This window comes from Balaenoptera musculus, chromosome X (genome assembly GCF_009873245.2).
Source record: "Balaenoptera musculus isolate JJ_BM4_2016_0621 chromosome X, mBalMus1.pri.v3, whole genome shotgun sequence".
Classification (NCBI taxonomy): Eukaryota; Metazoa; Chordata; class Mammalia; order Artiodactyla; family Balaenopteridae; genus Balaenoptera; species Balaenoptera musculus.
Window position 1 is genome coordinate 87,098,953 of NC_045806.1, and position 72,089 is coordinate 87,171,041.

The 72,089-nt window shown below is 40.0% G+C and overlaps 1 protein-coding gene and 1 long non-coding RNA gene across 2 annotated transcripts; both read right to left on the reverse strand.

The window, feature by feature from the left end:
- Positions 1–25,313: 25,313 nt before the first annotated feature.
- Positions 25,314–57,831, reverse strand: LOC118889039. Its single transcript, XR_005018405.1, has 3 exons — positions 57,744–57,831; positions 43,803–43,884; positions 25,314–25,383 (listed from the first exon to the last, which is right to left on the reverse strand). It is a non-coding gene; the product is annotated as an uncharacterized LOC118889039 (long non-coding RNA).
- A 9,592-nt stretch (positions 57,832–67,423) lies between these two features.
- LOC118888835 (histone H2B type F-M-like) lies at positions 67,424–68,187 on the reverse strand (the record flags this gene model as incomplete). The annotated part of the gene is made up of 1 exon (XM_036840315.1): positions 67,424–68,187. A coding segment is annotated over one exon (315 nt), but the record flags the coding sequence as incomplete, so codon positions are not given.
- Between the last annotated feature and the right edge of the window lie 3,902 nt (positions 68,188–72,089).

A 72,089-nucleotide genomic window follows, 5' to 3' on the forward strand; every position in this document is an offset into this window, starting at 1 on the left:
TACCAAAGGTGAAAGGGAGGGAGAGGAGGGGTAAATCAGGAGTATGGGATTAACAGATACAAACTAATATACATAAAATATATAAGCAACAAGGTTTTACTGTATAGACCAGGGAACTATATTCAGTATCTTATAATAACCTATAATAGAAAATAATCTGAAAAAATATATATATATATAACTGAATCACTTTGCTGTATACCTGAAACTAACATAATAATGTAAATCAATTATACTTCCAAAAAAAAAAACCAATAGATGATATCTAACACATACTAATGTAAAACTTCAACAAATGTATGTATGGTTTCTCCTGTGTTCTCCCCCAACAAAAGAGATGACTTACACATGAACAATTCATAGAGATCATTGGGATTTGCAGTAGCAGGAAAAGAAATGTATACATATTTATATGATGGATTAGCTTCTGTGCCACTTCGTTGTAGATGAGTTAGCTAATTATGGTGAGGAAGAAGCAAATCATCCCCTCATTATTTTGTGTGTGTGTATGTACAATATAATGATTCAATATTTTTATATATATAAATATATATATATATATCTCGTGAAATGATCACAACATAAGTCTAGTTAACATCCATCAACTTACATAGTTACAATTTTTTTTCTTGTGATAAGGACTTTCAAGATCCATTCTCTTTAGCAACTTTCAAATATGCAATACAGTATTTTTAACTGTAGTCTTCATGTTGTACATTACATCTCCTGACTTACTTATTTTACAACTGAAAGTTTGTACCTTTTGACCCCCTTCACCCATTTCGCCCATCCCCACCCCCAACCTCAGGCAACCACCAATCTGTTCTCTATATCCATGAGCTCAGGTTTGTTTGTTTGCTTGCTTTTTGTTTTCATTTTTTGTTTTTCAGATTCCATATATAAGAGAGTTCTTATGGTATCTGTATTTCTCTATCTGATTTATTTCATTCAGCATGTTGCCCTCACGGTCTATCAGTTTTGTCCCAAATGGCAAGATTTCGTCCTTTTTTAAAGCTGAGTAATTTTCCGTTGTATATAAACATTTTCTTTATCCATTCACCCATCGATGGACACTTAGATTGTTTCTATGTCTTGGGTATTGTAAATAATACTGGAGGTTAACATGGTGGTGCAGATATCTTTTTGAGTTAGTGTGTTCATTTTCTTGGGATAAATATCCCAAGAAAGTGGAATTGCTGGAACGTGTGATAATTCTATTTTTAATTTTTGGAGGAACTTCCGTAATGTTTTCCATAGTATGTGCACCAATTAACATTCCCATCAACAGTGCCAAAGGGTTCCCTTTTCTCCCACCCTCGCCAGTACTTGTTATTTCTTGTCTTTTTGATAATCGCCATTCTGACAGGTGTGAGGTGATATATCATTGTGGTTTTGATTTGCATTTCCTTAATAATTAATGATGCTAAGCATCTTTTCATGTACTTGTTACCCTCTCTGTCTTCTTTGGAAATTTTTCTTTTCACATCCTTTTTTTTAAAAATCAGGTCGTTTGGGATTTTTTGCTGTTGAGTTGTATGAGTTGCTTAAATATTTTGGATATTAACCCCTTATCAGATATCATTACTTTTTATTTGATGGTTGCTGATCTTTTTTACCTTTCATTTTGACATTGGAATAGCAGCCTCCCATTGATCCCCAGAAAGGAGAAAGGACAATAACAGAGTATAAGGATGGGTCTGCTGTACAATAGACTGAAAACAGGAGACTTGAGTCCCAAATATCAGATTGGTCTTTGCCTACAGGACCATGGGTAGTCATTTTCCCTGTCTGGTCTCAGCCCTAACACAGAAAAACATTGCATATCCCAATGGTTAGAGTGGGGGGGAAAACTTGGGCACATTTAATTACTGGTTTCATGATCTTTAGCAAATGTTGAGCCTCCATATAGATGAGACCCAAATGTAATGTCTATGCATTACTTATGCATACATGGAGACTATAAGGAGAGAGTTATGGACTGAATTGTATCTCCCCAAAATTCATGTTGAAATCCTAACCCCTAGTACCTCAGAATGTGGCTGTTTGAGGAGATATGGCCTTTAAAAAGGTTATTAAGGTAAAATAAGTTCATATGGAAGGGCCCTAAACCAATATAGCTGGTGTCCTTAAAGGAGGAGATTAGGACACAGAAAACACAGACCTGGGAATGACCATGTAAGGATACAGCGAGAAAGTGGCCATCTGTCAGCCAAGGAGGGAAGCCTCAGGAGAAACCAAACCTACTGAAACTTTTACCTTGGGCTTCTAGCCTCCAGAACTTTGAGAAAATAAATTTCTGTTGTTTAAGCCACCCAGTCTGTGGTATTTTGTTATGAAAGCCCTAGAAATCTAATATAAGGAGGAAATGCACAAACGTGATATTTTTTAAAAAACTTAATGAGTGGTAGATGGCAAATTGTTTATTAATATCTGGGTTTGGCTATAGTTTTCACTTTTTCTAAATTAGTATGGATCATCTTCAAAATCAGAATTAAAGCTTATGGAGGAATTCCCGGGTGGTCCAGTGATTAGGACTCTGTGCTTCCACTGCAGGGGGCACGGGTTCGATCCCTGGTTGGGGAACTAAGATCCTGCATGTTATGCGGCACAGCCAAAAAGATAAAAAATAACAAAATAAAGCTCATGAAAACAGTGGCTGGTAGGAAATATTTCAGACATAGAGATAGTATAGAAAATAGTATATCAGGGAATTCCCTGGTGGCCAATGGTTAGGACTCTGCGCTTTCACTTCTGTGGCCCAGGTTCAATCCCTGATCGGGGAACTAAGATCCCACAAGCTGTGCAGTGCCGCCAAAACAAAACAAAACAAAACAAAAACAGACACTGGGGATCTCTCATCACACCAGAAACAACCATGCTAGCACCATGATCTTGGCCTCTAGAACTGTAAGAAAAATTTAAAAATAAATAAATAAAAATTAAAAAAAAAACTTCTTTAAAAAAAACAAGAAAATAGTATATCAGACTTCAGTATACTCACATTAAGAAATAAAACATTACATGTAGAGGTGAAAGTCACTGGTGCACCCTTCTATGATTTCCCAGAGGTAACCATTATCAAGATATGGGGGGTTTTACTCTTGAAATCTTTCTTTACATTTTCTCCTCAAGTGAAGTATAGTATTGTTTTGTTGCATGTTTTACTCATAGATGCCTGGCTCCCTAATGGAAAAGGAGAAAGGAAGAAACATAAGGAGAACAAATCCACATTCACCTCTCAACAGTGTGACCTGCCATTTATGCTTCCTTGCCATGTGAATTCTCTTTCTAGAGTTTCTAAAATGGACACACCCATTGTCTCACTTTATATGCTGTAGGTGGCACCAATAGAATATTATTATCCACCACATACTATTTTCAGTCACTTTTTTATCCACTGTGTCAAAATCTTAGAGTTCCCAGGTGCCAGGTAGCCCAAAACAATGACGCAGTGTCTCCTGAACATGAAACTTCTTCCCTTTATCCAGGCCTAATTTTCTGTCTTTCATTCACACTGTTGCTTATCTAGGCCTGTACATCTAGAACCTAATATGAGCCAACCGGATGAAAGAAGACAGTGATTGAAGGGAGTTAGTTTTCCTGTGTCCAGATTAACACCCAGATCCCTCAGCTGGTTTAGGGATGCAGGCTGTATAGAACTTGAGCTGAATTTGTATTACAAGTGTTGGGCATGTGTATATTTTCCTTTCCTTTTATTATTTTTATTTGCACAAGGAAGTACTTCAAAGGTGTTTTCATTCACCTGTGTTGATTGTTCCTGGGGACTTACCTGAATGATCCTGTGACTAAACTTCCCCTGAATTCTCCCTTCTGGAAACTGTGGGGCCGAGTGCTGGGTGATCTCATGCAGTTCCTCACCCTTTCCCTCCCCTGTGGCACTCACTGCTTTGCTAACTGGGTGGCAAAACTGATGAACATGCTTTCAATTCAAGGGGCTTTATTTGGAGGGCACAGAAAGAAGCATGTTGTGAAATTTACTTTCATCTCTTGACCTTCACTAAAATCCTGGGAAGTGGAGACATTGTCTGACTGCTGAATGTAAGGTTTATTTGAGAGACATACTTGCCCGTCCGCTAGGCATCTGTTATGTCCCTGAAGCTGCCCAGTTGGGACTGTCATGTGGTATATTCATGAACTACTTCTGGAACCATGCTGTTCTATTACCTAATTCCCTTGGCTTAGGGATGTTCCTCATTCTGACACTGACCAGTTTCCTGGGCTGGAGTTTTGTTTTGTTTTGTTTTTTTTCACTTCCCAAACTAAGACACTTTTGTTGTAAATAAAAATAGAAAGTGCAGGAGGTGGGAAAAATTGTTTGAAACCCTTAAAGTCTACTACTTATGAATAAGCACTGTTACCATTTCTTCATATATTTTCTCAGAAATTTTACTTTGCAGATGTTACCGTATTTAAGAATGTAAATGAGATAATATCCTTAAACTTTTGTAAAATGCCTTTTTAATATAAATATCATATTATGAAGGTCAATTCATGCCAATCAATATAAATGCACATAATAATAAAAATGGCAGTAGAAACACTAATGGCCAATTTAGGTATGATAATCATAAGAACTGTTAATTATAACTGCTGACTCCCTCAGTTCCCCACGCTGTGGTAAGTGCTAAACCTGTACTTGCTCATTTAATCCTCATCACAACCTATGAGGAGGAGCTCCTGTTGCCCGACTAACTATCAGGGAACTGAGGCACAGTGATGGCGGTGCTAGCCAGTCACAAGATTAAGATATGAACCAATTCTGTGTGGCAGCTGAGCCCCACATCTAACTAGTGTACACTAGCGCTTCTCATCTCATGAGACACTCAACCTTACTGTTCATCAGGGCACAGCAAAATAAAACTAATTAAGGTCCCATGGTTTTGTTCTCAGTTAACTAGGCAAAAGTTTAAAATATTGATTTCAATCAGTGTGGTTTGGAATTTGAGGACCTGTGTCCTTTTACATTGTGGAAGGGGCTCCTCCAGACCTTGCTCCCTTCCTGTGTGTCTGGGATGTTCCTATTCTAAAGTGAATGGCTTTTCCTGTGCTTGGGGCAGAAAGTGCTTGTTTCTCCAGCCATTTTAATATTTTATGTAATTGCAAGAGCAATAGGTATTTATTATAGTTAAAAATAGGTGATATAGGGGCTTCCCTGGTGGCGCAGTGGTTGAGAGTCTGCCTGCCGATGCAGGTGACACGGGTTCGAGCCCTGGTCTGGGAAGATCCCACATGCCGCGGAGCAACTGGGCCCGTGAGCCACAACTACTGAGCCTGCGCTTCTGGAGCCTGTGCTCCACAACAAGAGAGGCCGCGATAGTGAGAGGCCCGCGCACCGCGATGAAGAGTGGCCCCCGCCTGCCGCAACTGGAGAAAGCCCTCGCACAGAAACGAAGACCTAACACAGCCATAAATAAATAAATAAAAATTAAAAAAAAAATAGGTGATATAGAAAGGTAAACAAAATAATAGTACCTCAAAGCCCACCACGGAAAGAAAAGCTCTTCTAATGTTTTCATCTGCATTATATTCCTCCAGAATTATTCTTATGCAGGTATTATATATTTATACATGTATGCATACATTTATATATTTACATACAAAGCATAAGATCTCACCTTACATTTAATTTTGTAACTTATCTCACTGTAGTGGGTTGAATTGTGTGCCCCCCAATATTTCCAAATCATAACACCCCCATACCTTAGTTGGAAATAGGGTCTTTGCAGATATAAATAAGTTAAAGATCTCGAGAGATGATTGGATTCAGGATCGTCCCTAAACCCAATGACTAATGTCCTTATAAGAGAAAGGAGGGAGATTTCACACACACAGGGAAGAAGGCTATGTGAAGAGAGAGGCAGAGACTGGAGTTATGCTGCCACAAACCAAGGGAAGCCAGGAGCCACCAGAAGCTGGAAGAGGAAAGGATGAATTCTCCTCTGGAAGCTTCAGAGGAAGCTTGGCCCTGCCAACACCTTGATTTCAGATTTCTGGTCTCTAAAACTACGAGATAATGAATTTTTTTTAATCATTATGTTGTACACCTGAAACTAATATGTTATATGTCAATTATATCTAGATTTTTTTTTAATGGCTGTGTTGGGTCTTCGTTTCTGTGCGAGGGCTTTCTCTAGTTGCGGCAAGTGGGGGCCACTCTTCATCGCGGTGCGTGGGCCTCTCACTATCGCGGCCTCTCTTGTTGCGGAGCACAGGCTCCAGACTCGCAGGCTCAGCAATTGTGGCTCATGGGCCCAGTTGCTCCGCGGCATGTGGGATCTTCCCAGACCAGGGCTCGAACCCGTGTCCCCTGCATTAGCAGGCAGATTCTCAACCACTGCGCCACCAGGGAAGCCCCAAGAGATAATGAATTTTTGTTGTTCTAAGCCACGAAGTTCCTGGTACATAATTAGTTACAGCAGCCCTAAGGAAACTAATACACTCACTAACTACATATCCCAAATGTCATTGAATAAACATCAGACTGTATCCTATTTTTTCATGTCTATGGGGACAGTAATGCCAAAAAAGATATATTTTAAAGATTAATATGACTAAATTTCTCTTAGGTGCTATTGATTTTTATGTATTGATTATATTGTTGCTAATCTCCATTTTTTTTTAAAGATTTTTTTTGATGTGGACCATTTTTAAAGTCTTTATTGAATTTGTTACAATATTGCTTCTGTTTTATGTTTTGGTTTTTTGGCCACGAGGCATGTGGAATCTTAGCTCCCCGACCAGGGATCGAATCCATACCCCCTGCATTGGAAGGCAAAGTCTTAACCACTGGACCACCAGGGAAGTCCCACCAATCTCATTTTGTAGATGAAAAACTGAGGAACAGGGAGAACAAGGACTTGGCCCAGGACTGCACAGTTAGGGAGCAGGACAGCTTGGATTTGTACCCAGCACCTCCTGCTCCAGAGCTTGGGAAATTGTCAAAGATTTGTTAAGTGACAGGAGCAGTCTATACAAGCACACTTATTTTGGGCATCATTAAAAGTAGTAGTATTCATATATTAATATATTTATATAAAATATCTGGACTTAGTGACAAAAAGTAGCTTGTGACCTTGGTGTTGTTCATTGTATCAACAACATGAGCATGTTCATTGTAATCATGGGGGCAGAATTGATCTACAGTGAGATAAGGAGACAGTGGGAATGAGGAATGTTTACAGGGAAAGCAGAAAACTTTCTGATGTTAATAAGGAATGCAGAAAACTCTTTCTGGAAGTTTGATTTTAAAGAGGAAAAGAGAGAGCGAGAGACATAGAGATAGAGACAGGGACAGAGATGGAGACAGAAAGGCTTGTGGCTGCATGGGGATGAGGGTGCCAAGGAAGGATTCTTTCAAAATCTTCAGTTCCTTGAAAGTTTCAAAGTTAATATGCAGGAGCCAAATCATCTCAGATTTAACCATTGAATTTTCCCATATTTCCCTCTTATCTCCACTTTAGAGTTAATGAGATGCCTCTAATGGAATAGTATGGGTTTTGAGCTCAATATATATTCAGTTATTAGTGAATGGAAGAGTGGATAATTGTGTATCAAAGAAATGGTAGTACAAATAATAAATGCTGAAGAGGGTGTGGAGAAAAGGGAACCCTCCTACACTGTTGGTGGGAATGTAAATTGGTGCAACCACTACGGAAAACGGTATGGAGATTCCTCAAAAAACTAAAAATAGAGTTGCCATATGATCCAACAATCCCACTCCTGGGCATATAGCCAGACAAAACTCTAATTTGAAAAGATACATGCACCCCAATGTTCACTGCAGCACTATTTACAATAGCCAAGACATGGAAACAACCTAAATGTTGTTTCAACAGATGAATGGATAAAGAAGATATGGTACATATACAATGGAATACTACTCAGCCATAAAAAAGAATGAAATAATGCCATTTGTGGCAACATGGATGGACCTAGAGATTATCATACTAAGCGAAGTAAGTCAGAAAGAGAAAGACAAATGCCATATTATATCACTTATATGTGAAATCTAAAACATGACACAAATGAACATATCTACAAAACAGAAACAGACTCACAGACACAGAGAACAGACCTGTGGTTGCCAACGGGTGGTGGGGAGGGAAGGTTGGGAGTTTGGGATTAGCAGATGCAAACTATTATATATAAGATGGATAAACAATGAGGTCCTACTGTATATCATAGGGAACTATAATCAATATCCTGTGATATTGATGCAAGAGGGAGGAGATATGGGGATATATGTATATGTATAGCTGATTCACTTTGTTATACAGCAGAAACTAACACAACATTGTAAAGCAATTATACTCCAATAAAGATGTTAAAAAAAAAGATATCACACACACACACACACACACACACACATACACACAAAGAAAATTAAAGGCCAATACCACTGATGAACAGAGATGCAAAAATCCTCAACAAAATACTAGCAAACTGAATCCAATACTTTAAAAGGATCATACACCATGATCAAATGGGATTTATCCCAGGGATGCAAGGATTTTTCAATAGCCACAGATCAATCAGTGTGACACACCACATTAACAAATTGAAGAATCAAAACCATATGATCAACTCAGTACGTGCAGAAAAAACTTTTGATAAAATTCAACACCCATTTATGATAAAAACTCTCCAGAAAGCAGGCATAGAGGGAACATAACTCGACATAATAAAGGCCATATATGACAAACTCACAGCTAACATCATACTCAACGGTGAAAAGCTGAAAGCATTTCTTCTAAGATCAGGAAAAGACCAGGATGCCCACTCATGCCACTTTTATTCAACATAGTTTTGGAAGTCCTAGCCACAGCAATCAGAGATGAAAAAGAAATAAAAGGAATCCAAACTGGAAAGGAAGAAATAAAACTGTCACTGTTTGCAGATGATATGATACTATACATAGAAAATCCTAAAGATGCCACCAGGAAACTACTAAAGCTCATCAATGAATTCAGTAAAGTTGCTGGATACAAAATTAACATACAGAAATTGTTTGCATTTCTATACACTAACAACAAAGTATCAGAAAGAGAAATTAAGGAAACAATCCCATTTACCATCCTTTATTAATTTTTATGTAGACAAATTGTCATATTTTCTCTTGGCTGTGTACCTAGGCGTGGAACTGCTGGGTCATATGGTAGCTCTCTGTTTAACTGTTTGACGAACTGCCAGACTGTTTTCATGACTCTGACAGTCTTGAAGAGTACAGGCATACTTTGTTATCTTCTCGTGATTAGACTGTGGTTGTGGGTTTTGAGAAAAAATACCAAGGAGTTGAAGTGCCCTTCTCATCACATCATATCTGAAAGGACATGGTACCCATGTGACACCACTGGGTCACTGGAAAGGCTGACCTTCATCACTGGGTTAAGATGCTGTCGAGTTTCTCCAGTGTACAGTAACTGTTTTCCATTCACCTACTCAATTCTTTAGAAGTGACTCACTAAGTCAGCCCTGCCCTCAGAGGTGGAAGGGGGAAGGTTCACCTCATGGAGGGAAGGTATCTATATATATTATTTTGAATTGTTCAATAAAGAAAATTTATCTCCTCTCCCACTTCTTTATTAATTCATTTATTTATATTAGTATGGATTCATGTATATTTTTATTATAAAGTTTGTGTTATTTTACTGAATGGATACATCCTAAAAATGTGAATTCTGTGATGCAGTACAAGTATTTTGACTTGAGTCAGGAACCTGCCAAAGAGTTACCACCACCATTATATTTCAGCACTAGTATATTGTCTAATTGTGGTATATTAGACCATACTTTAGGCAATATATTTAACCATGGCAGAGTGTGAGACATCATTTTAGATGATTTCATCGCATACTCGGAAATCCATTAAGAAAGAAATAAAAACAGGTAAGACAGAGTTTATTTAAATTACCATAAAAATTATTGCTAACATGCCTTAAATTTATTTGCAAAATCCTTTTCAATGAAGCAAAACTATGGGATGTAAGGGAAAATGTGTGCTTCATTTGAAAGTCCAATGTCTAAAGCACAGCCTTCAAATTGTCTGACTGATTCTATGGAAGGTATTTTACAATTTGAGCTTTTCAGCAACTGGTAGCATTACAACATAATCCTTGTCTATATACAAGCAAATGAATTCTGTCCTGGGGACAGAAATACCTCCTGGAGAAATACTTATTTGTCTCCATTTGAACCTTCATTTCAACACTCATGGTCTATAAATTTGACAAAGAGGTGGATGTTGACATTGTCAAGGTAAATTTCAGTGGACGTGTGGGAGAACACAGCCCCGTTAGATAAGGGATGAAGTCTGAGTCAGAGGGCAGATGCAGGGAGATGTGAGTTGAGTATCAAGAATTCTTTGTAGAACTTTGGTACAAAGGGAAGAATCTATGTAAAGAGGACAGTAACTAGAGATGTGAAGAGGGGTTTGAGGCATTAAATTATGTTTTCAAATCATCAATTATAAGGGACTTGAGCAGGTTGAAATCTTAATGGGAAGGAGCCATCTCTTTTTAGATTTAACATCTGAATTTACCGCACCAGTCTTTCCACATTTTACTTCCTAGTTTCCATCTGGAGAAGCCTAAAACTTAACCAAAGGGATGGTGTGGAGTTTGATCTTAATGCCTGTTAACTGTATGAGTGGATGGATAGATGGATGCAGGATTTGTCAAAAATGTGCTGGGAATTCACAGACTTTTATCTCCAAGTGTAGAGCTCCTCATGCAGATGATTGAACCCATGGTGGTGGGTGGCTGAGAGGATGCGGCTTCTCAGGACTCTGCAACTGACGGCTGCAAGATGGGAGCCCTCAACGTCAGTGTTCAGAAGCGCATTTAGGCAGACTGCCACACCTTATGTCCTGGAGGGATCCATCCCTGACCTGAGCAGGTGAGTTCACAGACAGGCTTGCCTTCCACCTGGGGGAACGGGACTACTGTCTGCTCAGAAGCATGTTGTGGTCTAGCTCTTGTGCCATTTGGAAAGATTTAAGAAAGTATAGATTTGGCACCTCTCTAAACTTGAATTCAACATATATAACAGAGATATTTTTTACCTTCTAGGCATACACACTATCATTAGGAGCCCCCAGAGTCCACACACATACATACACACACACACACTGGAGCTTACAAGCAGGCAGTAGCATTAGGAGAACCTGCAGGCTTATGTGGCTGTCGCTCATTGTTAGGCTGCCTAGGTAACTAGACCCATTTGCATTAAAAAAAATAATGACAAGGGCTTCCCTGGTGGCGCAGTGGTTGAGAATCTGCCTGCTAATGCAGGGGACACGGGTTCGAGCCCTGGTCTGGGAAGATCCCACATGCCGCGGAGCGACTGGGACCGTGAGCCACAATTACTGAGCCTGCGCGTCTGGAGCCTGTGCTCCGCAACGAGAGGCCACGATAGTGAGAGGCCCGCGCACCGCGATGAAGAGTGGCCCCCGCTTGCCACAACTAGAGAAAGCCCTCGCACAGAAACGAAGACCCAACGCAGCCAAAAATAAATAAATAAATAAATAATTTAAAAAAAAATAATAATGACAATTATGATTAACAGAGTCTTTTGTATAGGAGAAAAGCTTTTATTTTAAATAACTTTGGTATCTAGTTAAATATGATGACAACAGATTTTCCACTTATCACGTCGGAAAGTATAACAATACACTATTGAGGATTTCCAGTGGGTGAGCATGTGGGGAAGCCTACACATTCTGATATTGCTGGTGGGGACATCAGTCAGTACGTCTTTCCGGGTTGATTTGTCAATGTGCATTAAAGAGTCTGTGCACTTGCAGTCTGTATGTATTTGGGGCCTGCTCCTTCAAGTATTAATCCTCAGCATGACAACTGTCCCTCTATTAGAGAGTGCATATTCCTTATGACATAGGTTGTCTGGGGACTCTGCTTTCAAAATAACGGTTCAAACATACTCCCTTGTTTGTTTGTTTTAGCTTTATTGAGGTATAATTGATATATCAAAAAATTACAAATGTTCAATGTATACATCTTCTTGAATTTGGACGTATGCATACACCCATAATACAATCACTACAACCAACATTCTAAACATATCCATCACCTCCAAAATTTTCCTTGTGTTCTTTTCACACTCCCCTGTTTTTACAGAGTAGGAAATTGAGGTCGAATCAGGTTTGCTGACCTGTAAAAATACAGGCAGACCTAGCATCCTGGAATCAGAAACGAAGATACAGATTATAAAGGTGACACAGGTCAGCAGGAAAGCAAAATTTACTTGACTTTGGTGTGATGTGTGGCTGAGCATCATGCAGTCTGTGTTTGGACATGTAAGGTGCTGGTCTCTGCTTTTCCTCTTAGTAGCAGGGTGACCCCCAGCCAGGTTACCTAATCTCTGTCCATCGTCATTTCACCAGCTACAAAATGGTGTAGAAATCATATTCTCTACCTACCAGGAATGTTGTGGGAAGTATATGAGATTAAAAAGTAGCACACATTCAGGAAAGCTCAGTTCTCCATGGTTTCCTGAGGTCAAGAGTCCTGCTTTTTGCAAGTTTTAAGTTCCAACCATCCTATGACCTTGCATAAACGGTCATTCAATTATGAAATAGTACAAGGACTTATTGAGTTCATCTGATACAGAGTGTGATAAGAGCTGTAGTGAAGACTGGAAAGTTATTACTTGGAAATCACTGCTTCTTCCTTCCCAACTACAGTCTTAAATGGAAAGGCTCTTTCCTAAATGGGATCTCATTTACCTCTATATCTGAGAGATTTTATCCAAAAAACAACGAGCACAAGGGAAATGACTTACCCAAAGCTGGATGATGTGCCTGGCCCCAGTGTCCTATTGCATTGTTCCTTTGTAAAGCCTCCTCTTTTTGGGTTATGTTGCACGTACTATTCTTGAAAAATTAACACAGAAGATAAAAAGTGGAATGCGAAAGTATATGAATAAAGTGAAATGGGGTAATGGTTTTGATGGTTTCTTTTTCAAACCCTATGGAGCTGATCCAGTGATTGTTTACCTTCTTCCTACACTAACTGACAAGTTACTCCAGCAAAGAGATAGGACACAGAAGTTAATACATAATGGAAACTTATACATTTCCCTTCTGCTTAACACTTCCAATTATCATCATACAGTCATGCTATTTGTCAATCCCAAACTCCCTAACTATCCCTTCCCTCCACCCTTCCCCCCTGGTCAGTCATGCTATTTGGATTACGTCAAGGGAATCTCCTATCAAGGAAGAATGGGTATGGGATAGGAGAGGAACTAACATCTACTGAGTGCCCTGTGTACCATGTGCTGTGTATGACACCTGATATATTTTGTTCTTTTGCTCCTCGGAACAACTGTCTCATATAGCTATAAATGTTTCCATTTTATAAATTAGAAAAGGCAAACTCAGAAATATTATGTAATTTCTAAGACTATTGCCATAAGTGTAGAGATCACAGAAATCCTAATCCTGAGGCAGTGCTCTCCTCATTTTTACTTTGTGGCCATGCAAGGCTTTGGGATAAGTGTTTTGAACTGAGTATGCTTTCCTTGACAAGTCATGCGTGTATGGATGGATACTAATACTTTTCTTTCCCCAAGTGGACACTTTCAGTAAATATAAGCATCTAGATCTCAAAAAGAGATCTGGGCCATGGCTTTTCGCTGGAGTGTCTGGCAAATAATATTCACCCAGTAAAAATGCATTGAAATCACGAATCCTTGGATCAGTGAATGCATGTAGAGCTCCTACAACAAAATACCAAAACGATCTGTAAACAGTTCACAGATGAAGAAATGGCCAATAATCACAAGAAAATATGTTCTAACTAACTCACCAATAATTTAAGGAATGCAAATGAAAGCATTTAAATATCCTTTTATCACCTATCATCTGACAAATATAGAAAAAAATGAATAAAAATCAACAAAAAAATCACAAATAAAAACTTGAAAACTGGCTCTGTGTGTGGAGGCGGAGAAGCAACTTCAGTACAAGTCCAGGATACAGAACGCTGTTAGAAATAAATTTAAATATTATGGACAACAGTTTAGAGGTGGGTAAGAAATGAGAATGCCCCGATGCTTTATGAGGGAATTTAAACTACTGAAATAAGCCACAGGGGGACTTCCCTGGCAGTCCAGTGGTTAAGACTTCGCCTTCCAATGCAGGGGGTGTGGGTTCGATCCCTGGTCAGGGAGCTAAGATCCCACATGCCTTGCAGCCGAACAACCAAAACATAAAACAGAAGTAATATTGTAACAAATTCAATAAAGACTTTAAAAATGGTCCACATCAACAACAACAACAAAAATCCGCACCCCCCCCCCCAAAAAAAAAGTGAAGTCCCAGGGAAGATGTTTAGCATTGCAGGGAAATTTTTTCACATGGACAAAAGTAAGCTGGTAAGAGGATATTTGCTGCAGCATTGCATGAAATAGAAAAGAAAAAAGGTAAAATATAGGAAGCAATCTAAATGTCCATAACTATATGACTAAAGGCTAACAAACCATTTATACTTCTCTATGGGCTTCAAGGCAAAATAGAAAAAACTTTAATTCCAGAATTAGCTGCTGATCAGGAGATTAAAAAATTGTATCCCTGATTAATTAAAATCCACTACAGTCAATACTCTGGTCTGAATAATGGTCATAATAATGGATAACTTGAATAGTTGTTAGGATTAAAGGACATGAATATAAAGTACAATTTCTTAAAGCACCTCCTTACATAACATCTTCCTTCATATCACACTTTCCTAACATATCACAGTGCAGAAATAAATGAAATAGAGACAAAGAAGACAATAGCAAAGATCAATAAAACTAAAAGCTGGTTCTTTGAGAAGATAGATAAACAAAATTGATAAACCTTTAGCCAGACTCGAGAAAAAAGGGAGAGAATGCAAATCAATAAAATTAGAAGTGAAAATGGAGAAGTTACAACTGACGCCACAGAAATACAAAGGATTATAAGAGACTACTACAAACAACTACATGCCAATAAAATGGACAACCTTGAAGAAATGGACAAATTCTTGGAAAGGTACAATTTTCCAAGACTGAACCAGGAAGAATTAGAAAATATAAACAGACCCATCACAAGTATGAAATTGAAACTGTAATTAAAAATCTTCCAACAAACAAAAGTCCAGGACCAGATGGCTTCACAGGCGAATTCTATCAAACATTTAGAGAAGAGCTAACGCCTATCCTTCTCAAACTCTTCCAAAAAATTGCAGAGGGAGGAACACTCCCAAATTCCTTCTACAAGGCCACCATCACCCTGATACCAAAACCAGACAAAGATATCACAAAAAAAGAAAATTACAGACCAATATCACTGATGAACATAGATGCAAAAATCCTCAACAAAATACCAGCAAACAGAATCCAACAACACACTGAAAGAACCATACACCATGATCAAGTGGGATTTATCCCAGGAATGCAAGGATTCTTCAATATACGCAAATCAATCAGTGTGATACACCATATTAACAAATTAAGGAATAAAAACCATATGATTATCTCAATAGATGCAGAAAAAGCTTCTGACAAAATTCAACACCCATTTATGATAAAACCTCTCCAGAAAATGGGCATAGAGGGAACCTACCTCAACATAATAAAGGCCATATATGACAAACCCACAGCCAACATCTTCCTCAATGGTGAAAAACTGAAAGCATTTCCACTAAGATCAGGAACAAGACAAGGATATCCACTCACCACTCTTATTCAACATAGGTTTGGACGTCCTAGCCACGGCAATCAGAGAAGAAAAAGAAATAAAAGGAATACAAATTGGAAAAGAAGAAGTAAAACTGTCACTGTTTGCAGATGACATGATACTATAGATAGAAAATCCTAAAGATGCCACCAGAAAACTACTAGAACTAATCAATGAATCTGGTAAAGTTGCAGGATACAAAATTAATGCACAGAAATCTCTTACATTCTTATACACTAACAATGAAAAATCAGAAAGAGAAATTAAGGAAACAATCCCATTTACCATCGCAACAACAAGAATAAAATGCCTAGGAATAAACTGACCGAAGGAGACAAAAGACCTGTATGCAGAAAACTAGAAGACACGGATGAAAGAAATCAAGGATGACATAAACAGATGGAAAAATATACCATGTTCTTGGATTGGAAGAATGAGTATTGTGAAAATGACGGTACTACTCAAAGCAATCTACAGATTCAATGCAATCCCTATCAAATTACCAATGACATTCCTCACAGAATTAGAACAAAAAAATTTACAATTTGTATGCAAACACGAAAGACCCAAAACATCCAAAGCAATCTTGAGAAAGAAAAACAGAGCTGGTAGAATCAGGCTCCCGGACTTCAAATTATACTACAAAGCTACAGTAATCAAGACAGTGTGGTACTGGCACAAAAACGGAAATATAGATCAGTGGTACAGGATAAAAAGCCCAGAGATAAACCCACGCACATATGGTCACCTAATTTATGACAAAGGAGGCAAGAACATACAGTGGAGAAAAGACAGCCTCTTTAATAAGTGGTGCTGGGAAAACTGGACAGCTACATGTAAAAGAATGAAATTAGAACACTCCCTGACACCATACACAAAAATAAACTCAAAATCGTCTAAAGACCTAAATGTAAGACCGGACACTATAAAACTCTTAGAGGAAAACATAGGAAAAACACTCTTTGACGTAAACCACAGCAAGGTCTTTTTTGACCCACCTCCTAGAGTAATGAAAATAAAAGCAAAAATAAACAAATGGGACCTAATGAAACTTAAAAGCTTTTGCACAGCAAAGGAAACCATAAACAAGACAAAAAGACAACCCCCAGAATGGGAGAAAATATTTGCAAAGGAAGCAACGGACAAAGGATTAATCTCCAAAATTTACAAGCAGCTCATGCAGCTCAATATCAAAAAAACAAACAACCCAATTAAAAAATGGGCAGAAGGCCTAAATAGACATTTCTCCAAAGGAGACATACAGATGGCCAAGAGGCACATGAAAAGATGCTCAACATCACAAATTATTAGAGAAATGCAAATCAAAACTACAATGTGGTATCACCTCACACCAGTCAGAATGGCCATCATCAAAAAAATCTACAAACAATAAATGCTGGAGAAGGTGTGGAGGAAAGGGAACCCTCTTGCACTGTTGGTGGGAATGTAAATTGATACAGCCACTATGGAGAACAGTTTGGAGGTTCCTTAAAAAACTAAAAATAGGACTACCATATGACCCAACAATCCCACTACTGGGCATATACCCTGAGAAAACCATAATTCAAAAGGACACACGTATCTCAATGTTCATTGCAGCACTATTTACAATAGACAGGACATGGAAGCAACCTAAATGTCCAACGACAGATGAATGGGTAAAGAAGGTGTGGCACATATATACAATGCAATATTACTCAGCCACACAAAGGAATGAAACTGGGTCATTTGTAGAGATGTGGATGGATCTAGAGTGTGTCATACAGAGTGAAGTAAGCCAGAAAGAGAAAAACAAATATGTATATTAACACATATGTGTGGAATCTAGAAAAATGGTACAGATGAACCTATTTGCAGGGCAGGAATAGAGACGTAGACATAGAAAACGGACATGTGGACACAGTGGGGGAAGGGGATGGTGGGACGAATTGGGAGATTAGGATTGACATATATATACTACCATGCGTGAAATACATAGCTAGCAGGAACATGCTATTACGAACATGCTATAAAGCACAGGAAGCTCAGCTCAGTGCTCTGTGATGACCTAGATGGGGGGGATGGGGGGGTCGCTGGGAGGGAGGTCCAAGAGGGAGGGGATATAGGTATACATATAGCTGATTCACTTCACTGTACAGCAGAAGTAACACAACACTGTAAAGCAATTATACTCTAATAAAAAAAAGTACAATTTCTTAAAGCACTTCCTTACATATCACTTTCCTTCCCTCCAGATCACCTGTCTCAGTGGCAACACCTGAGCTTCTGTCTGAGCCCTACTCCCCGCTTCAGGGATCAGCCAATGGATGTGGCCCAGACACCCAGGTCTCTTGGCACAAGGGGCAGAGTTTCATCTCCTCTGTCATCTTCCTCACCCTGAGGGTTTGGTGAGTGAGTACCCATGGGGCCACAATAGCAGGGAGTGTGATCGACCACTTCTCCAGCCCTGGAAGCCCATCTTCTAAAAGGGAGGCTGCTCTGTGTCCTCTAGGGAGGGCGAGGGATAGAACCTCATCCCATCCTGCCACTTCTGTGGCCAGATGACCTAGGCTCTGTCAGCCTGAGCTTGGGCATCTGTGACGTGGGACTCATGATACCTGTGTCACAGAGCTGTCCTGAGGGGTGAATGAGGAAACCTGTCCAGAGTATATGGCATGTGGTGGAACTTCAGTGCCCTTTAAGTGTTGGGGCACAGAAGTAGGGGCTGCCTGAGCCTCGGGGCTAAGACAGGCATTGTGAAAAGTCATTTCTCTCTGTTTCTCCTACAGAGATTACATACATCTAGAGGAAGGGAGCAAATATCTCTCTGACATATGTTGACTTGAAGAGTTTGAGATAGTCGGTTCTCTTCATTCTCTGGTGTTACAGAAGCTCCTAAGAGCTGCTCCACATCATACCTGTGTGCTGATCCGAATCCGGTTCCCCACGCTGGGAAGACAGGTTTGCCTTTGACTCACCTGATGAGCTCAGTGAGAGGTGGCACCAGAGCAGCGAGGTGTGGTGTTTGCCTAACTGCTGCTCCTGGACTGCTCTGTACGTTAATATGTTTATAGGAAAATTTGGGACTCACCCCACATTCACCAGTGCAGGGGTCCTCAGATCATGCATCATCCAGCCACATCACACCAGAACTCCAGCCATCTGCTGTCACCCTGAGAGGCAAAATTCCGAGGGTTACTAACATTTCTTTGACACACAATTATCCATTCTTCCATTCACTAATAACTAAATATATATTGAGCTTTAGAGCCCATACTATTCCACTGAAAGTGCCTTATTAACTCTATGGTTCAAATGAGAGGGTAGAAAGAGAAATGCATGTATGGGCAAATTCAGGGGTTATTTCTGAGATGAGCTGGCTCCTTCACATTAACTCTTAAAGTTGTTGAAGTTGCAAAGAATTGATTTTTTTAAAAGCTCTCTCTTTGTTCCCTCATCAAAGTTCCAGAAAGAGTTTTCTGCATTCCCTGTTAACATTCCATTTCCCACTGTCTCCTTATCTCACTGCGCAGTAGCTTCTGTCTCCATGATTGCAATGAACGTGTTCTCACCAAGGTCACAAGCTACCTTTTTGTCACTAAGTCCAGATATTTTATATAAATATATTAATATATGAATACTATTACTTTCAATGACCATCTAACATATGTATGCTTGTATAGACTGCTCCTTTCACATAACAACAAATCTTTGACAGTTTCCCAGGTTCTGGAGCATGAGGAGCTGGGTACAAACCCAAAATGCTCTGTTCCCAAACTATGCTGTCCTGAGCCAAGTCCTTATGTCTCTGTCCCTCAGCTTTTCATCTATGAAACACCATATCTAATTCATAATACACCTGTGAGCATAAATGAGTCAATGCCTAAAAAACACTTGGTTATAATGCATTTTAGTCATTTTTATTTCTTTGTCTCTATCTTTATTGGGTATGAGCATTTCTACTATCCCTATGGTATAGACTGATTTTTAATCACAATCACTGACCCTGGGAGGTGTGCTGATAGAAGATGAGCAGGTCACAAAACCATATGTAGGATGAGAGCTTATCTTTTGTACATAAATATGTAAATCCAGGCATGCATGTGTAAATGTATAAGTACCAGCATAAGAAAATTTCTGAAAGAATGTAATACAGATGAAAACCTTAGCAGGGCTTTTCTTTTGGTGGCATGTTTGAGGATATTTTATTTCCTTTTTATGCTAATTAATTTTTAGTATAAAAATGCTCTATGTTATTTATTTTTTACTATAATAAACACCCCACAATACACATTCTTTCACTTATATAAAATAATAAAATGCAGAGAAATTTAAGCATTCTCAGCCCTACAGGAAACCTACAAGAAAGCCACTCAACTTTAGAAAAGGAACATCCAGGGGCACAGGAAGGGAGACAAGATGTTGGGGGAGCCCCTACTGGTAGGACAGGTCACAGGTCCCCATATTCCAAACCACACTAATTATTATCAGTATTTAAATCTCTGCTTAGTTAACTAGGAAAAAAGCATGGTATCTTACTGTGTTTCATTTTGCTTTACCCTGATTGAAAGTAGGGTTGAAGGTCTTATCATCTGAAAGGCAGTAATGTACACTGGTTAGATGAAGGGCTCAAGAGCCACAAGCCTGTGTTCAAATCTAAGCCTCAGCACTTGCTAGTCCTGCCCTTGCTGTGCCTCAGTGTCCCCTTCTGTTTAAAGTCTCCTCATAGGTTATAGTGAGGATGAAACAAGTAGGTATAAGTTTAGCCTTTACAACAGTGTTGGGCACTGAGGAAGTCGGCAATAAATATTAATCATTCTTATCATACCTAAATTGAACATTAGTGTTTCTACTGCCATTTTTATTGTGTGGGCTTATAATGACCTTCATAATACCATGTTTGTCAAAAACAGCAGCTTACAAAGCTGTAACTAGGATATCATCTCATAACTATTCTTTAAATATGCAGTTATACTTGCATAATAAAATTTCTGAAAATAAATATTCAAATGATAACAGTGCTTATCCATGAGTAATAGACTTTTTAGGGTTTCTAATAATTTTTCCCTCTCCTGCTTTATCCATTTTTTATCTGTATCAAAAGTGTCTTGATTTTGGAAGTGAAAAAAAATATAAGAATAAATAAATATCCCTAGCCCTTTCCACAGGAAAGTGGCTCAGCATCAGAGTGAGGAACATCCTTAAGCCAAGGGAATTAGGTAATAGCATAGTGCCAGAAGTAGTTCATGAATCTACCACATGACAGTCCCAATTGGGCAGCTTCAGGGACATTACAGATGCCTAGGAGAGGGGCAAGTATGTCTCTCAAATAAATCTTACATTTAGCAGTCAGACAATGTCTCCACTTCCCAGGATTCTAGTTAAGGTCATGAGATGAAAGTAGTTTCACAACATGCTTCCTTCTGTTCTCTCCCAAATAAAGCCCCTTGAACTGAAACCAGGTTCATTGGTTTAACCACACAGTTAGCCAAGCCCAATTTGCAGCCTATCTGTCAGGAGGAAAAGTAGAGTGATTCATACATCAAATATTCTGGCTCTTCAGGGGCTTCCCAAGGGACTAGTTGCTGTCTCACCTGACCGGAGGCACTGACAGGGAACCAGTATACCTTGGATGCCTGGGGGCTACTGAGAACGAATGAGAGCGCTGCAGCCTATTGTCCAACCAGAGAACCTGCAGTACCACAGACAGACACCAGAGAGAGAAAGACATTACAAACTCCAAAGAAAAAAAAGCCCAGCAAATCTCTCAAATTAGGAAATTACATGAACAAGTCCAGAGAAGATGCATCATCAAAACAGGGTTGCAAGGCCCCGAGAATCTCTAGCCAGGCTGAGTGGAGACGATCTTACCCTGTATAAAACCAGTCCATAAAGACTGAGAGAGAAGACTGCTTTTTCAAATGCACAAATCCCAGAAAATAGTAATAAGGCATACAGAGAAACAGGGAAACTTGGCCCAATCAAAGGAACAAAATAAATCTCAAGAAACCAATCATAAAGAAATGAAGATCTACAAATTATCTGACGAATTCAAAATAATCATCTAAGGCAACTAAACAAAATCAGGAAAATGAGCATGCACAAAATGAGAATATCAACAGAGATAGAAATTATAAAAAAGAACCAAACAAATTCTGCAGCTGAAGAATATAATAATTGAATTGAAAATTTCGTTAGAGGGGTTCAACAGAATATTTGATCAAGCAGAAGAAAGAATCAGCAAATGTGAAGATAGGTCATTTGAAATTATGGAGTCAGAGGAACAAAAAGAAAAAAGAATGAAGAAAAGTGAAGAAAGCTTAAGGGACTTACAGTACACCAACAAGAAGATCAATATATACATTACAGGATTCCAAGAAGGAGGAGACAGAGAAAAGGGGACAGAGAGTTTATTTGAAGAAATAATGGCCACAGATTTCACAAATGGACATCCAGCTTCAAGAAGCTCAAATGACTTTAACTAGGATGAACACAAACAGGCATTATAATCAAACTGTCAAAAGTTGAGACAATGAGAGAATCTTGATAGAAGCAAGAGAAAGTGGATGACCACGTACCAAAAACTATAAGTGGATTTCTCAGAAGACCAGAAGGGAGTAGGATGATATATTCAAAGTGCTGAAAGAAAAAAAAAAAATCCCAAACAAGAATACTTTATCTGAAAAAACTTTCCTTCAAAAATGAAGGAGAAATAAAGACCTTCCCAGATATACAAAAGCTGAGGGAGTTCATCATAATTAGACCTACCTTATAAGAAATGCTAAAGGGAGTCCTTCAAGTTGAAACCAAAGGATGTGAGACAGCATCATGTGTATTCAGTAGAAACCATATTTCAAATTTTGAATTTTGATCTTTCCCCAGGCTAGTGATATGCGATATGATACTCTCTTGTAATGCTGGGCAGCATCGAGCCACAGCTCCTGGTCAGTCACAAGATCACTAGGGTAAACAACCGATACCCTTCCAACCATCCTGTACCCAGACAACCATTTTGCTTTTCACCTCCAGTTCAGTATTCAATAAATTACTTGAGATACTCAACACTTTATTATAAAATAGGCTTTGTGTTTGATGATTTTGCCCAACTGTAGGCTAATATAAGTGCTCTGAGCATGTTTAATGTAGGTTAGATTTGGTAGATTTGGTAGGTTTGGTGTATTAAATGCATTTTCAAGTTACAATGGGTTTCTCAGGACGTAACATCTCTGACCAATCAAGTAGCAATGAATGACTCTAGTCCCCAGACTGAATCCTCTAAACACATATCCCACTGAAAGAGACCAGACTCCTTTGGAGAAATGGCTGATTCCAGCTCCAAAGAAGGAATTGTACCACATGTGTCTAGACCGCACTCTCATACCAGAAAGCACGTCAAAAGGACTCATAAACCAGCTTGAAGGGTCTCCCACTGGCCAAAGATAGAACAATTTGACATCAAGTTAAATAATGACTACAATGGACAAATATACAAATGTCTATGAGTCATGATAACATTCTAAAAGAAAAGCAAAACGCAAATAAAACCAACTCACTGCTCACCTTTGGAGGATCCCAGGGAAATGACTCTCATTCTTTTAAAAAGTGGAAATACTGCAAAAGAATTAAAAACATTCATCCCTCCCTTCCTGTGCAAACTATACCTCCGCATAACCTAACTGTTGATGGGGGGAGGTTCCTTTTACAGTAGAATTCTGGCTAATGAATGCAAAAGAAATTACAGAATTAGAACATCACCTTTTTACAAACTTTAATGACAAGCAGATCTAGGCAACTATTTTGGGAGGCTGCAAAAAAAATGAGGTAAAAAGCAGATGGGGAAATTTAATAATGGATAGATCAGGTTGACAACACCTGAACCCAGTGATCAATTTAGTGTCAGAAGAGACAGCCAGACAGAATGAGCCTCCTGGTGTAAGGCTAAAAGTAGTACAACACCTCATCTGGAGCATTCTTGCCAAAAAATGTGAACTGGATCAAGCCTCTAAATCTAATCATCACTGTTACAGAAATAGGGGAGGAAGGCAGAAGAACATAAACAACACAATAAGGATACAATCGGCAGAATCAAGAACGCAAACTCCACAGGACAAAAGATGCAATTTCTTAAGCAAATAGTTGGAAGGTTAAAGAAAACAAGGAGGCCTTTTTTACATACATGACACTTAAGACTTCAGAGAAATTACAATGAAAACCACAATGAGATACTACAGCATGCTCACCTGAACAATAAAAATGAGAAAGATGGAAAATATCAAGTGTTGGTGAGGATAGGGAATATAGCCTGAAAAAACCACTTTGAAAACTACTTGGCAATTCCTACTGAGCTCAACATACACAAACCCTATGACGCTCCTGGGTGGTCAGGAGCATTGTGTACTGTTAGCCTGCTGTACAGACGAGGCATGTGAAAGGGTCGTGACTTACCTAAAGTGTCCCAACGATGGGGCCCGATCTCCTCACTCTTGCTCCAGGAACCTGTCTAGCAGACTCGACAACACACTTGGTTCTTCTCTATCAGCTCATGCTCCTGGGGCTCAGAGTCCACACCCTTCTCTGATGTTCCACTGTAAGGAGATAAGACAGCACATGGAATAGAGAGGAAAGTGAGATGACGGGAAGGCACATGAAACACCGGGGAAGAGGTGAGGATGTTCTGCCTGCCCCCTCTCAGTTCACTGGAAGCTGTGCAGTGGTGCTTTTCCTATTCCCCAGCTCCATCACACAGCCCCCTCTGCACACACAGCAGTGACACTGAGGCTCACACGTCATGGACATGTGCACTTATCCCTGCTTGTGTTACATGTCCAAGTATTCTCTCTGGAGGTCATGCTATCATAGTAATGTCAGAGGCATCACACTAAACAGAATGAAGGTTGCAAATTTGGAATGGGAACTAACATTGCTGAGGACCTACTAGATGCCACATGCTGTAGGTTGTTATTTTTTATCTTCAAATTCTCAAAGCAATGCTCTGTGGGCATCATTACTTCCTTTCTACAGATTAGGAGATACTCAGGCTCAGAGAGCAAAGTACATGTTCAAAGAATCCTAAGGAGACATCAAATGGACACAAAATCCAAGTTGAAGGGGATAAGACAGGCCAATTCTGGGACAATTTGAGCATCAAAATACACAACAATAATAAACCCTCTGAGCAAAATAGGAATCTATGACTCATACTGATATAAATACTTGAATAAATGCATAAATAAATAAATCATAGGGAGAAGGAAAAGGTCTGCCACACAGTCGAAAGCCAATGAATAAATCTAGAAGGAATAACAAAATTGGAAAAACAACACTTGACAAATACCATAGTAACAAGTGATTCAGGCAAGATCCCTAAATGGATGCCCAGTCTGCACCAAATCCCACAGCAGTCATGGAGTCACTATGGTAACGATGCTGGCCAAGGAAAGCTGGGGAAAAGCAAACAACCACCACCCTGGTTTGGTTCCTAATATGTGCTAGGAACTGAGCAGGACTGACATAACACACAGTAATTAACCTAAAGTATTACTGACAAGAAAGATCCCTGGCAGCTTTAGCAATATACACGTACATGCATACATACCCATATACATACACGCTCTCTTCTTCTCCTCTCCCCACTCAAGATCCCAGTAATTCATTGCGGTGAATAGCTGGGGGGTGGGTGAGAAAGGAATATACAACAGTTCAACAGATTCCATTCTAAACACACATATGCATATATAGTTGAAAGGTACTAAGCTATTCTAGTGATGGAGATGAGCTGTAGAATTGTCTCTGGGACATTTTCCTCCCTAGTTTCAGTACATTGCCAATAACCTCTAAAAGCTGATATGGAAATATAAGCATATGCATGTTATACATCAAGAATCATTTTCAGGGCTTCCCTGGTGGCGCAGTGGTTGAGAATCTGCCTGCTAATGTAGGGGACACGGGTTCGAGCCCTGGTCTGGGAGGATCCCACATGCCGCGGAGCAACTAGGCCCATGAGCCACAACTACTGAGCCTGCGCGTCTGGAGCCTGTGCTCCGCAACAAGAGAGGCCGCGATAGTGAGAGGCCCGCGCACCGCGATGAAGAGTGGCCCCCGCCTGCCACAACTGGAGAAAGCCCTAGCACAGAAACGAAGACCCAACATAGCAATCAATCAATCAATCAATCAATCAATAAATCTTTAAAAAAAAAAAAAGAATCATTTTCAACCTAGAGTAAGTAGCCTAAGCTTTCAACCAAAAAATTCCTCAATGGCTACTTTTTGACATTTGGCCACTGAACAGTTTAGTGAAAAGTAAACACATGTAAATTGCAATTGAAAAATACTATCATTCATGATAGCACTAAAAAGTATGAAATACTTAGGAATAATCTCTCCATATATGTGAAAGGTCTATACATTGAACACTACAAAACATTGCTGACAGAAATTAAAGAAGATCTAAATAAATGGAGAAACATACCCTCTTCATATGTCAGAAGACTCAGTGTTGTAAAGATGTAGATTCTCTTCTAACTGATCTATAGATTCAGTGCAATCCTAATAAAAATCCTAGCAGATATTGTTTTTTTAAGAAATTGACAGGCTCGGGACTTCCCTGGCAGTCCAGCGGTTAAGACTCCACACTTCCACTACCGAGAGCGCAGGTTCGATCCCTGATGGGGGAACTAAGATCCCGCATGCCACAGGGTGTGGCAGAAACAAACAAACAAAAAAGAAATTGACAGGCTGATTCTAAAATTCATGTTGAAATGCAAAGGCCCTAGACTATGAAAAACAACTCTGAAAAAGAAGAACAAAGCTAGAGGATCAAAACTACCTGACTTCAAGAATCATTATGAACCTTCAGTAATCAAGACAGTGTGGTACTTACTGGCATCAAGGAAGACAAGTAGATCAATGGAATAGAATAAGCAGTCCATTTCTGGACTCAGACAACTGATTTTTGACAAAAGTCGTAATGGCAATTCAGTGGAGAAAAGATAGTCTTTTCAACAGATGGGGCTGGGACAAATGGATAGCCACATGCACAAATATAAACTTTGATCCATGTATTGCACCATATACAGAAGTCAACTCAAGATGGATCACAGACCTAACTATAAAATGTAAAACTTCTAGAATAAAACACGGGAGAAAATCCTTGTGACCTTGGGTCAGGGGAAGATTCCATAGATGCAAAACCAAAACTACAATCCATAAGTGAACAAACCAATAAATTGGACTTCTCAAAGTTAAACATTTCTGCTATTCCAAAGACACTGTTGAGAGAATCAAAAGACAAGCCACTCATTGGGAGAAAGTATTTGCAAATCATGTATCTGATAAAGGTCTTGTATCCAGAATATAAAAATTTCACAAAGGTAAATAAGAAGAAAACAGATACTCTAACAAATAAATGGACAAAATATTTGAGTAGATGCTCCACCAAAGTAGATAGACAAATGTCAAATAAGTCCATGAAAAGATGCTAATCATCTTTTCTCAAATATTCAAAGTCATTAGGGAAATGTAAATGAAAACTATGAGATACCACCGCACCTCTCTGAGAAAGGCCAAAATTTAAAAGACTGACCATATAAAGTCTTGGCACGGTTGTGGAGGATGGAACTCTCAAACACTGCTGTTGGCAATGAAAAATGGTGCAACCACTTCAGAAAACAATTTGGCGGTTTCTTATAATGTTAACCTCACATCTGTCACATGATCCAGCCATTGCACTCCTAAGTATTTATCCTAGAGGAAGAAAGTCTATGTCTATGCAAAGACTAGTATACAAAGGTTCGTAACAGCTTTATTTACAAGAGCCCCAAATTGGAAACCACCCAAATACCCATTAACAGATAAATGGATAAAACAAATTGTGGTATATCCATATAATGGAATATTAGTCAACATTAAAAAGAAGGAACTATTTGTACATGCAACAAATGGATAAATCCAGAAATAATTAGGTTGAAGGAAAGAAGACAGACAAAAAAAATACATTGTATGATTCCATTCATATAAAATTATAGGAAAAGAAAGCGAATCTATAATGACAGAAGATCACTAGTTATCTGAGAACGGGGTAGGGTGATGTAGAGAGAGAGGCAAGAGAGAGTTAGATGGGAAGATTACAAAGGAGCACTAGGAAGCTTTTTAAGTTGATGGATATGTTCATTATCTGGACTGTAGTATTGGATTCACAGGTGCATACATATATCAAAACATTAAAGCATATACTTTAAGTAAGTACAGTATATTGTATGTTAACCATACCTCAAAAAGTATTTGAAATATATTTGTATATTCATAATTCTCTGATGCAATTAATCGGTTGAAAGATTCCCACAATTATGCTCTCATAGTATTAACAGGTCCACACTCTATATTATCAAATTGGTCCACACTACAGACAACCAAAATAGAAATAATCATTTGCAATGAAATATATCCAAATATTTAGGGAAAGCTGATGTCCATTTCTACCTGAAGTACAGAAATAAAAATATTACATCCTAGAAAAATAATCATAATGATATTTAAGAGTAACTGGTTCTTTTAGAGAATGAGGCCGAGTATCATTATAATAAACTCTAGGATAATAATTATTTTTTAAATATTAAGTTCTAATAACTGAGATTTTAAACTAACACTTGGACTTCCCTGGCACTCCAGTGGTTAAGACTCCGCGCCTCTACTGCAGGGGGCGTGGGTTCGATCCCTAGTCAGGGAGCTAAGATCCTGCGTGTCGTGTGGTGCCGCCAAAAATAAATAAATAAACGAACACTTGGAAATTTTCTGCCTCTTTAAAATATTTCATTATATAATAGGAAAAAAAAAACGTGGTCAGCAGAGAACGATCTATATTACAATCTCAAATTGCTAGAAGAGCTAACAACTGCATATTTCCACACTCATCTGAGAGATACATGGGAAGTGATGATTATTATTTGTACAGTAAAAACAATTTGGTATATTTATTGCAAATGCTTGTTTAAGACCAAGTAAGTTCCTTCCTCAACTGGACAATTCATTGTTTTTCAGCCAAAAAGAAAAAAAAAAAAAAAAGGCTTCTCTGAGATGGGCCTCGAGGGCTACTGCAAAGCATGTAGCTGCTGATGGAATGAAATTCCACCTGCTAAACAACTTCTTCCATGATGAGATCAAAGTAGCTTCTCTACTTTTAGGCTAGTTTGTGAACCTCATAGGAACTATTCCACAACATGCTTTTATCAGATCTATGAACTCACTTGAGTCAGGCAGCATAACCAACTAAAGATGTGAAACGTTGGGGTCTCCTGAGGACTGCTGCCCTTGAACCTGGAGTAGAAGCTATAGCTGCCATCAGGACACAGATCCTCAGAACCTGAGTCCTTCAGACACCTGATGTGAGCAAGGCCACTGGCATGAGGAGCTGCAGAGGGAGAGACAGATCCAGCAATCGCCATGCTTTACTGGCGTAACTGTGTGCCCGGCACTATACTATGTCCCCTTTCACCAAAAACAAAACACCTTCCCTCTTCAGACCAGCTATCTGAGATGACCCTTCCTATAGGGCAGGTCTGGGGAAATGAGCAATCAATCAGATTCACAATAAAGACATAGGATGGTAATAGCTGGTGTTGGAGGAATGAAGGGGCAATAGATACTGGCATACACTGTTGGTGCCAAATGAGCATATCCATTTTCTGATGCCCATGTTATTACAGCTGAATAACTTGAATGGCCTTTGATACAGGAGTCCTATTTCCACCAACAAGAGAGTTTTGGGTGAGGGAGAGTTTTGGGAAGGATTCCCAAGGTGATTATGATCTGCATCCAGGTTAAGGGGCCCTAGCTGAGGGGAGGCAGATAAAGGAGCTACATGAGTTCTCAGATTTGTGGGGGACGGACAGCTAATATTTATGAAGCTTTTTTAAAAACAGGGCCAATGAGTAGGTTCTTCACATTGTTGGCTGAATTTAGTCCTCACCACAAACTTGCTAGTGAGGTATCAGTATCCTCTCCATGGATGTTAATGACTCCAAGCATGCATTCCTAAGCACAGAGACAGATGGCAAAGAAGATAAAAATCCAGGTTCCCCACTTAGCCTTTACTAACATGGGGGATGGGGCAGGGATGGGAGTGGACGGGAAGTGGTGCCTTGTTAGTACTGCTTGGTTAAAGTAGGATTTCACTCCCCACCAGGCCTCCACCGACACTACCCTGGAAGGTGGGGAAAGACACTTCCTTACTGCTCTCCATGTGGCCTCCCCCGACACTGTGGAGGGCAGTGAGGTGGGTGTTCGTCTCCACCAGGTGGGGATGAAAGTCCCACTTTCCCATGGGGTCTTCTCTGATACCACCCCAAAGAGTGGAGAGGGGTACCTGTTTACAATCAAGTGGGCATGGAGTCCACATTTCCCACTCAGTCTTTGCTGCCATGGTGAGGGCGCAGCTGTTTCACTCTGTGATGTTAGGGCAGTTGTTGTCTAAAAGCTTTCTTTCTTGCTAGGTTCCCCCTTTTTCTGGTCCTGTGTCTAGATACAGCAGGCTTTTCTTGGAGCTCTTCTTGTCTTTTCCTGTTGGCATTTTTGGTCACTTGCTCTTCCAGCACCCCGTCTGGGATATATGAGGCAAAAATAAAGCCAAGGGAATTCACTGCATGTCATACCTTGGGTCCCAAAGTCCCAAGCCAGTCTGCCTTTTTTCTCTCCACCTTTCAGAGTCCTATATTTGTTTTACATATAATATCCAGAGATTTTAGCTGCACCTTGCAGGAGTAATAGGGAGAAGTGTATCTACTCCTTCTGGTCTCCAAAATAGAAGTCCTTTCCTTCTACTTTTAATATAAGTAAATAGTACCACGCCATTTAAACCTTCATGTACATTGACTTTTTCACTAAACATTATATTCTGGAGATCTCTCCACAGCCCTATGTGGAAATTTTCATCATTCTTTACACCTTACGTACTGTACGCCTTTGTGTGATTGTTCGATGCTTTATTCCTCCATCACACAACCGATGAATATTTAGGTTGTTCCCATTCTTTTGCTATTCACGTAGTGCCAGAATGAATATCTGTATCTATATTTTTATTATATTTATATCTAAAACCGTTTGTGTCATTGCCAGTATATCCTTAGGATATCCCTGGAAATAAGATTCGTGAGTCAAAAAGTAAAGGCATATAAAAAATTGCTACATATTATAAAATTCCCCACAATAATTGTATTAGTTTCCAATGACCACTATAATAAATTACCACAGGGAGTTCCCTGGCGGTCCAGTGGCTGGGGTTCGGCGCTTTCACTGCTGTTGCCCCAGGTTCAATCCTTGGTAGGGGAACTAAGATTCTGCAAGCTGTGTGCGTGCATGCGGCATGGCCAAAAATAAATGAGTAAGTAAATAAATAACAATAAACTTGGTGTCATTAAACAACAGACATATTCTTTCATAGTTCTGGAGGCTACAAGTCCAAAAGTAGTTTCAGTGGGCCAAAATCAAGGCGTTAGCCAACTTAACTCCTTTCGGAGACTATAGGGGAGCCTCCTTGCCTCTTCCAGCCTTTGTTGGCTGCCAGCATTCCTTGGCTTGTGGCTCTATCACTCCAGCATCTGCGTCCTTGGCCACATTGCCTTCTCTTCTGTCTGTGTCAACTCTCCCTCTGCTCCTCTCTTATAAGGACACTTGGGTTTGCATTTAGGGCCCATTTGGAAAACCTAGGATAATCTCCCCATTTTAAGATCCTTAATCTAATCACATCTACAAACACCCTTTTTCCATATAAGGTAATATTTAACAGGTTCCAGGGGCTAGGACCTACTATCTTTATGGAAACCATCAAGCCTACTACAGTGATCATACCATTTTGCATCCCTGTGAGCAGGGTGTGAAAGGACATGTTTTTCCACATCCTCACCAACTGACTGTGTTGACAAAAATCTGGATCTTTGCTAATCTAATACTTAAGAAACAGTACCTTAGTGTAGTGCTAACTGCATCTCTCTTAATTAAAGAAAGCTGGAGACTTTTTTCATACGTCTAAAGACAATTTATATATTTTTTTTCTGTTAACTTCAATAGGACTTTGTTTTTTCATGCCTCTATATTGACAAGCGTTTATATTGGAGGGATATGAATGCTTTTTCAAAGACGTTAGCCGCAAATGTTTTTTCCCAGTGTCTTTATTGGCTAGTGTGTTTTTGCCATGCAGAGTTGTCATTGTTATTTTTATGTTGTCAAATATGTCAATCTTCTTCCTTAATGCTCCTGCATATTGATTTATGCTTAGGAAAGTTTCCTCTGCTTCCAGATTATAGAATTCACCTATATGTTCTAATACAACACTTGTATGGATATTTCTCTTATACTTCATTCAGAACCATTTGGAATCTATCCTGCTGTGTGACAGAGAAAGGGATCCCTTTTTACCTTTTTAATCTTATGGTTATCTAGCTATCTCAACACCACTTCTTAATCCTCCATCACATCTCCCCTGATTTGTAGTGCTGCTTTTGTCATAGTCTAAATTTCTAATTATAACTGGGGCTATATCACTATTTTTTATTGTTTCAATAATTTTTCAGTCAATTTATGGACCAGTAAAATAAAAATTAAAATATTTTACCTCTACTCACGTAGAGCTTTCTCTTCCACTTAGAAGGAGGCTGCACTTTCTGTCTGGAGGTCATCAACATCCCTGTACCATGGTGAACCCCACCCCACCCCACCCCACCCTAGGCTTTCAGAAAGCTCTGACGGGTGGATGTGGGCCACAGCCCCTCCCTCCCACCTTCCTGCTCCGCGATGCTCAAGCTGCAGTTCACGCTTCTGTCAACAGGTGGCACCAACGTACCGCCATCATCAAACTTCTCTAGAAAAATGGGTCAGTTAGAAGCAAAAAAAAAAAAGCAATACCCTCCCTTCAAAGGCAGCCTGTGAACGTCTGTGTTGAATGATTCTTAATTCTATCTGAGAAGAACTGTAGGTGTAAAAGAAGACCATAGAAACATATACTCTGGGGACTGCACACGATGAAACACCAGGTGGCAGCAGCACCATGGCAGTGGGCGGTGGGTGGGTGAAGGGCAGCGCAGGGCAGGAGGGAGGTGACAGAGAGGATGGGGCATAGGAGCGGGATCTAAACAGCTGTGTCCAGTGTCGTGGACAGAGGATGACAGACAGGGGGTGTGAGAAAGTCTGAGAAGCCTGTACGGGTTAGGCTAATGGAGGGTGAACACCCAGCTCTTGGGGAGGGGCCCCACTACCGTGTAGACAAGTCAACCTACACTTATGAGCGAAGAGATGACTGAATAAAAATGATGTAGACTTGGGGTCAACAGCAGGTGGAACTGCTTTGAATACATATGAATTTTCCAAACAGAACTGGTATCGGAGTAAACAAACCATTTAAAGACATTTCCTACTCTTTGTAAAATGTACGGTTTCACAGCTGTGTGGCGTGAGCGCCGTGTGATGGAGCTGGGGAAGAGGCAAAGTATCACCACACAGCTTCCAGTGAACTGAGAGGGGACAGGCAAGCACATCCTCACTCCTGTCTCTTGTATTTCATGTGCTTTCCCTTCCTCTCACTTTCTTCTCTATTCCATGTGCTGTCTTGTCCCTTACTCTCCCTTCTAGTGGAACATCAGAGGAGGGTGTGGACTCTGAGCCCCAGAAACAGGAGCTGATAGAGAAGAACCAAGTGTGATGATGAATCTGCTAGACAAGTTCCTGGAGCAAGAGTGAAGAGATCGGGCCCCATCATTGGGACACTTTAGGTAACTCACTAACCTTTCCTCCATCGTCTTCTATACAACAGGATAACGATACCCAATCCCCCTGACTACCCAGGACTACTGTGGAGTTTAAGTATGATCCATGTGGGAAAGCAATCTGTGCTCAGAGCTGGGAGGGAAGGACCAATGCATTTCCAAGTAATTATATTAACAATGACATCCCAGAAATCATAGAACCCTGCATGGTAGGCATTAAATTAATGCTACACAAATGTCAGCTGTTTGGTCAGAATTTTCCCAAGTGTGGTTCATGGCAAGACTCCTGTTTCACTCTAGTTTGAGAAAACTGGCAATAAGCAGGCAAGTCAATAAGCAGGGCAATTTTGTATGGGGATGAGTGCTTTGAAGAAAATAAACACATAAATTGAGTAGAAAACATCAGGTCAGGGAATACTATAGATGGCGTTGTCAGTGAAGCTTTTGCCTTGTGTACCATTAGTTTGATGCCTACCATGCAGTGAAGTTCCAATACTAGATTGAATAGAAGTGGCAAAAACAGGCATCCTTGTCTTGTTCCTGATGGGTCGTTGCTTTGAGATTTATTTGAGTTAACAGATGAAATCCCTTTGAATAATGCTACGCACACAGTAAGAGCTCAATAAATGTTAGATTTTGTATAAATATGAGCAAGTTGACATTTTTACAGTTTTGATAGTTTTACAGTTTTCATGTGTCTTTAGTAAAGTTCAATAATCTTGCAACTGAATCCTATTCATCAACTAAGGCATATTTTCTTGTTTTATGGATTTTAAGCAGATAAAAAATTGATATATAACATAATATTAGTTTCAGGTGTACAACATAATGATTCAGTACATTAACTCAATTAAAGAGCTTCACTGACAACCCTATTCAATGGGGAAAGAAAAGTCTTTTCAACAAACGGTGCAGGGGAAAGTGGATATCCATATGCATAAAAATGAAGTTACACCCTTACTTTACACCACATATTAAAATGAACTCAAAATGGATCCAAGACCTGAACATAAGAGCTAAAACTATAAAACTCTTAGAAGAAAACATGGGGGGAACCTTCATGACACCGGATTTGGCAATGATTTCTTGGATATGACACCAAAAGCATAGGCAGCAAAAGAAAACATAGATAAATTGGACTTCATCAGAATTAAAAACTTTTAGTGTGAATCAAAGTGATAGTGAATCAAAGCACACTATCAGGAGAGTGAAAAGACAATCCACAGAATGGGAGAAGATACTTGCAAATCATATATCTGATAAGGGATTAATATCCAGGATATATAGAATTTTTATAACTCACGAACAAAAAAACCTAACAACACAATGCAAAAACGGGCAAAGGACTTGAATACAAATTTCTCCAGAAAAGATATACAAATGGCCAATAAGCACATGAAAAGATGCTCAACATCACTAGTCAGCAGCGAAATGCAAATCAGAACCACAATGAGAAACCACTTCACACCCAATGGTATGGCTATTATCAAAAACAAACAAACAAAGGAAAGTAAGAAGTGTTGGCAAGACTATGCAGAAACTACAACACTTGTGCACTGTTGGTGGGAATGTAAAATGGTGCAGTCTGTGCAGAAAGCCGTATGTTGGTTCCTCAAAAAAAATAAACACAGAATTACCATATTATCTAGCAATTCCACCTCTAGGCATATTCCCAAGAGAACTGAAAGCAGGGACTCAAACAGATACTTACACACCAATGTTCATAGCAGCACTATTCACAATAGCCAAAAGGTGGAAGCAACCCAAGTGTCCATCAACAAGATGAATGGATTTTTTAAAATGTGATATACACCTACAATGGAATATTATTCAGCCTTAAATCAGAAGGAAATTCTGATACGTGCTACAACATGGATGAACCTTGAAAACATTCTGCTATGTGAAATAATCCAGACACAAAAAGACAAATATTGTATGATTCAACTTATGTGAGGTACCGAGGATAGGTAAATTCATAGAGACAGAAAGTATAATAGAGGTTACCAAGGACCGGGGAAGAGGGGAATGGAGAGTTATTGTTTACTGGGTACAGAGTTTCGATTTGAGATGATGAAAAAGTTCTGGAAATAGATAGTGGTGATGGTCGCACAACATTGTGAATGTAAGTAATGCTACTGAACTGTATACTTGAAGTTGGTTAAAACAGTGAATTCTGTTATGTATATTTTACCACAATTTTTTAAAAAGAGTCCTTTCAAGGGAAAGAGGGAGGCAGAAGAGTCAGAGAAAGAGATGTGACAACAGATACAGGGGTAGTAGTGAGAAAAAGATTGGAAGATGCTACTGTGCTGGCTTTGAAGATAGAGGCCACGAGCCTCAAGCCATAAGCCAGGAAGGGCCACAGGCCTAGGAATGCAGTCAGGCACTAGAAGCTGGAATAGGCAAGGAAATTCATCCTCCCCTAGACCCTCCAGAAGGGATGCAGTCCAGCTGATATCTTAATTTTAGCCCCAGTAATACCCATTTTGGACTTCTGAACTCCAGAACTGTACGATGATAGATTTTTGTTGTTGTTGTTGTTGTTGTTGTTTTTATTGCTTTTTGGTCACGCTGCTTGTGGTATCTTAGTTCCCTGACCAGGGATCAAACCCGGGCCCTTGGCAGCAAAAGCACGGAGTCCTATCCACTGGACCACCAGGGAATTCCCTAGATTTCTGTTGTTTTAAGCCACTAAACAAAAAGTGAGTTGTGGCCAAATAATGGGTTTCTGTTCATTTTGGCATCCCCTTGCTTGTTCTTTTTTGTGATTTCCTTGCTTGTAAATAACTAACTTAATCTCTGGTTTGTCATTTTTAACAGAAAATATTTTATTTCTTGTATGAGGCATTACTTCCTGTCTTAGTCCATTCGGGCTGCTATAACAAAAATACCATAAACTGCATGGCTTATAAACAACAGAAATGTGTTTCTCATAGTTCTGGAAGCTGGAAGTCCAAGATCAAGGTATAAACATGGTCAGGAAAGGGCCCTCTTCCAGGTCACAGATTTCTCACTGTATCTCCATGTGGTGGAAGAAGCTCTATGAAGTCTCTTTTATAACAGCACTAAGGCCATTCATGAGAGCTCTGGCCTCATGACCTAATCACCCCAAAGGCCCCATCTCATCACTTTAGGGCTTAGGATTTCAACATATGAATTTTGACCATATGTTGAACATTCAGACCGTAGCACTTCCTGTATCAACAAGTTTTAACTGTGTTAATATTTTTATATGATTAAATCTGCCTAGGCTTTCGTTATATGTACATTTTACCACACAGACTTTTTCTAAAATATGAACTGACAAGAATCAGCCTCACTAGTAGAATTGAGCATAATTTTGTATGTCTGCTGCCTATCTTATGTTTTGGTGGTTACAAAGACCATTTTCATTAAGTTCTAAACACACTTAGCATTGTTCTGATGGAATAGAATGATTTCCTCTCCATGTATCTAGAATTTCCTTTACCTTTGCTTTTTGCTAGGCCACACACACACACACACACACACACACACACACACTTAATGCTCCTTAGAATATGGATAATCAATGCACATGATTAAAGAGAAAGTTTAATGAAGTGTCAAGAATGGAATCAGGACCAATTCCATTCTACTGGGCATTGAACTGGGATGTACTTTTCATTGTGCCAAGTTAACATGGTGGGTTTTATTTGTCAAACACAAGTACTTGAAAGTGAAAAAAAAACCAAAAACTCAACATTCAACTCTTTTGAGGAAAAAGAAAGAGCACCACCCTGTTAGCTTACTTGGTCACCATAATTTTTGTAATTTGCTGCAAGAGAGGAGAGGTATGCCCACTGGTAGCTCTAGATGCATGTCCATGTCCATCCATGATTAAAAGCAAGCAAGCAGGGACTTCCCTGGCAGTCCCAGTGGTTAAGACTCCGTGCTCCCAATGCAGGGGGCCTGGGTTCGATCCCTGGTTGGGGAACTAAGATCCCACATGCTGCACAGTACGGCCAAATAAATTTTTTTAAAAAGCAAGCAAACAAACAAGAGACAAGTATCACACAAATTCTGAACATCCCAGAAAGACTCTTACTGACTCAGCCTGAATGACTTTCCCACACTTGGAGGCAAAGGCTGAAGCCCAGGGGCTGCAATTCCTGATTGTCTGGGGCCAGAGAACAGTAGGGTGGGAGGGGGCTGCTCTCACTGGAGGTTCCCGTTAGTCAAATGACACATAAAGGCAGGTAATAAAGGTTTCTGGTAAAAAATGAAAGATTCTAGGGTGGAAAATAAAAGAATAGAATGATACTAAATGAAATAAAATACAGACTTAAAAAAATGAAGCCACATTGATATAAACAGATAATTATATATATATATTTGAATTAATAATGAATGAGAGGAGACAAATTGTTTTTATTGAATAATTCTAAATAACATATGTTGATACCCTGCTTCTGTGAAGGGAACCTGAAATCTGCCTTCCACCTCTGAGGGTAGGGCAGACTTAGTGACTCACTTCTGCAGAACAGAGGAGGCAAATGGAAAACAGTTACTGTACACTGGAGAAACTGGGCAAACAGCACCTTAACCCACTGATGAAGGTCAACATCTCCAGTGACTCAGTGATGTCATGTGAGTACCATGTCCTCCCAGACATGATGGGATGAGAAGGGCACTTCAACTCTGTGGTATTCTTTCTCAAAACCCACAACCACAGGCTAATCACAAGAAAAATAAGAGACTATGCCTGTATTCTTCAAGATTATCAAGGTCAGGAAAACAGTCTGGCAGCTCCTCAAACAGTTAAACAGAGAGTTACCATACGACCCAGCAGTTCCACTGCTAGGTACACAGCCAAGAGAAATGACAACGTATGTCTACATAAAAACTTGTACGTGAATGTACGTAGCATCATTATTCATAATAGCCAAAAGTGGACACAACCCAAATGTCTACAAATTAATGAATAAATAAAATGTGGTATATTGTTTGGCAATAAAAAAGAAATGAAGTACTGATACACGCTACAATATGGATGGACCCTGAAAACAGTATGTCAAGTGAAAGAAACCAAATATCAGAAGAAATAAGTGGAATCATTGTATGAAATGTCCAGAATAGGTGAGTCCCTGGGTTCCTGGGGTTAGGGGTGAATGTGGGCATTAACTGCATTCAAGCACAATGGGACTTTTTGGGGTGATGGAACATCTAAAACTTGATTATGATAATGGTTGTATAACTCTACACAGTTACTAAAAATCATCAAACTGTACTCTTAAAATGTGTGGACTTTGTACATTGTAAATTATATTGCAAGAAGGCTGTTAGAAATATGATACTGGCCTGGTCTTGTTTCACCACAGTAACAACCAATCTTTTCCATACAAAGGTCTAGATGCACGTGTTTTACATGTCACGTGTTTTACATAAATGTTAATTTATATAAATGGGGGCTGTATCCCAGACCCGCTGACTCTATGTCCTCTGTTCCTCCAAGCAATGCTTTTCCCCCACAAATATTACTGCAGGTTGTGCTTGTGTGCAGAGTTTAATTTATGTGTGATCACGTCCACATCTTCCCACTGTGGTGGTGACTTGAGAGTGGGTCTACGATAGACTCCAGGGCCTGGCCTGTGTGACGCAGTATCAGCCTTACGACTTCGTTCACTCCACTGTGGCCTTTCTCACGTGACTCCACTTTGGGGAGATTACACTGGAACTATCTTTCTGGGTGTCAGTATGGCAGGACTTCTCAAAGGGCCATATAGTTGCACACCCTTTGTACCAACAATTTCCCTTTCAGAGGTTTACATTCAGGATGCAGTTAAGGGTGGTGATTAGGATTTGGTTATAAAGACGGCCATCCTGGTAATTCCCTAGCTTCACTTCTGGGTCTGAATTTAGGAAGGGAGACCAAATGGCAAGCAACGCCATGAAGGCACAGAAGGAAGCAGAAGGAAATGTGGCTGTCAGTGCGTGCACGCGCGCTCACACGCACGCATGCGCACACACACACACACACACACACACACTCAGACACCAAACAGATTCTGTTATCATAATACTAGAATTCTCCCAAGACAGTTTTCTAGACTCGAAGAGGACACAGTCAGCTCAATAGCAAATAGCCATGAGGAATGTGTCCTTTAGCAGTATACAGACACTTTCAGATGCCATCCACAGTGTTAGTAGGGAATGTCAGAAACACTCTGTAACACAAGGTTGTGAGAATTAATTATGTCACATCCATAGTGATAAAAGAAATGTTCACATATTGAGGTATGGGGAAGTCATTCTAGCTTATACATGAGTTAACTTGAATTTTGTGCTAACTAAAACGGCCTCTTTGTGGCCTTTCAAGCATACATTGTACATCTGCTTTAATTACTAAAGAAAAGGGCACACTGACCAGAAGTAAAGAATGTCCATGTTAAAAGTCAAGATGAAATGCCCCTCTTTCTGGGATGCTAATGCTGGTACTCCTTTGATGATAAGACTCCCTTCCTAGCTGCCAAGGCCATACTGTACGTGCTGTGCTGTACGCGTATGTGCTGGTCTGTTTTTTTGAAACGTTGGAGAAATGTGTCCCTGACTTGTTTAATGTTCTTTGTTCTGACAAGATATAAAACTGCTAAAAACCATGCTTCTCTGGAGCAGTTCCTCAGAGCTATCTGAGAAGCTGGCTTCTGGGCTACAGTCTGCAGTTTGGCTCAAATAAAACTCTTTTCTATTCCTATTATAGATTGTTAATTGTGTATTTCCATCGACATTATGACGGAATTCTAGAAAAGCAGCAAAAACAAGTGATAATCAAAACAATGAGGAGAGATGATTTGCTGCCTATAGGAAAAGCAAAGAGTCACATTATTTCTCATGTGTGGAGAAACAGGCACTTTCTTACAATGATGTTAGGAATATAAATTAGTAATATTATTTCCAATGTTGTGTAAATATAAAACATTACATATTTCCTTGTTTATAAAGAACATTTTCAAGAAATTATATAAAGAAACACTTCAAAGGTATATATGTATATATGAGCAAGGGTGTTAAGTATACTGTTGTTTGTAACAGGAAATACGGTAAGGGCACTAAATTTTCACTACTTGGGTACTGGTGAAATAGTTTGGAGCATCATATGATGCAATGCTCAATCAATATTAAAAATTGAAATTATAAAAATATTTAAAATATATCATAGAAACGTATTTATGTGAAAAGATGGCCATAAAAGTACAAAAGAAAATCACAAAGATTTTAAGTGGCCTTGATCCATTTTGGCTAATAAGATTTCTAGCTATTCATCCAGAGATCTCAAAGAGTAAAATGTTTAAATGATCTTTTATTTCCACTCACATAAAACTTTTTCTTCACCGTAGAAGGAGGCTGCACTTTCTGTCTGGATATCTCAATGTCCCTGTATCCTGGGAATGCCCCCCTTTCCACGCAGACTTCCAGAAAGCTCTGCCAGCTGGGTGTGGGTCACAGCCCGTCCCTCCCACCTTTCTGCTTCACGATGTTCAAACTGCAGTTCAGGTTTCTGTCACGAGGTGGCATCAGTGTACCGCCATCATCAAACTTCCTGACGAAAATGGGTCAGCTTGGAGGGGAAAAAAAACCCCCACAAATACCCTCCTTCAAAACACAGCTTTTGAATCTATGTACAAAATGATTCTAATTCTGTCTAAAAAAAAAGATAGGTATAAAATAAGACTGTAAAAACATATACGCTGGGGGCTGCACATGATGAAACACCAGGTGACAGTAGCGCCTTGGCAGTGGGTGGTGGGTGGGCGAAGGGCAGCACTGGGTGCGGGGGGGTGGGGGGGGGAGAGAGGATGGGGCATCCAAGTGGGATCTGAACAGCTGTGTCCAGTGTCCTGGACAGAGGATGACCGACAGGGCAGACAGGGGGTATGAGAAGGACTGGGCAGCCTGTACAAGGGTGGGGTAATGGAGGATGAACGCCCCGCTCTCTGAAAGGGACCCCTCTACAGTGTGGACCCATCAACTGACAAGAGAGAAGTCAATGAACACGATGTAGATTTGTGATCAACAGCGAATGGAACTGCTTTAAGAGACATATGAATTTTCCAAACAGAATTGGTATCTCAGGAAACAAACTGTTCAATGACATTTATTCCATTTTGCTACGTGTACTCATTTTCCTTAAAAAATAAAAATAAAAATAAAAATGGAGATGGCGGTCTGCAGGTAGCTGGATCCAGGATGCTAGCTCTGAGAGTCTCAGACTCAGAGGCTCAGCAAGAGGGAGGGAGGGAGTGATGGAGGCTCAGATATTGGTCTAATGGTTTCAGCTAGAGTTTTATGGAATTTTAAAATCTACTGGCAGCCATCTACCTGTTTCCATCATTTTCTAGGAAATCGAAACCTGAAATTGGAAGTCCAGCTTTGGTTTGAACTGAAGATAAAGCTGCAGCTGTGAGAGTGTGAGTACTTAGGGTGATAGAGCTGGAGGAGACATCGAAACACACACCTGTGCAGACAGAGACACTTGCCACTCTATTTTTTCCTGCTTTGTTTTTCCACGTAACTGAAAAAATAAAGGCTTTTCCACAGTAATGAATGCCTGTGTACATTACTTTTCTGAATCTGTTTGCAAGTATGTTCTGCTTTCAAATTTTTGTCAAAATACTTTTTCCCTGAACACAATATTTCAAACAATATATGAAAGTACATCTATAAAATGAAATTATCCGGTATCTCTCAGTAGCGTGACCCTACCCCCTGACCCAAAGGGGTCTGTAATCATTGAATGATGCCTCCCTTCCAGACGTGTGCCTGTGGTGAAGGCACATGACACCCTGCACACCCACAGGGTCTTTTCCAAAATAAGAGTCACATTACTCATCTTTTGCATCTTGTCTTTTCCACTCAATATGAATTCTCAGGATTTATATCTGCATCTTATTAATGCTTGTGGTTTGGGCAGACTTTGACATGTTTATTGTTCATTTATAATTTTACACGAATTTGCTGTTTAAATTATGAGCCAATCTCTTTGTTTGTTATTAAGCATGTATCACAAACCAGGGATACTAACCCAGTAGCTGAGTAGTAGTTTGCATATGCTTTCTCCCCTGTTTTCAAACAATTCTTAGTATATTCTCCATTTAGAATGTGTTTTAAATCTCAGTAGTATTGCAACTTAAAAATTATGTAGTTCACAATTCTAAAACTACAGTGAACAACACTCCAAGAGCAAATAAGGCAGCCCCTAGAGTTTAAATCATTCAGAGCCCAAGAAGAGTCAAGACGAAAAATGAAAAACTTTAGAATAATCCCACAGTTAGCTGTTGATCCTGAGAAAATAAAGTTGTTGCCCTGATTTATTTAAACTCCCTTAAAGTCAGTATCCTGATTTGAATTATATATAGATAGATAGAGAGAGAGAGAGAGAGAGAGAGAGAGAGAGAGAGAGAGAGAGAATAGCTGGTTATGATCAAAGGAGATGAAATATAAAATGCATTTGCTTAAAGTAGCTCTGTACATATCACTTTCCTTCCCTCTGGGTCACCTGTCCCATCTATGCTTCTGCACCAGTCCAATTCAGCACTTCAGGGATGAGCCAATGGATATGGCCAACACCCAGGTCTCTTGACACAAGGGGCGGGATTTCATCTCCTCTGTCATCTTCCTCACCCAGAGGGTTTGGTGAGTGAGTACCCATGGGGCCACAATAGCAGGGAGTGTGATCGACCACTTCTCCAGCCCTGGAAGCCCATCTTCTGAAAGGGAGGCTGCTCTGTGTCCTCTAGGGAGGGCGAGGGATAGAACCTCATCCCATCCTGCCACTTATGTGGCCAGGTGACCTAGGCTCTGTCAGCCTGAGCTTGGGCATCTGTGATGTGGGACTCACGATACCTGTGTCACAGAGCTGTCCTGAGGGGTGAATGAGGAAACCTGCCCAGAGTATATGGCACGTGGTGGGACTTCAGTGCCTTTTAAATGTTGGGATCCAACAGTAGGGGCTGTCTGAGCCTCGGGACTAAGGCAGGAATTAGGAAAAGTCATTTCTCACGGTTTCTCCTACAGAGATTACATACATCTAGAGGAAGGGAGCAAATATCTCTCTGACAAGTGTTGACTTGAAGGGTTTGAGATAGTCGGTTCTCTTCATTCTCTGGTGTTACAGAAGCTCCTAAGAGCTGCTCCATATCATACCTGGGTGCTGATCCTAATCCGGTTCCCCACGCTGGGAAGACAGGCTTGCCTTTGACTCACCTGATGAGCTCAGTGAGAGGTGGCACCAGGGCAGCGCGCTGCGGTGTTTGCCTAACTGCTGCTCCTGGACTGCTCTGTACGTTAATATGTTTATAGGAAAATCTGGGACTCACCCCACATTCACCAGTGCAGGGGTCCTCAGATCATGCATCATCCAGCCACATCACACCAGAACTCCAGCCATCTGCTGTCACCCTGAGAGGCAAAATTCCGAGGGTTACTAACATTTCTTTGTTTCACTCTTTCGTTCACTAATAACTAAATATATATTGAGCTCAAAACCCATAGTATTCCATTAGAGTTGTCTCTTTACCTCTAATGTGGAGGGAAGAGGAAAATATGGGAAAAGTCAATGGTTAAATCTGAGATGACATGGCTCCTGCACATTAACTTTTATACTTTCAAGGAACTGAAGATTTTTTTTTTTAATCCCTCTTTGTACCTCTCATCCCCATACAGTCACAGGCCTCTGTCTCTCTTTTCCCCTTTCTCTCCCACCCTTCAAAATCAAAGTTCCAGAAAGCATTTTCTGCATTCCCTTTTAACACTCTTCACTTCCCACTGTCTCCTTATCTCACTGCACTGTAGCTTCTGTCCCCATAATTGCAATGAACGTGCTCCCACCAAGGTCACAAGCCTCCTTTTTGTCACTAGGTTCAGATATTTTGTATAAATATGGTAACATACTGAGTGTTACTTTGAATAACCACCTAAAATATGCATCTTTGTGCAGACTGCTCCTGTCACTTAATATCAAATCTTTGACAGTTTCCCTGGCTCTGGAGCACGAGGTGCCAGGTATAAACCCAAGCTGTCCTGCTCCCCAACTGTGCAGTCCTGGGCCAAGTCCTTATTCTCCCTGTTGCACAGTTTTTCATCTATAAAATGAGGATTAGCAACAGTATCTACCTCATAGAGGTGCCGGAAGCACTGATAAACTCACACATAAAAGGCACTTGGTACATAATACATTTTAGCCTATTTTTTATTTCGTTTTCCCTGTATCTTTATTGATATTACTATCCCAGCAGTTATGAAAAAATAGGACTTTGATGCTTATTCACAGTCAGTGACGTTTGGGGGATGTTTTTACTGAGTGTATCAGTTTCCTAAGGTTGCCATAAAAAACAAAAAACAAAAAGCCATGGAATTCATGGCTTAAAACAACAGAATTTTTTTTCCTCTCTCTCTCACTTCTGGAGACCAAAGTCCAAAAGTAGGGTGTTGGCAGGGCCATACTAGAGCAGCAAACTCCAGTCTCTGCCTCCATCTTTACGTGGCCTCCTTCCTTGTGTGTGTGAAATCCCCCTTTCCTTTCTCTTATAAGGACACCGGTCATTGGGCTTAGGGGCCACCTTAAATTCAATATGAACTCATCTCAAGATTAAGTACATGTGCTCAGACCGTACTTCTAAATAAGCTCGCATTCACAGGTACGGGTTAAGGCTTGGACATACCTTGTTGGGGGATATAATTCAACCCGCTATAGTGATATAAGCAGGTTAAAAAACTAAAATGAGATCTTACCTTTTGTACAGAAGCATAGGAATGCATCCGTTCGTGCATAAATACCCAAATTCCCATGTAAGAAAACTTTGGGGAAAACATAACCCAGATGAAAACATTAGCAGGGATTACCTTTGAGTGCTGTGTTTAGGGTATTGTTGTATTATTTCCTTTTCTATGTGTTTTATTTTTACCTATAACAAATATGTATTACTCTTGTAAATACACAAAATAATAAAATCACTGGGAAACATAAGCAATCTCTGCTCCGCCTACAGGAGAGCCATAAATTTAGAAGAGGAACATCCCTGAGGCACAGGAAGGGAGAACAAGATGTTGGGGAGCCCATTCCACAGTATAACAGGACACAATTCCCCCAATTCCAAACCATATTGCTTGCTATCAATATTTTAAATTCCCTGTTATTAAACTGGGGGAAAATGTCGTACCTCGGTTTGATCTGTTTTATTGTGCCCTAATGAACAGTGAGGCTGAGGGTCTTATCATATGCGAAGCACTAGTTAGTGTACACAGGATAGCTGTGGGGCTTGGCAGCCACACACTGTCTGTTCACATCTTAGTCTTGTGGCTGGCTAGCCCTGCCCTCACGGTGCCCCAGTTCCCTGATGGTTAAAGTGGGGCAACAGGAGCTCCTCCTCATAGGCTGTGGGGAGGATAAAATGAGTAAGCATAGGGTTAACGCCTACATCAGTGCTGGGCAGTGAAGAGGTCACGAACAAATATTAATGATTCTTATTATTATCATACCTAAATGGATCATTAGAAATTATAGGATCATTTTTATTATTATGTGAGCTTATATTGACTGGCTTGACTTTCAAAATATGGTGTTTATCATAAAAAAGTAGTTTATAAAACTGTAAGTAGAGAAAAACAAATATCGTATATTAACGCATGTATGTGGAACCTAGAAAAATGGTACAGATGGACCGGTTTGCAGGGCAGACGTTGAGACACAGATGTAGAGAACAAAAGTATGGACACCAAGGGGGGAAAACCGCGGTGGGGTGGGGATGGTGGTGTGCTGAATTGGGAGATTGGGATTGACACGTATACACTGACGTGTATAAAATTGAAGACTGATGTAAAAAAAAAAAAACACCGTAAGTAGGATTTCACCTCATTGCTATTCCTAAAAATGCATAATTATACTTGCATAGTACAATTTCTGAAAAAAAATATGTGGACCGTTCTTATCCACGGGAAATAGACTTTTAAGACTTTTAATGATTTTTTTTCCTTTCATGCATTGTCTATCCATTTTTATCTACAACAAAAGTGTCTTGGTTTTGGAAGTGCAAAATATAATAAGAATAAATGTCCCTAGCCCATCCCATAGGAAAGTAGGTCAGCGTCAACATGGGGAATCCTTAAGCCACGGGAATTAAGTAATGGGTGGTCTCAGAACTAATTCATGAATCTACCACATGACACTCCTAGTTGGGCTAGGAGAAAATCAGAGATGCCAGCAAGCATTTCTCTCTAATAAACCTTACATTCAGCAGTCAGACGACATCTCCACTTCCCAGGATTTTAGTGAAGGTCATGAGATGAAAGTAGTTTCACAACATGCTTCTTTCTGTTCTCTCCCAAGTAAAGCCCCTTGAGCTAAGAGCAAGCCATGTACTTAACCACCAGTTAGCCAAGCAGTGAACTCCACAGGGAAGGGAAAGGGTGAGGGTCTGCATGAGATCACCTAGCACCCGGCCCTACAGCATCCAGAGGGGAGAATGCTTAAACAGCAGGATTCAGGGGAAAAGTTTAGTCACAGGATAAATCAGACAAAGTCCCCGGGAACAATCATCATGTGAGAATGAAATCAACTTTAAAGTACCTTCCTTATGCAACTAAAAATAAGAAAAGGAAAATACACACATGCCCATCACTTGCAATACAATATCAGCTCAAGTTCAAAATGGGATACATGCCCAAACCAACTGAAGGATTTGGGTGTTAGTCTGAACACAGGAAAACTAGCTGCCTGCAATCACATCTTCTTTCACCAGGATGACCCAGATTAGGTTTCGGATGTACAGGCCTAGCTGAGCAACAGTGTGAATGAAAGACAGAAAAATTAGGCCTGGACAAAGGGAAGAAGTGTCATATTCAGGAGGCACTGAGACACTGTTTAGAGCTAGCTGAGACATGGCAACTCTAAGACTTTGAACACAGCAGATAAAAAGCGACTAAAAATAGTGTCTGCTGATTCCGTTAGCAAAGAAACTGAGGAAACAGGTGTGTCCATTTTAGAAGCTCTGAAAGAGAATATATATGGCATAACATTCATAACATATACATTTCCTTTCTGCTCCTTCAAATCCAAATGATCTCTATGAGCTCTTTTTATTTAAGTCATCTCTTTTCTTAGGGGAGAACAGAGGAGAAACCATACATATGTTTATTGAAGTTTTATGATATTATAGATCAGATATCTTCTCTCGGTTTGTTCATTTTTCCTCACAACAGATCTGAGGTAGGTATCAACATGCCATTTCATAGATGACCCACTATACTGTCACACACATCTACTTAGAGGAATCTTTCTTCATTTTCCACGGGTTATTTTTTTCCCAATGAAAAGATATAATTTTTAGGAATAGAAACAAAAAGTTTCCTTTAAAGCAGATTACAAAAATTAACTGTTGCATGATCCCAATGCCCGTTAAAGAATTCATGTGTATAAAAAGAATGAAAGGACATATAGGTAGCTTTCCTTTCCTGCTTACTCCTGCATCTGCATCTCATTTCTTTATTAAATGTGAATTAGGTGTCTACTGTGTACCAGGCACGGTCAGTCCAATTCCACATCTGCATCCCACACCTTCCCTCCCCTGATCAGTAGACCTGGGTAACTGGAGATGTCCACAGGCAGCAAGGTGGATGTTACTGCGCACACCATGGGGTGGTGAGGTATGACCTCAAAGGGACTCCATTCCAAACAGGTTTAGTCCAAGCTTCACCCTGAGTCCAGGAAACCTGGCATCTAAACAGGAAATAATGCAGTTGAGAGGGGAGAGGTTGTACTTGGGAAACCGAGGCAGCTCGTAACCCACACCTATGTTCTCTTGAAGAGCCCTAAGAGGCTACTACTTTCTCCTGACGAGACTTCCCTCCCAGAAGGACAGTGAGTGTCAAGGTTATAACACTGTGTGGTTTCAGTCTTGGTTCTCTCATGGGTGCGAGCTAGAGCATTACTTTCTCTTAGGTCTTGGCTGGGTTGTGTGATAGATTTCGAGAGTGATTTTGTGTCTGTCTTATCCCTAGGAGGGTGGTCCCTCCCATTTAGTTATCTGAGGGGTCCATCAGAGGTGACATGGAGTTTCTGCTTCATTTAGGGCCTTGTCTCCCAGTGGTGGGGGCCTGGACCCAGATCCACAGGAGACAGAAAGCACAGAGACCAAGTTCTCAAAGACAAGCCCAGATCGGGACCCTGATCTGAACATCTACGTCTCCTGATTTAGTGGATAGTTTTCACAGCTTTCTCCCAAGATGAGACCTCCCCTCAGGGTTCCTGTAATTCCCAACACCCCTTATGATCCACCGTTCTCTCTTCCCTCTCCTGTCCGCAGAAGTACACCCGCAGTGAAGTTCCTCTATAAACTTGCTGGTGAGAAACCATTTCCAACTATGACTAAATATCCAGAAGGAATTAGGGAAAAGATGATATATTCATTTTAAAAAATACATTGCAAAAGAAAAGCACATAAGCAAAGCAAAATGAAAAATTAAAAATTGGGAAAAATATTTAGAACTTGCATACAACAAAGGGTTATATCCGTAATACGTAGAGAACTCATGAAAAAGTGAGGCGGGGGGCGGGGGGGAACCAAAAAACATGAAAAACACCAAGAAAGAAAAAGGGGCAATAGATACTAACAGGTATGTCACCAAAAAAAAGGTCCTTAAACATGTAAAAATTGTTCAATCTAACTCATGATAAGAGATACAAAGAAAAAAAAATAACTACCTCTTCTCACTAAATATATAGTCTGTGAGGAAACAGGCTTCCCAGGCATTACTGGAGCTTATGTGAAATGGTCCAACCCCCATGGATAGGGTTTAATGCTATCTAGTAAAATTACTAGTAAAATGTATTTCCCCTTGGAACCGGTAATCACTCTTCTAAGTAACTATCCCAAAGAAACAATGCAAAAGATAAAAAGGCATAAGCACAAGGTCATTCCTTTCAGAAAAATTTGTAACAGCAGAAAATTAGAAACAAGACAAGAGTCCACCAGCAGGGAGCTGGATGATCACCAATGGTCCATCTACATTCTAGCAGACTATGCAGCTGTGGAAGCAATGAGGACTCCCTCTCTGTGACGTGACTCTGTGGAGTCATCTCCAGGATATATTGTTCAGTTAACAAAGCCCGGTGCAGAGAAATGTGTAGAGCTTCTGTCCAATACAGTAGCCACTAGACACACGTGGTTATTTAAATTTATATTAGTTATATTAATGAAATTAAAAATTCGGTTCCTTAGTCACAACAGCCACATTTTAGGTGCTCAACACCCGCAAGTAACCTGTGGCTACCATGCTGAACAGACAGATACATAGCATTTTCATTTCTGCAGAAACTTCTATTGCACAGCACTGGTGTAGAATATGCCACCTTTTATCTATGAACAGGGGAGAAAACTAATATATGTATTGTAATTGATTATATTTTTTTAAATGGAAGGTTAAAACTCAGACTAACAAAAATGATTACCTATAAGATGACAGAGGAGCAGCTCAGGATGGAAGATGATAGATATTCTCATTAAAAATGTAATACATTTTTTCTTTTTTTTTCTTTGATTCCATATATATGTGTTAGCATACAGTATTTGTTTTTCTCTTTCTGACTTACTTCACTCTGTATGACAGACTCTAGGTCCATCCACCTCACTACAAATAACTCAATTTCATTTCTTTTTATGGCTGAGTAATATTCCATTGTATATATGTGCCACATCTTCTTTATCCATTCATCTGTTGATGGACACTTAGGTTGCTTCCATGTCCTGGCTATTGTAAATAGAGCTGCAATGAACATTTTGGTACATGACTCTTTTTGAATTATGGTTTTCTCAGGGTTTATGCCCAGTAGTGGGATTGCTGGGTCGTATGGTAGTTCTATTTTTAGAAAAAATGGTCATGAATAACCTAGGGGCAAGAAGGGAATAAAGACACAGACCTACTAGAGAATGGACTTGAGGATACAGGGAGGGGGAAGGGTAAGCTGGGACGAAGTGAGAGAGTGGTATGGACATATATACACTACCAAACGTAAAATAGATAGCTAGTGGGAAGCAGCCGCATAGCACAGGGAGATCAGCTCGGTGCTTTGTGACCACCTAGAGGGGTGGGATAGGGATGGCGGGAGGGAGACGCAAGAGGGAGGAGATATGGGGACATATGTATATGTATAACTGATTCACTTTGTTATAAAGCAGAAACTAACACACCATTATAAAGAATTATACTCCAATAAAGATGTTAAAAAAATATACATATATATATATATAATACATAATTACTGACTCCAGGTACTGAAAAGGACAAGAAACAATGACCAATCCAGTAGCAATGAGCAACTCTAGTTGCTCAGATTGAACTAAACACATTTCCCACTAAAAGGAACCAGGCTTCCTTGGAGAAAAGGCTGATTCTGGGACTAAGCAGGGATTGTAGCAGATGAGTCTGAACCAAACTCTCATACAAGCACACATGTCAAAGACACAACAGCCAACCCAAAGACTCAGAGGCCAACCCAAAGGCTCTCACACGGTCCAATAATAGAACAATTTGAACATCAAAAATATGAATGACTGCAACGGATTAAAACATCAAGTATATAAACGTCTAGAGCCTATGATGACCCTCTAAAAGAGAAAACAAACAAACAAAACCTCCAGCTTTGGAGGAGCCCAGGGAAACAACTATTGTTTTTGTTTTTTTTTTTTGGTTGCACTGTGCAGCTTACAGGATCTCAGTTCCCTGACCAGGGACTGAACCTGGGCCATGGCAGTGAAAGCCCAGAATCCTAACCACTAGGCCACCGGGGAACTCCCAACAACTCACTATTTTGAAAAGTAGAAATACTGCAAAAGAATTAAGCATTAATCCTTCTCTTCTGTGTCAACCAGACCTCAGTGTAACCTCATAGCCGATAAGGAGAAGTTTGTTTTATAGAAGAATTCCAACTAATAAATGCAAAAGAAATTATAGAATTAAAACATTACTGGGAATTCCCTGGCAGTCCAGTGGTTAGGACTCCACACTTTCACTGCTGAGGGCATGTGTTTGATCCCCGGTCAGGGAACTAAGATCCTGTAAGCCGTGTGGTGCGGCCAAAAAAAAAAAAAAAAGAATTAAAACATTACCATTTGCAACCATTAATGAAATATAGATCTAGGCCATAATGTTTAAGAGGCTAAAAAACCATGAGTTAAAAGGTCTATGGGAAATTTCATAATGCGTGGATCAGACTGACAACACCTGGACCCAGTGGTCAGTCTCAAAGACACAGTAGGAAAGACAACCAGATATGATGAGGCTCCTGATGTAGGGCTACAGGAAGTACAACTCCACATCTCAGGTACTCTTTCCACAAATCTGAATCTGAGCAAGCCTCTCTATATATAGTAATTACCAATTTAAAGGAAATAGGATGGGCCAGAGGAATAGAACAAACAGCATAATAGAGATACAATCAGCATAATCCAGAATGCAAATTTCACAGGAAAAAGATCCAGTTTGTTAAGTAAATCAATGGAGATTAAAAAAAGAGGACATTTGGATGAAAAGAGACTAAGATTTCAGAGAAATTAAACTTAAAACCACAATGAGATACTACCACATGCATATAAGAACAACAAAAATGAGAAAGATGAAAAATATCAAATTGTCTAATGCATAGTAACTGTGATGATTATCTTTTAACTTTTACAATCAGTATCTTCACATTTTTGTTAAATAAATATGGTCTGTATATGCAAAAATGCCTACTAAAGCATAGTTTCCACCTAACATCACCCAACATAGGCTGACATAGTTCAACAAATGTCTCTTTCTTCTTCCTAAGTATATTGGCTAGGAGTGTGGGCTATGGAGACAGACCAGGTCCAAACCATTGTTCTACCATTTATAAATGGTATGAATTTGAGCACTTTTACTTCACCTCATAGTCACTCAATTGCCTCATCTGCAAAACAGCAATTATACAGTACTGACCATAGAAGAAAGAAGTTCAAAGCAAAAATATTGCCTTGTGTTTTGGTTTCTACAAGGATAAATGGTCAGGAATCACACAATTTTTAAAATTCTACTGCAGAGACACTGGGATAGCTGGCTCTCTCTGAACCCTAGGAGAAAGAAAGAACCTCTATGCGCCTCAGTTTCGTCTTCTGTAAGATGAGGAAAACAACTGTCCTTACCTCATGGGTTGTTGTTTTGAGAATTAATTGAGTTAATACATGCAAACACTTTGAACGATGTGAGGTACACAATATCAGCTCAATAAATGCTAGAATTTTCATAAGTACATGCAAGTTTTGATAGTTTTACAAAAAGTTTTCATGTGTCTTTAATAAAGTTTGTCATTTGGGACTCAGCTCAAATAAAACTTCCTGAGAAAGACCTTCACTGACAACCCTGTCTACAATAATCCCTGTCCTCGTCATTTTCTACTCAATGGATTTTATTTTGTTGCAAGCATTTATTCCCATATAAAATGGCCCTGCTTACTGATTTGTTTCCCTGCTTATTGACAGTTTCCCCAAACGAGAATAAAAGCTCCAGGGATACTGCCCTCCCTTGTTCACTGTGTTGCATCCCCAGGGACTAGCTCAGTGAGTGTTATGGGTTGAAATATGTCACCCCAAAAAAGGTATGTTGAAGTCTTAGCCCCCAGTACCTCGGAACATAACCTTACTTGGAGCTATGGGTGTTGCAGATGTAGTTAGTTAAGATGAGGTCATACTGGAGTAGGGTGGCCCCTAAACCAATGTGACTGGTGTCCTGATAAGAAGACAGCCACATGAAGACAGAAGAACAGGGATAACACCATGTGATGATGCAGGCAGAGGTTGGAGTTACGCAGGGCCAAGCCAAGAAATGCAAAGATTGCCAGCAAACCACCAGAAGCTAGAAGCACAGACAGATTCCCCAACTGGTTTCAGAGGGAGCATGGCCCTGGTAATACCTTGATTTCAGGTTTCTCGCCTCCAGAACCGTGAGACAATACATTTCCATTGTTTAAGCCACCCAGCTTGTGGTACTTTGCCATGGCAGCCTTAGGAAACTACTGTAGTCCCTCCCATATAAAACACTGAATAAGTATTACTGAAAAGAAAGAACTGTTCCCTTTTTTACCTACTGGATCAAATGCAGGTACTTAAAGCTGAGTTGCAGGAGAAGTTGACGCCAAAATTACACATTAAAGGATTCACAATTTTAACACCACCTTCTTGCAAATCCACAGCAGTGCTTTTCAAACTTGGATGATACCACAACCAAGAAGAGAAATTACTCAACACGTACACACCTCCCAAACCACCTCCCTATTTTAGATACAGCAGACCTAGGATGAGCCCAGGAATCTGCTGTTTCAACAAGCAGCCCTGGACAATTTGGATGAAGTTGTCCATCAACCACACTTGGAAAAATCCTGACCTACACATCTGACGTTGGTGTACTATTAATTTAATGTCTACCATACAGAGGTCTGTGACAGCTGGTGTGTCTCTGTTAATGTAATTTACTCAAAAGTGCACTGGTCCTCCCCTCCCACCTACAACCACACATTGCTTTCCCACAGGGGATCACAATTAAGCTCCTTTGGATTTTTTTCTTTTTTTTTTTCTTTTTTTTTTGGCCGTGCCATGTGGCTTGTGGGATCTTAGTTCCCCCGACCAGGGACTGAACCCAGGCCCTCGGCAGTGAAAGTGCAGAGCCCTAACCACTGGACCGCCAGGGAATTCCCTCCTTTGGACTTTATCTACAACATCAGCTCCTCGTGACTCACCAGCACACTACCTTCAGACTACAACTAAAACACTTTCCTGAGTCTCCAGCCTGCTGGCTTTCCCCATCAGACTCCACAAAGCCTCCACAAACTAATGAGTCAATTCCTTAAAATAAATCACTATCTGTATATAAACATCCTACTGGTTCTCTTTGAGAACCTTGGCTAATACAGGTATTAAGAATCAAGTATCTTTTCCATCTTAGAGTAACCTGTGCTTTCAACCAAAAAGATTCCCCAGCAACATTTGGCTACTGACAGTTCAGTGAAAATATAATACCTAGAAACTGTAATAGAAATATTCCCATGACAATAACATCAAAAAGTATGAACTACCTAGAGATAACCTATGTTGCACATCCATGTCCACAAATGTGCAAGGCCTAAACTCTGAATGCTGCAAAACATTGCTGAGAAAAATTAAATCAGGGCTAAATAAATGAAGGGATATACCATACTCCTAGGTCAGAAGACTCAGTATTGTTAAGATGTCTATTCTCCCCAAACTGATCTATAGATTCCTTGCAATCCCAATAAAAATCCTAGTGTGGGACTTCCCTGGTGGTGCAGTGGTTAAGAATCCACCTGCCAATGCAGGGGACACGGGTTCGATCCCTGGTCCGGGAAGATCCCATGTGCTCCAGAGCAACTAAGCCTGTGTGCTACAACTACTGAGCCTGCGCTCTAGAGCCCACGAGCCACAACTACTGAGCCCACGTACTCTAGGGCCTGCATACCACAACTACTGAGCCTGCGTGCTGCAACTACTGAAGCTCACGCGCCTAGAGCCCATGCTCCACAACAAGAGAAGCCACGCAATGAGAAGCCCGCGCACCGCAACGAAGAGTAGCCCCCACTCGCCGCAACTAGAGAAAGCCCGCATGCAGCAACGAAGACCCAACGCAGCCAAAAAAAAAAAAAATCCTAGTGTGCATATTCTTTTAAAAAATTGACAGAATTATTCAAAAACTCATGTGAAAATGTGAAGGGCCTAGTCTATGAAAAACAACTTTGAAAAGAAAAAAGTTGGAGGTTAAGCACTTTTTCAAAACTCATAAATCTACAGTAATCAAGGCAATGTGGTATTGGGATGAAGGTAGAAATGTATATCAAAATTTAAAAGTCCAGAGATAGACCCACGCATATATGGACAACTGATTTTCAACAAAGCTACAAAGGCAATTCAGTGGAAAAAGGAGTCTTTTCAACAAATAGTACTGGAACAAGTGGAGAGCCATATGCACAAACATAAACTGTGATCCATATAATGCACCACATACAAAAGTTAACTCAAAAAGAATCACTGACGTAAACATAAAAGCTAAAACTATTTAAAAATTCTAGAAAAATTACAGTAGAAAATTCTTGTGACCTTAGGTTTGGTGAAGATTTCTTAGATATGAAATCAAAATCTAAACCATAAATGAACAAATAGATGCACTAAATTTCCACAAAATTAAAACTGTTCTTCCAAAAACACTGTTGAGAGAAAAGGCAAGCCATTGAATGAATGAGAGAAAATGTTTGCAATTCATAGATCTGCTATCCAGAATTAAAAATCTCACAAAGGTCAGTAAGAGGAAAACAGATACTCCAATAAATAAGTGGACACAAGATTTGAACAGATACTTCACCTGAGATATACAAATGTCAAATAAACACATGAAAAGATGTTCATCATCATTAGTCACTACGAAAATGTAAATGAAAACGATGAGAAAACACTACACCCCTCTGAGAAAGTCCAAAATTAAAAAGACTGACCATACTAAGTATTGGCAAGGCTGTGGAGGATGAAACTCTCGTATCTCATACACTGCTAGTGGCAATGAAAAATGATTTGACTACTTAGGAAAAAAATTTAGCAGTTTCTAACAAAGTTAATTTTACAACTACCATATGACCCAGCCGTTGCTCTTCTAAGTATTTACTTAGAAAGAGAAAACGTATGTCCCAGCAAAGAATTATATACAAATGTTCATAGAAAGTTTATTTACAAGAGCTCCAAGTTGGAAACAACCCAAATATCCATTAACAGGTGAATGGATAGAACAAATTGTGGTCTATCCATATAATGGAATATTTCCACGTTACAGGAAAGGAAAACTAATCTAAAGTGACAAAAGTCAGTAGTTGTATGAGAATGAGGTAGGTTGAAGTAGAGACAGAGGCAGGAGAGAGCTAGGTGGGCAGATTACCAAGGAGCACAGGAAGCTTTTTGAGGTGATGGATATGTTCATTATCTTGAGTGTAGTATTAGATTCACAGGTGCATACATATATCAAAACTTAGAGCATATACTTTATTTTTTTTATTTTATTTTATTTATTTGGCTGTGCCGGGTCTTAGTTGCAGCACACAGGATTTTCGTTGCCGCGTGCGGAATCTTCGCTGCAGTGTGCGGAATCTTCGCTGTGGCATGTGGGATCTTTAGTTGTGGCATGCAAACTCTTAGTTACGGCATGTGGGATCTAGTTCCCCAATCAGGGATCAAACCCAGGCCCCCTGCATTGGGAGTGTGGTGTCTTAGCCACTGGACCACCAGGGAAGTCCTTAGAGCACATACTTTAAATATGCTCAGTATCTTGTATGTTAACCATACCTCAACATAATATTTGAAATATATTTATATATTCATAATTCTCTGATGCAATTAAGTTAATCAGGTGAAAAATTCTTATAATTATGCTCTTGTACATTAACAGATCCACACTATGTCATCAAATAACCAAAATAATCATATGCAATAAAGTATGCCCAAATACTTAGGGAAAGTTGATGTTCATTTCGTTCTGAAGTACAGAAATAAAAACATTATATCTCAGGAAAATCATAATGATATTAAAGAGGAACTGGTTATTTCAGGGAATGTAGCTGAGTATCATTCTGTTAGGGCAAACTCTAAAGTAACAAATGCTTTTTTAAAAATAAATTCTATCACTGACATTTTAAACTAACACTTGGAAATTGTCTGGTTCTTTTAAAAATGTCATTATAAAAGGAAAAACAACCATAGTCACCACGGAAGAATCTACATTACAATGTCAAATTGTTAGGAAGATCTAACTACTGCATATTTCCATACTCATCTGAGAGATACAAGGGAATCACTGATTATTATGTAAAAGGTGAGAACAATTTAGGTATATTTATTACTAATGAATGTTAAAGGCCAACTTCCTTCCCAAATGGACAATCCATTGCTTTTCAGCACCAAAAAAGAAAGAAAGAAAGAAAGAGAGAGAGAGAGAGAGAGAGAGAGAGAGAAGGAGGGAGGGAGGGAGGGAGGAAGGAAGGAAGGAAGGAAGGAAGGAAGGAAGGAGGGAAGGAAGGAAGGGGAAAAAAAGACTTCTATCAGACGGGCCTCAAGGGTTACTACAAAGCATGTAGCTGCTGATGGAAATCCCAAGTGCTGAACCTCTTTCCCATGATTAAATCAAAGTAGCTTCTGTACATTTTGTGAACTTCACAGGAGCTATTCCACAACATGCTTTTATCAGATCTATGAACTCACTTGAGCCAGGCGGCATATCCAAAGAAAGATGTGAAGTGTTGGGCTCTCCTGCCCTTGAACCTGGAGTAGAAGCTCCAGCAGCCATCAGGACACAGATCCTCAGAACCTGCCCCCTTCAGACACCTGATATGAGCAAGGCCACCAGCATGAGGAGCTGCACAGGGAGAGACAAATCCAGCAATCACCATGCTTTACTGGTGTAACTGTGTGCCCCGCACCGTGCTAGGCACTGCGTTAGAGACAAGGACACTGAAACAACTGGGTAGTGATCCTAACCACCAGAAGGTACAATGAGCTTCCCACCAGGGCCTTTTTCTTCTCCTTTCCTCATATGTCCCCTGAGAACAAAGTGGAAAAGGAATAAGAATTGGCCTGAATTCATACAAACATTCATGATCCTGCGATAACCACAGGACCATCGGCTTATTCACGTGTTATCGCTAAATGTTCACAGAGACCCTTTAGGGAAAGCATCCTTATTCCCATTTTACAGAGGGGAAAGCTGAGGCTTAGAGTCGTTACCTGTCTCACCTTCCACGCCCCTGCCTTTAGAAGGAAAGTGGCTCGAGGACACCCCTGGAGCAGGACACCGCACCCACTGGGGCCGGGCAGGACCCCAATGGCTTTGCCTACGAGACAGCCCGGGCACCGAGCCCCCAAAGCGGGAAAGAAGTGACCTGGATGTGGATCCCTTTGTCTCCCCACACTGCAGGGTGGTCCAGCCCCCGTCGCGGGTACCCACTCTCCCAACTCAGTTCCAAACACCTAAAGGAGAAACCTGCTCTCCTTGCCAGGCCGCTTCTGTCTCCATTAAAAAGTCGTCAAGGTCGCCTGATTGACGTCACGTTTCTATAGTCTAGTAACCGCCTGGCTCAGGCAGGTCCTCCACCACCTTAAATACCTCCCCACCCTCCTCCACCCCCTTGTCTTTAGCTTAAAGCAAAACACCGTAGCTCTTCAGGCTGCCACTTGGAAAACATACTAATTTGAAGCACTAGACTGGGACCCCGGCAACTGGCAAAAAAATCTGTCCAGTTTCGTGGGACAAAACATGTGCTTGTCGTCAGGAATTGTCTTTGCTTTCAAGACACAGTAGGGGTGTATTATCAGAACACAGAGACCCAGGGAAGTATGTAGGGTTCCTGCAGATGAGTTAGCCCTCCCTCTGAGGGTGAACGTGTACTATCACAGCCCATGCTAAGCAGTTAGCCATCTGTGGCAGAGAACTAAGAACTCTCTATAATCATGTAACCCAATGATCTTGATACATATGCAAAAATGTCATTTACAAATCTCAGAGTTATTCCAGGGAGGCAGGCCTAAAACATCATAGTCATTTAATAGGCAGAAACCTGGGTCAATTGAACGATACATTGTTTTTTCCTGGGGAATTCCTAGCCTCCATTCCCAATATTTTCTTCCACGTGGAGGGACAGCCACGGCCAAACCCATGTAACCTCTCTGTACACTCACTCCTCTATCTAGAGAATCACTTACCTGATTAGTGAGGCTGGATGAACAAACAGGTTGCACAGCCCAGGCCCTCTCCCTTCAAAGTTCTTGAACCAACCTGCCCTTATGGAGCACATGTTTACTCTGCCCTCAGGAGTGGGTCTACAAATAGATCCACAGCTCCTTTCCCTTTTCTGTGTCTCGCCGGGTCCCAAACTATTCCTATGGTCTTGCTCTAAAATGACTGAGTCTTTAAGGGGCCTTGAAAATACACCCCTTCTCCATATCTTGACTCTAAACCAACTAAGAAATATGAAAAATAAGGTGAAAATACATCAACTTTATTCCTTATAAAGGTGATATTGTAGAATGTGGCTCAGATTTCCACAAGGGTAGTGGTCTTCGTATTAATGAACCCCAGAACTGCACAGACGTATCCACCCAGCAGTGCTGCACTGGGACAGTCAGAAAGGACCAGGACTGCAATGCATATGTCTCTGAGGTCTGGTGAAGGCATCCTATGTGTACTCAAGAAGAGTGGCTTCCTTGCAGGCTATCCCTGTAGCAGGAGAAAGTATTTCAGGACACCTTTGAGAAACCCTTCGCAAAATGAATAAAGAGCCCTGTTCTGACTGAGTACTCACCAAGCCACCTTCTGAGGATACAGCTTTCCATGTGCCTCAGGGAGCAGTTTGTAGCAATACCCTCTCCTTCCCTTCACAAGCATGACTGTAGTGCAGCCTCGTCTGTGGAAGGGAATTTAGGAATAAATTCCTAAAATTCCAAGAGTATGATGAAAATCATACATCGTGAAAATTTATCTTGGGAATCCCAGAAGAAATTGAGGAAATTTCAAAAACTATACCCACATATAAACCCATACAGAGACTATAGCCAAAATTATAACGACGTCCTATCGAACCTTCAAAGATCAGCAAGTCCCTATCTTATCCAAAGATTACAGACTATAGAAAAAGAGAGTTCACCAAAACTACATGGTTCAGATGTCCATTTCTGTTTAACAAACACCACCAAAACAATAGCCATTTTTAAATTTCTCAGGATAATGTGGGTTGACTGGGTTCAGCTGGATAGTTTTCTGCTCCATGTGGTGTCTCACCTGGGGCTGCCATCAGCTGGAGGCTCCATTAGGCTGGTACATCTGAGAGAGCTCACTCACATGGATGAGCATGGGTTCTGGCTTCTGCTAGGGGCTCAGCTGCGGTTGTTGACTGGAGCACCTTGGTTCCCCTCCAGATCCCTCCATGTGTAGGGTTACCAGGTTATATTTAAACCATTTACATTTGAACTTAAAATAAACAAAAAATCCTTTTTTGTGTAAATTTGTCACATGCAATATTACTTTGTTCATCTGAAATTCAAGTTCAGCTGGGCATCCAGTATGTTTATTTGCTAAATCTGGCAACCCTAGGGGAGGAGCCTGTGAATTTATAACATTAAGGACAGACCTGCTGAGGTGACTCTTCCACTGGGACTGGTCTGGAAAAAAGAAGAGATCATATTCAGCAATAAAGACAAAAGCTGTTAATAACTGATGCTGGTGGAATGAAGGGGAAATGGACACTGCCACACGCTACGGGTGCCAAATGGGCATATCTGTTTTTTAAGGCCCATATTATCATGGCTGAATAACTTGAATGGCTTTTGATCCAGAAGCCCTCTTTCCACCAACAAGGGAAATTCATATGAGGGTTTAGAAAAAGATCCCCAAGGTGATTCTGACCTGCAGTCTGGTGAAGGGGCCCCAACTGAAGGGGCGGGTGAGGACCACATGAGCTCTCTGATTGACGGAGGAAAGGGCTACTATTTACGAAGCAGGTTGTTTAGAGGGGCCCAGATCTAGGTTCTTCATGTTAGTGACTGGATTTAATCTCACAACAGCCCCACTAGTGATGTATCACTATCCTCTCTTCATGGATGTGTGTGACTACAAAGCAAGTGCTCTTGAGCACAGAGACAAATGGCAAAGAGGTTGTTCCCCACGCCAACAGCCAGAGCCAGGGGTGGGACCTGGCAGCCTGGTCACCTTTAGTTGCTGGTGGCAGATCTTTAGCAAAGGTATCAGGACATGTACTGCTGAGGTGGTTAATCTCTGTTCTCCCTGTGTTAACCCTCCCAGCAGCAGGAAGCCAAGCCTGGTGTTCCTTCCCCCTGCCGCGTGGGAAGTTTGTGACCAGGCTGGAAGCAGAAGCTGTCTGAAGCCAGTGTTTCTTCTGTCCTTTGTGAAAACTTATGGAAATGATTAGGCTGCTTGTACCTGCTAGGGAGGAAAGGGCATCTGAGGACACAGAGAGGAAAGTGAAGTTTCTCCCAGAGAGGGATGAGGGTGGCTCCGTGGATGGTCTATCGAGGCTGGGCATCTAATCATGACAGATTTTCTCGTGTGGATCGAGGGATGCATGGAGCAGGAATGGGATTCCAGCTTTTGCCCTAATCGCAATATACCATGCATTCTCAACAGATGACATCACCCCCAAGAGGTCAAAGATTGGTTCTTGAGGTCAGGGTTTTCATAGATATTACAACGGTCTGTGAGCTTCCAAAGGACCACAGTACATAAACAGATAAACTACATCTGGAGTATTAACAATTTCACATTCCGCTGGGGAGTGGGGCTGGGGGTAATTAGGCAAAAAATGTCTGAAAGGGCTCCTGGAGGGTGATAATGAAAGAAGACTGACAAACGCTTCATATACACAGTGACCTCTTATGCAGATGTTGGTGTTGGTGATGATGATTGATGATGATGAGAATTAAGTATGGGGATTATGTGAATGACTGCTTTCTAAGATGGTGGGTAGAAAGGGATCAGTCAGAACAGACGTCTCCTCTGAGAAAGATGATATGGAGGGTAGGAAATGAACGTAAACAAATGGTACTCTAAATTGTATCTCCTTTACTCTTAACACTTATTCAGTTACCTATTTAATCCTATAATTTAAACATTTCTTTTAATTTATTTATTTATGTATTTATTTATTTAATTTTTGGCTGTATTGGGTCTTCGTTGCTGCGCGTGGGCTTTCTCTAGTTGCAGAGAGTGGGGGCTACTCTTCGTTGTGGTGTGTAGGCTTCTCATTGCAGTGGCTTCTCTTATTGTGGAGCACTGGCTCTAAGCATGTGGGCTTCAGTAGTTGTGGCATGCAGGCTCAGTAGTTGTGGCTCATGGGCTCTAGAGTGCAGGCTCAGTAGTTGTGGCTCATGGGCTTAGCTGCTCCAAGGCATGTGGGAATCTTCCTGGGCCAGGGCTCGAACCCATGTCCACTGCACTATCAGGCGGATTCCTAACCACTGCACCACCAGGGAAGTCCCTATTTAATCCTATAATTTAGATAAGGGTAAGAAGTCAGGAGAGGTGAAGTAACTCAGGGGAACTGCTATGGATACCTGCTCAGTACGTGAGCTTGAAATTACTCTAAAGCTTTTCCCGTTGTATGCTGAAGCCACCAGGGCTCTAAATGCTCTAATTTCTCTGGACACTGGCATTCAATGCTGTCCAAGGTATTGCTTAATTTATTAATAATGACCTATATTACTTTTTTTTTTACTGCAGTATAGTTGATTTCCAATGTTGTATTAATTTCTGGCGTACAGCAAAGTGATTCAGTTATAGATATATATACATATATTCTTTTTCATGTTCTTTTCCATTATAGTTTATTACAGGATATTGAATACAGTTCCCTGTGCTATACAGTAGGTTCTTGTTGTTTATTTTACATATGGTAGTGTGTATATGTTAATCCCAAACTCCTAATTTATCACTCCCTCCCCCGCTTCCCCGTTGGTTACCATAAGTTTGTTTTCTATATCTGTGAGTCTGTTTCTGTTTTGTAAATAAGTTCATTTGTATCATATTTCAGATTCCACATATAAGTGATATCATATGGCATTTGTCTTTCTCTTTCTGACTTCACGTAGTATGATAATCTCTAGGTCCATCCATGTTGCTGCAAATGGCATTATTTCATTCTTTTTTGTGGCTGAGTAGTATTCCATTGTATATACATGCCACCTCTTCTTTATCCACTCATCTGTCGATGGACATTTAGATTGTTTCCATGTCTTGGCTATTGTAAAGAATGTTGTCATGAACAGTGGGGTGCATGTATCTTGAATTAGAGTTTTCTCTGGATATATGCTCAGAGAGTGGGATTGCTAGATCATATGGCAACTCTATTTTTAGTTTTTTAAGGAACCTCCGTACTGTTTTTCATAGTGGCTGTACCAATTTACATTTCCACCAATTTAGAATTCATGGAGATCTAGGGAGAAAGTGAATATGAAGATGCAGCTGAATGGGTTTCCAAAATCATGGTAAATAGTGGAAAATCACAGCAAAATATAACATTAACAGATGGAGTTTTCAATAAAGTAGCTATAGTAGGTATCTATGTAGATTTCAGTGTAGTTATAATACATAAGGCAAATGTAATGTAAAGGGGGGAGGGTAAGGGGATCTATTAAGGTGAGGTTTCTACATATCAACTGAAGTGGTAACATAATGATTCTGAGTATTGATTCTGAGTAGACTGTGGAAAGTTAAGTAGGGAGTTTGTAATCCACAGAGCAACCACAAAAATATTATGCAAAGAGATATATTCAAATTCAGAATAGAAAATTAAAATGAAATACTAAAAGGCATTCAGATAAGCCAAAGAAAGGGGAAACAGGGTAATGAAAAACAGAGAGGACAAACAAAACATGCAAAATAAAGTGGTAGATCTAAATAGAAACATATCAATAATTAATTGTCAACGGTCTAAATACATAACTAAATGACTTAGATCGTCAGAATGGATTTATAAAACAACAAAAAACAAAAATGGCCCAACTATATGTTGTCTACAAGAAACTCCCTTCAAATATAATGATATAGGTAGCTTAAGAGTAAAACAATGAATAAAAATACACCACGCAAACACTGATCAGAAGAAAGCAGGAGAATCTATAGATTCTTTACATTATCAGACAATGTCGACTTGAAAGCAAACACAGTTACCAGGGATAAATAGAGTCAGTCAATTCACCCGGAAGATACAACAATTTTAAATATGTATTATATCTAACAACGGAGTCTTAAAATACAAGAGGCAAAACTGACAGAACTGAAAGGGGAATAGACAAATCCACAATTATAATTTGGGTCTTCAATACTCCTCTCTCAGTAATAGAATTAGTAGACAAAAAATTAGCAAGGTTATAGATGAACTGAACACCACCATCAACCAACTAGATCTAACTGACATTTATAGAACAGTCCACCCAAAAACAGCAGAATACACACTCTTTTCAAATGCACATGGAACATTCAGCAAGATAGACTATATCCTGAGTCATAAAACAAACCTTAACAGCTTAAAAAAATTGAAACCAAACAGAATGTGTTATCTGACAATAATGGAATAAAATTCTAGAAATTAATAATAGAAAGATAACAGGAAAATCTCTAAGAACTTGGAAACTGAGCAACACATATCAAGTTAATTCATGGGTCAAAGAGGAAGTCTCAAGGGAAATCAAAAATACGTAGAACAGAAATCAACTATACTTCAATTAAAAATACAAAGAACAGAATTAAAATGAAAATAAAAGTGAAAACCTACAGCTATCCAAATTTGGGAGTCAGAAAACAAATAGGTCGTTGTCAGGGTTGAGGTGGGGAGAATGGGTTGACTACAAAAAGGCACAGGAGAATTTTTTGGCATAATGGAACTCGTATATCCTGATTGTGGTGTGGTTATACAACTGTATACAAGTGTACATATACAAGTGTATGTACTTTTCAAGACATAGAACTGGACACTGAAAGGAGTGAAGTTTATTTTCTCTAAATCATACCTTAATGAAAACAATTTAAAAAGCACACATCTTGTTAAATGAAGAACATAAGTAGCAGATCAGTGTTATTCCGTGATTCCAATTTCATATCTAACAAACAAATCAGTTAATGTGTAAACCATTGTATCTATTTACGTATGTGTATTTCAATATGCACAGAAAAATGCATGCCAAATACAAATCAAACAATAGCAGTGGTTACCTTTGGGGAGTGGGATGCAGGAATATTGATTAGAAAAGAGACTTTCACTTTGTCCAGCTGTGAGGCATTTTAAACCACACATAAATTATTTATATTTATAACCCATTATGAAACAATATATATGGGAGATATTCTGATAGACAGTGAGGGTACTGAGGAGAATAAAAATAATATTCATTATATACTTAAAACACATTTGTCTAACTCTCCCTTCCACTAAAATTAATTCAGGAACGATAATTAACTCCATATGGTTTATGATCTAAAAATGCAAAAAATAAAATCAAGTTCAGTGGATACAGCTAAAAATTTAAATAAATGTGAACTATGTTCCTTCAGAATTATAGTTCATTAAGGGAAGATGTTATGCCCTTGGTGAATAATAATGGTATCTTTTAAGAACATCAAATGATCAGGAACTGTGACTGGGTATGATTATAATAGGGAAAATGTTATAGGGGAATATGGACCTCTTGTCATGAACAATTTCCAGGTAGGTTCTAACCGCTTTTTTTTGGTATCCTGTTCTTCCCAATGGCTGTCATTCTTTTAATGGTTGTGCCCTGCCTCCTTCCTTCCTGTCTCAGTTAGAACCTACTAGGCTAGGCCCTACTCCCTGATTTCAAAGCTTACTACAAAACGACAATAATCAAAACAGTGTGGGGAATTCCCTGGCAGTCCAGTGGTTAGGACTCCATGCTTCCACTGCCAAGGGCGTGGGTTCAATCTCTGGTCCGGGAACTAAGATCCTGTCTCAGTTAGAACCTACTAGGCTAGGCCCAAGATAGGCCCAGTTAGAACCTACTAGGCTAGGCCCAAGCCTCATTATATGCTCATTGTAATATATTAGCATACGCCAAATGACACAGCCACCTGCACCATGACAGTTCCCAGGCCATAAAAGGCCAAAAAGTGGGCAGTGGCCCAAGTCCTGGAATCCCCACCCCTTCTCCAAAATAGTTGGAATAATCCTCCTACTTATTAGCCTATGAAATTACCCAGCCCATAAAAAACTAACCACTCCATACGTGGGGGCCCGTTCTCACCATCTGAGATGGCCCACACTCTGTCTGTGGAGTGTGTATCTCTCTCAATAAATCTACTTCTTACCTATCACTTTTCCTCTCACTGAATTCCTTCTGCAGTGAGACATAAAGAACCTGAACTTCATTAAGTCCTGAGACCAGGTGTGCAGTTTTACCTGGGAGATTGTGGATTTGAGTACCTTCCTAAGCCAGAGATTGTGGGTTCAAGTCCCATCTGAGGTGCAAGTCAGGTGGGTTCGAGTCTCATCTGAGGTGAGATTAGGTTCAAGTCCCAATCTGAGGTGCACGGTTTCAAAAACTACAATGAGGTATCACCTCACACCAGTCAGAATGGCTATTATCAAAAAGTCTACAAATAATAAATGCTGGAAAGGGTGTGGAGAAAAGGGAACCCTCCTACACTGTTGGTGGGAATGTAAATTGGTGCACTATGGAAAACAGTATGGAAGTTCCTTAAAAAAATAAAAATAAAGTTACCATGTGATCCAGCAATCCCACTCCTTGGCATATAACTGGAGAAAACTCTAATGTGAAAAGATACATGCACCCCAATGTTCATAGCAGCACTATTTACAATAGCCAAGACATGGAAGCAACCTAAATGTCCATTGACACGAATGGATAAAGATGTGGAATATATACAATGGAATACTACTCAGCCATGAAAAAGAATAAAATAATGCCATTTACAGCAACATGGATGGACCTAGAGATCATCATACTAAGTGAAGTAAGTCAAAGAAAGACAAATACCATATGATATCACTTACATGTGGTATCTAAAATATGATACAAATGAACTTATTTACAAAACAAACAGACTCACAAACATAGAAAACACACTTATGGTTACCAAAGGGGAAAGGAGGGGGGAGGAGTAAATTAAGAGTTTGGGATTAGCAGACACAAACTACTGTATATAGAACAGATAAACAACAAGGTCCTACAATATAGCACAGGGAACTATATTCAATATCTTGTAATAACCTGTAATGAAAAAGAATATGAAAAAGATTATATATATGTATAACTGAATCACTTTGCTGTACACCAGAAACTAATACAACGTTGTAAATCAACTATACTTCAATTAAAAAAAAAGAAAAAGAAAACCTCCTTAATATCTCTTCTAATATGTCTGTTGAATTCTTATACATGTTCCTGCACTTAATTTGTTGTCATTACGGTACATAATGAATCTCTGGAAAATTTTGCCATACATTCATGAGAAAATGAGAGTGAAAAAGGTAAATAACTTTATCTTACAGACCCTGTGAAAGGTTGACCTAGAAAGATAAAAGAACTCACTCTTTAGTAAAGTGGTATAATGCAACATTATTGAACAAAACTCACTATTTCATTTTGAGCAAATTAGACCATAGATATATTAAAATGTAGTTGATAATATTTAGTTCTTTGTAAAAAAGATGTTTAGAAATTAGCAGGATGACACACTTTAAAAAATAAAGTCGATCAAAGTTTATCAGAATACAGTTCTTATTAAGAAAACTGAGGAGGCTCTGAAAAGATCCTTTGGTCTGCGATGCTCAGGTGGTCCGGAGGCAGCTCATTTGCCGGTTATGTACCGAATGACTGCCTTGGTGGCGCTGGATATGGCGTGCTTGCCCCTCTTCCCAGGCAGCAGCAGGCGCACGGAGGTCTGCATGTCTCTGGAGGTGAGGGTGGAGCGCTTGCTGGAGCGGACCAGGCGCGCCGCCTCGTCGGCGATTCGCTCAAAGATGTCCTTCACGAACGAATCCATGACGTTCACGGCCTCCTGCGAGAGGCTCAGGCCCTCCTGGACCCGCTGCAGCACCCTTCCGAAATAGGTGGCAAAGCTGTCGAAGCCGTCAGAGAGGCGGCGGCGGCTGCAGCGGCGGCGGCGGCTGCAGCGGCGGCGGCGGCTGCAGCGGCGGCGGCGGCTGCAGCGGCGGCGGCGGCTGCAGCGGCGCTTCGGGTTCTTCGGCTCGGCTTCCTTGGTGCCCGGGCTTTCTTCAGACGTCTCAGACGAAGGCTCAAGCATGTCGGAATCGTCTTCCCCGCAGCTCAGAGGGAAGGACAGTGCGGCCGTCGAGGTCCCTTGGCCCGGTGTATACTCCCTGCCTTCTATGACCTCACGGGCAATGCTCACATCTGATTGGATAAAATGCAAAGCAGGGAGGTCTGTCACTAAGGAACCCCATGTCACCTGTGATTGGATGGCCCCCTGCTTGGCCTCCAGTCAGCCAATCACAGTGGAAATCTGGTGACTTTAAACTTTCCGTGACCTCTACCAGAAAAATCTTTGAACTATGCCCCATGTAGGCAAAGTTCACCTCAGCTGATTTATGCCTACTATTTATGCATGAGAACTCTGAAAAGATGTCACCCAAGTCACCTACACTGAAGAAAAATCAGTTTGAGCTTCCTGAGCGAGTCTGACCTCCCTAACTCAAGTCGTCGCCGCCATCAGAATGACTTTAGCCACTTGGCGGGCCATTTTACTCCCACATAGTATCTTGTCTTTCCATGGCTGAGCCTCCGTGGCTTGAGCCGGAAGTCTCTGACATGGTCTGCAGAGTGCTCCTCGAAATCATGGGACATAATTGACCATCTACTGCCTCCAATTATGATCAAAACCCCCAGTGAATGAGAAAAAATTGAAATCTCAAAGCCACATTGTCCAAAGTTGGAACACAAACAGAAATGGGAATACTTTTAAAATTAGTAAAAATACTTAAACATTTCTCAAATATAAAATTTTCTTAACATTCCTTAGGTCCTCAAAATACCCCACATGCTTGAATTTGTGAACAAATGTAAGAGTTGTTGATTGAAAACAATGATTAATTCTCTAAGAAAACACCATAGGAAGAATGGAAGGAATAAATGGGAAGTTCTTTAAAATAAAAGCGTATTTCTTGCAAGAATACATGACAATACAGACAAAGGCATTTCTTTAATGTGTTTCCTTACCAATAAATTGCAGAATTGGAATCAAAAAATGACTTAAGAAGAATTGAAAAAAGGGGGGGGGGGTTCATCAATGTGGTTTCATCTGAAATGGTCAAGATTCCAAAGCTGTGTCCATTTGCACTTTTAAAGAACTGCTATTTCTACTGCTCATGAAATGTTTCCAATTATGAAAGCGGAAAGCTAATCTTTATTACCAGAAAATGTAATATGGTGATAAAACCAGTGAAGGAAGCTTGCCGTTCCTTATTTCTAAAGAATCCCATTTACCAATGAAAATACAAAAATCCCACTTGATGTGTTAGTAGTCAAATCCTTCCCTTACTTGTATACAAGGGACAAGAGACACATACAGTACAATCTCTGAATTCAAATCATTAACTTACAGTGATTAAAAACAAGCTAGCAAGCAAACAGCAGGGAAGGAACCCCTCCAGTTTCCTCCACAATCTCCAAGTCTGAACCTCCCAAGAATGCTTTTATTTGTTTTTCCCTGGCCACTTTCCCACACTGGGCCAAAGGCTGTGGCTCACAAGCTTCCAGTCCATCACTGGCCGAACCAGTGAACAGGATGTGAGCTGCTCTCGTTGGACACTCTTATCATCCAAGTGTTGCATAACTGCAGTATTTAGCTATGTCTTGTTTACTTGATTCTTCAAAGGAACTGTAATCATCATTGCAACTTTTGTGTACAGTCATTGTTTTACATTTACCTCCACTTGCTAATTTATTCTATTAACATTCCTACCTGCATCTCAGATCATCTGCTGTGATCTTTTTCCATCTTCCTAAATTACATTCTTTAGAAGTTCCTTTAACATGGTGTCAGTTGATGTAAACACGATAAGATTTCATTTTTCTCAAAAGTCTTTATTTCTCAGTTAAGCTCTAGAAGGAAGCCAGCACTGAGATGGGGTTAATTATGTGGGAATGTTAATCAGAATTACCATCTGAGGATGGGATGAGACATATATTTATACCCTCCCCTTGTTCAGACATTGGATGTGACCGTCTCAGGAAGTCCCTAACTTTGGGCAAATTAGCTCTCTGAAGCTGAGGAAATATCTGAAAGGGTCAATGGCTGAGGATTAGCACCTGACTGTACTCTCAGCAGCCGGTGGAGCAAGTCTACATTTGAGTGTGGTTTGGGGAGGTCCATCTTCATGTGTAGCATAGCTTCACTATTAAATGATACCTTGGCTAGATATGCAACTCTAGGATGACAGTTACTTTCTCTCAGCACTTGCTTTTGGCTTCAATTGATTAAGACAAAGAGGTCTGCAGTCACACTATTTGGTATTCCTTTTTTGGGCACTGCGTCTTTTTGTCTGCTATTTTGATCTCTAGGGTTACCTTGAAGGTTTACTATGATTTGTCAGGTCTGCTTCCTGCATGGAGGAACTTATGGCTTCCCCTAACTCTGGGAATTACCAGCCATTTTCCTTTGAATAGTATTTTTCCAATATTCACCCAGTTTTATGCTTCTGGAATGCCTATGTGATACTTATCACCTACTTACTCCATTCCTTGAGTCTCTTTGCCTCACCTTTATCCTTTTTTTTTTCTTTTACTTTCTGTGAAGTATTCTATATTATTTCTATTATTTTATCTGTCTTCTAGTTCACCAATCCTCTGTCCAGCTATATCTCATTGGTTATGTAAAATTTCTTTAATCTTTTGTTCACATAATGAATGTTTGCATTTTCACAAAGAATACATTACAAACTTGGAAGGAATAGAATCAGATTCATCTGAATGACTTAGAGTAGCATCTCCAGATATTAGGGAACGGGGAATAGGTTTTTTTCTTGAACTTTTTGATTTTGATATTTCTGTACCATGTTTGGCTTTTCTCTTATGTTTTCAATGAATTCTGTAACAAAGATAATGTTGAATAAGTTTGATTGGGATATGTTTGCTATATTAATACTATTTTCCAGGGTTGCTTATAATTTCTTATTGAAGTAGTAAACCTGTTTCCCTCAATTAGTCTTTTTTATTGAGATATAATGGACATAAAACATTAGTTTCATAATGATTCGATATATGTATATATTATGAAATGATCACCCCAATAATTCTAGTTAACAGCCACCACCACACACAGTTACAAATTTTTTTTCTTGTGATAAGAACTTTTAAGGTCTACTTTCTTAGCAACATTCAAATATACAATACAGTATTCAACTATAGCCACCATGCTGTATATTACATGTCTGCGAATTATTTAATTAAAACTGGAAGTTTGGACCTTACTTCAATCTTTACTGTTAACCATACCATTAGATCATAATTGCCCCTTTTCTTCAATCACTTTCTGAAGTGAATGATCAGATGTACTCATTTTATCTTCCAGTCTTCAACATCAAAACCCATTTTTCCTCTCTCTATCCTAGATTTCATATCTGTCATTCACCTTTGCACTCCCAGTCTTCACTGTCTATATGGTATATTTTAAATGGCATTTCACTAATCCTTCTATTCTATTTCTGAAATTTTAGGTGCAAAACACCCAAAGAGCTATAAAAATGTCCCAACAGATTCATTTTCTTAAAATAACTTCTCACATAATACAATATGTATGAGACTAGTATGCAAGATCAAGATTGGCAAAGCATTTGTATGTCATATGGACAAACACTAGGATTTTGAAGCAGCGGTAGTGAGCATGATGGAAATAAAATGACTTACGCTGTGCATTCCAACTGGTTTACAGTTCTATCTTTGAAATGAGCACGGTTTCAAAAGAGGCTTTGGCTCCCAAAGTTTTGTCCCCTATGTGTATGACGATCTCAAGGCACTATTCAGAGGGATTTACTTGTAGTTGATCTC